The following is a 72089-nucleotide window of genomic DNA, read 5'->3' as shown; positions in this document are numbered from 1 at the left end:
CAAGCTGAGCTAGTGTCTGTTGGGGCTCCAGACAGGCCACCCCCAAAATACACCACAATGGCATACTGACTATTTTTGAATTAAAGTTACTTAAGAAATGGCCAATGCAAGAGGGACACTCTGACCCTCCTTTCCTTCTCACTGAAAGCAAGAAGTCAGTCTCTCATGTGAAAGGTACAGTTCCTGCACCTGGAGATAGAAGGACACCCTTATTGCTGGAGATAGGGGATTCGAGTTGAGAAGTCTGTATAAACAAACCTTGTAACTTCTTTAATTTACTACCCCAAGCCCAAACTCTATTTAGAGTTTTCACTAATTAAGTGCCCAAATCCTAAGTTTCTTTATCCTGTTAATGCCCCACAATTTTTTTTTTTTATTTTGTCTAAAAAGTATAAAAGCTGCCTACTTTGGCTAGGTTCCATTTCTGTGAAACCTCAGTGTGTACAAATTGAAATCTTAATTTCTTTTTCTCCTGTTAATCTGTCTTATGTTAATTTTATGTTAGTTTTATTATTAGTCCAGCCACAAGAACTTCAAGAGGGGTAGAGGTAGAAATTTTTTCCTTCTCATCATGTCCAACTGGAATAGAGTTAAATAAATTCGTGCTGAGGGAAAGCATTTAAAATCATTTCTATATACAGTTGACCTTTGAACAATGTGGGGGTTAGGATTTCTGACCCTCTGTGCAGTTGGAAGTTCACCTACAGTCGTCCGTTGGTATCCGCGGAGGGTTGGTTCCAGGACCTGTGTGGTTACCAAAATCCAAGGATGCTCAAGTCCCATAGTTGGCCCTCAGTATCCACAGTTCTGCATCGTGCATTCAACCAACTGCAGATTGTGTAGTACTATATTTATTGAAAAAAATCCACATTTAAGTGGACCTTTGCCGTTCAAACCTCTGTTGTGCAAGGATCAATTTTTCCACTGCCCAAATTGCTTACATTCTTACACTTAGATGTTTTTAGGTTGTGGCCATCCTACCCTTTTTGGATACTTTATTTGCCTATGTTATATCCTTTTGAAAATAAATTTTAAATGTGTGCGTATTATTTAATCATCTCCCCCTTAGGTAATTTAGATAATATTTGATTCAATTGTTTTTTTAACAGAAAGGACTATTATGTTTACCTAAATTAAAAAATAAATTTGTCACAGGGTATCTCACGTTATGTAAAACTTTTTTCCCCTGCTTTTCTTGTTTTTCTCAATCGTCACTAACATGATTATAGTCACTAGAAATGCTATGTATTATTCAGTGCTACATTTCCACATTTGTATATGTTAATGTATTCCTAGGGTTCAAATCACTGATGGAAGCAGGTATGCATGTCAGTGTTTGAACTCATTCATTCACCTTGGGTTCTTTGAGTCACCTGCAAAATTATGTTGCTAAAGACGTTGCATAAACATAACTGTTGGCGTGAGAACTTCCATACTAAATCATTCACTGCCCAGTAAGTGTAAATGAAGAAACCTAGGGTGGAAATAGAAAAAAGAAAAAAAATTTAACGTTCCCTAGGAATTTGAGGGAAAATTTGGGGGGAACATCTATGAAAATGACCAGTACTTGTTAAATTATGTTGTTATACTTTCCTCAAGAAGAAGAAAAGTCTGCAGTTCAGTAAACACTTGAGTGCCTGCTCTACTCCAGGCACTATGTTGGGCATTTGAAGCACAAAGATAAGTGAGAAAGTCCCTGCCTTGGAAAATGACCAGTGGCAGAGTCAGAAATAGGTCATTGTAGCATAGCATAATAAAAACTGAACATTATACCAGGCTACTAGCCTAGCTCGGTGTTCAGAATTGCTCATATGAGGTGGAAGTTGGCAGGAAAAGTTGGAAAGGTTGCAGGAGCCAGGTAATAGAGGGCACTATATACTTTCCTAAGTAACTTGGACTTAATTTATGTTCCTCAGTATGCTGAGACTTGTAGTGTGGTCAGTTTGGGGTTCTATATAAATCACTGGCTAAAAAGTAGAGAGTAGATTTAAGGGGTGGGGGGGGGCAAAGATTGGAAACAGAAGCTTAAAGCTTAAACTAATACAGTATAATAATAGGGATGGAGAAAGGACAAATTCAGGAAATATTTAGGAGATAAAATTATAGTGCTTTATTGGTTAGAGTGAGAATGAGAAATTTAATATGACTCTAGTTTTGTGTGGGTGTGTGACTGGATGACAATACCATTAATTGTAATCAGAATATAATAAATGGGAAAGGTATATGCAGAGTGGGAGAGGTGGTGATGATTTCAATCTGAAACTCAAGAAGATGCCTGGAGATGGAGATTGGGGAATGATCAGCAGCCAGTGACTTTTGCATTGGAACATTCAAGAGAATAATGATGCTGTATTAGATCACTCAAGAGGGGAAAAAGAGCATTGGACCAAGGAAGGAGTCTTGGAGAATAATCATTTAAGGGGTGATGGAGAAGGGTCACAGAAGTAAAAGGAAACCAGAGCAGTTGGTGTGTTCTTCATCAAGAGCAATGTGGTACTACTGTTACCCCATTCCACACATAAGGAGAGTGAAGCCCAGGATGGTTGAGTAGATGGCCCACATCCACGTAGCTGGTAAGCAGGGGAGCTGGAATCAAACACAGGCTATCTGGCTCCAGAGCTCAGTAACCAACAATTCCATATGCTACAGGGATTCAACGAACCTGGTCTTTAAAATATCCACATCTCCTGACCTTTTCAAGAGCACATTCAGAATAAATGCTGAAGCCAGTTTTCTGGAGTTTGAGGAAAGAATGAGAGGCGAGAAAGTAAGTTGAGACTAGCTCTGGAAGTTTCACTGAGATGGGAAGGACACGGTAAAATAACAATATAAAACTTGGCTGGGTGAAATGTATTCTGAAAGGTTACAAAAAGCCAAGGAAGTTTTCAAGAAAATATAGTGATAGAATAGCCTTAAAAACTCAAAAGTGTCAACTACTGAATTCTTTAGGAATTCAAAGTAAAACTAGGTTTCACTGTAACTTAATGCTATTTTTTATGAGGCATTTACAAGATGGTTTGGATTTATCAGGTTTTCTTAGGGAAAAGTCTGAAAGTGCCATCAGATCCTCGGAGCAGATAGGTTTACTCATCGTTATACGTAGCTTCCAGCACTTACTTAGGCCTTAGCCAACACCATCTCTAATGTCTCCTAAGGCTTACCTGCTTCAGAATCCTTTCTCTCTCAATAGAGACCAGTTGTGTGGTATAGAAGACCAATCACAGGTCAACTACACTAATGTGAAAGTACAGAGAAACTTGTTTCATTCTAACTAATTCTCAATTATCAGAAATTAATGAAGGGACTTCCCTGGTGTTCCAGTGGTAAAGAATCCACCTTACAATGCAGAGGATGCAGGGTCGATCCCTGGTCAGGAAACTAAGATCCCACATGCCACAGAGCAACTAAACCTGCACACCACAACTACAACTGAGCTGGCACACCTCAACTAGAGAGCCTGCACCACAACTACAGAGCCCATGCACCCTGGAGCCTGTGCGCCACAACTAGAGAAGAGAAAACCCACATGCCACAACTAGAGAAGCCCGTGTGCCACAACAAAGAGCCTGCACGCCACAATGAAAGATCCCACATGCCTCAACAAAGATTCCATGTGCCGCAACTAAGACCCAATGCAGCCATAAAAATAAATAAATCTTTTTAAAAAAGTAATTAATGAAAAAAATTGAATGAAACAAGTAGAAAGTAAACCCTAACCTAAAGGGATGAGTGAGGGCTATTTTATCTTATTAACAATGATGATGACCTATAACCGTTTAAAATCTTGTAGGGCTGCTATCAATTAACTTCTTACCCAGTTATTGAAGTGCTCACTATGGAAAAACAAAAGTAATGGAAAGCCTCCCCTAGAGGCACTTGCTCTGTAACAAACTAGGGCAAGGAAATGTGTACCTGTATTAAAATCCAAAAGCGGTGGGTGATTGCAAGAAATACTTGCCTAACAATTCATTTAGAGCACATGGAGGCAGGTGATCTGGATTCAGAACTCTGGTGCACTAGCTCTGTGCCCTTGAGCAAGTTACTTAACCAGCTAAACCATAAATAATCTTCCAATCAGGAAAATCTGGATCGCAATTCCCACCTTCAAAGAATAGCTGTGCAGATTAAGTGTGATGATCTGTGTAAAGTGCCTACCACATTGTATGATACATAATGTGCGCTCAGTATTTAGCAATTATCAATACAGAGGTAATTAGTACTCAGGAACAACTTAAACAGAACCTAAGGGAGAATATCTCTTTTCCCTTCCTGGTTCAAGTTTGGAGCAAATGTTGTAAAGAAGTGCATAGCATTCAGTTCTCTTTTCTACAACTTCAAAACAGCCTAAAATATCGCAACTGCCCGCACATACAGAATCTATGATGGACAGTCTTTTGCTTTTTAGGTTTTTTTTTTTTCTTTTTTTGGTCTAACATGAGAATCTTTTCCGATGTATTTAGTGTCTGTAGAACAGAGCAGCCTTGTAACAGCATCATCAAGGACAACCAAGGGAGTGAGTTGAAGATTAGGAGACTCATCACTCGTGGGCTCATGTTACAGAATTCTTATATCTCTTTTGAATGTTCCCTCTAGGTGAGCATCTTTTTTAGTTTGTTTTCATCAAAGTCAAGCTAAAATAAGAAGGTAGGTTGATGTCTGTGGTTTGGCATAATGTTTTTCCAAAATGATATAATCAAGAATACACAGTCATTGCAAGGGATATGCTGCTTGAATTGACTGCTTTTAGCAAAGGAATACATTTTCTATCCTCATCTTCCACAAGTACTCTTTCTCAAAACTAGCTGAGAAAATAAGCTTTCCCACTTTGCAAAAATAAAAATAAAAAATCCCCAAATGCATCCTACATCTTCCTCTTATGAATTGCCCCAGAGTATAAAACCTGGATACCAATCACAGAGATCATTCAAAATACTGGGTCAAGAAGGCCTCCTTTAAAATCTATTCAAAGCATTCTAGTCATTTAAATCCCTTTTTACTTATTTTCCCTTAAGGGTCAAACTGGCCTGTCTAGGGACACTCTGAGTTCAGAACACCCAAAAGAGTATTGGTTAATTATACAAATTCTTTTAAATATATAAATAGACTATTTTACAAAAACCAATCTATTAAGACACATTGGATTAAAACTCATGGATAAAACGTTAAATGACTTCTTTCAGATTCAGGGGTCCTTATGTCTTAAATAAGATAGTTAGAACCGATTTTACCAAATCATATCATGAGGTGTGCATTCTGATCACAGTCAAAACTCATTTCATTTTACCAAAAACAAACATTTAAATTTATGATAAAACATTTTGTATATAAACTTAAAAATGTGCAGGTGAGCAGAAAGGCTTAAAGACCACTAACTGATAAATGTCTTCATGTGTGCTTTGAGGAATACTTCATTACTAGGGCATCATACTGGACCAGAGAGATCTCTCCCTGTGTGTTATACACCAGACCAGCCCCTTTTTGAAAATATAATCTCTACTATCTTTGGAGTATATATAAACACCACCTTTGAAGTCATTTTAGCTATGGGAAAAATAAGAGTGATGGGTGATGTACTGGAAAGGGGACTATATTAGGAGCTGAAAAAATTTGTTCTTACCTCCATTCTGCTAATAACCAATTCTATGATTTTTCTATTTCTTTAAGTGTTTATTAAATGTGTTGTATGCATTCTTCTGTAGTCGTTCTTAGGAATTTGCTGCAAGGAGGCATTTGTCACCCTTGTTCACCCTTGCCACAATTTGTTCCTCTGTGACACAGACCCTGAGGAGGGTCCATACCATTCTTTTATTATTATTATTATTTAATTTTTGAATAGGTGATACATGGATCAAAATTCAAAATGTAGAAAAGAGTTATTCAAAGAAATCTCACTTTTGCCCCTCAGCCACACAGTTCTACTGTCACAGACATCTAATTTGTTAGGGGGATGTGTGTGTGTGTTCATGTGTCTTCTTTCAGAGATATTTTAAACATACAAAGAGATTAAATATATTATATTCATTCTTTTCCCCATTTGTACACAAATGATGGCATACAATAATACTGTTTTTCACCTTGATTTTTATTTAATAATTTATTTTGGAGACCTTTCCATATCAATTCATAGAGTTTCTTTTTTTTTAAACATCTGAATGGTATTACATTATGTGGATGTAATCATTTATTTAACCAAGGCTTTATTAATGGATACTGGATTATTTCCAGTTGTTTCCTATCCCAAACAATACTGTTTTGAAAAGCCTAGTTCACTTTGTATTTCTCTTACGTCCAAGCATATCTTGAAAGGTCACAAGCAAGTGCCTGGATTCTGGAGATATACTGCTGGGGTTTGAAGCCTGGCTCCACCAGGCTTCAAACCCCAGCAGCTGTGTGTCCTTGAGCCTGTTACTCAACTTCTCTGTGCCTCAGGTTTCTTATCAGTAAGAACTCAGGTTATTGTGAAGGCTCAGTGAATCAGCCTATGCAGACTACTTGGAAAAGCGCCTGACATACAGTAAATGTTGTAAGTGTTAGTTGCTGCTACTACTCCTACGGGTATGCTTATCACTATTATCTTTAGGATAAATTCCCAGACATGGAATTACTAAGTCAAAAAGAAAATACAATTCTAGTTTTGATGAATATTGCCAAAATGGTCTTCAATCAAGTTTCCACAAATTGACATTGCCAGCAGTGATGTGTGAATAGAATGTCTATTTCCCCACATTCATGTGAAGAAAGTATTTGAAATTTTTGAATCTGATGAGTGAAAACTGTTATCACAGAGTAGTTTTAAGTTACATTTCATTTTAGTGAGGAGGGTAACGTGGTTTGAGTCCTTTGGATTTCTTTTGGTGTGAATTATCTGTTCAATTCCTTTGCCCATTTTATTTGAAACAAGGATGTTGAATTTGTTTTATGCATTTGTAGCTCTTTATATATTAACTAGCTCTGTTAGTGATATGACTTCATACATTCTAAAACATTTTTTGTTTATCTTTGGACCTAGATTTTGGTGGGATGAGCCACTCAGACTTTTTATTTATTTTTTTACACAGCTGTTTTATCAATCTTCTCTTTTAAGGCTTCTGGGTACTGTGTCCTATTTAGAAAGGCATTACCAATCCAAGATAATAATTTTAAATAGTTATTCCATAGTTTATAATATGGTATAATTTTCTCCATTTAAATCTTTCATTCATTTGGAAATTATTGTGGTATAAGTTTTGAGCCATAAATCCAAGTTTATGTTAAGGTTGTTACCCAGTTGTCTTAAATTATTCTGAGTAATATTTTTTCTGAAATGATATGAGATGGCCACTTTAGCGCATACTTAATTACCATATTACTTCTGTTGATATTTCTGGACTTGTTATTCTATTTCTATCGATTCATACCCTTGTAATAAACTGTTTTACTTTATGTTTTAATATCTGACAGGGCTAATTAGTATTCCCTCATTGCTCTTTTTCAGATATTTCCTAGCTATTCATGTTTGTTTCTCTTCCTATGAACTTTAAATCAACTTGCTAACGCAAAAAAAATTCCCTGTGTTTTTTGGTGTTCGCAGTAAGTAATTCAAAGTTTCACTTGGAAGAAAACTGAGATCTTCACAATGTTCTCTTCCTCTCCAAGAACTTGGTACCTTTCCATTCATTTCAATCTTCTTTTGTGTTTCTTGGGAGCATTTTAAAGTTTAGCTTGCTTGTTTCTTATTAAGTTTATTCCTTGATATCTTAACTATTTTTGTCACTTGTATATGAAGTCTTTTATTTTATCTTCTGATTACTGTCTGTATTTATGACAGTTATTTCTGTCTATTAATTTAATGCCCAACTATCTTATTGGTTTTTCTTTCTGTTTGTAGTAAGTTTTCAGTTGATTCTCTTGAGTTTCTCAATATGGTCACTTCAAAGTGATTATTTTGCCAACTTTAAAATATTTATACTCCTGTTTTCTTTTTTATCTTCTGTATTACCTAACACCTCTCAAAGGCAATGAATGTTAGATAATAATGATGATAGGCCTTCTTATCTTAGATGAGTCTTTAGTAACAATGCTTACAGTGTTTTCTAAGTATATTGCTGGTTTGTGGTTGAGATAGATAAATTTTAAACACATTTAGAAGTTTTCATCTATTTTTTTAATCTATTTTTATTTTCAAAAGTTTTAAAATCAAAATATGTGTCGAATTTTGTCAAATGTTTATTTAGCATTTATTAAGATGGTCGTATAATTTTCCTGTTTATATTTTATTAACATAATCACATATTCATAGATAAGTGAATACTGAACCATTCTTAAATTCCTGGTATGAACCTTCATATTTTGCACTGTGCTTAAAATATTTCAGGTTTGCCCTGATATTCATAAATGAGATTATTCCAGTTTTCTTATTTGGGGCAATTCTTATTGGGTTTTGGTGTCAATATTATGGGGTTTTTTTGTTGTTTTTTTTTTGCGGTATGTGGGCCTCTCACTGTTGTGGCCTCTCCCATTGCGGAGCACAGGCTCCAGACGCGCAGGCTCAGCGGCCATGGCTCACATGCCTAGCCGCTCCGCAGCATGTGGGATCTTCCTGGACCGGGGCACGAACCCGTGTCCCCTGTATTGGCAGACGGACTCTCAACCACTGCGCCACCAGGGAAGCCCAATATTATGTTTATTTTAAAGTTTTTAGAACTCTTTGTTGTGTTCTAGAACAATGTGTTACACTGAATTAATCTATACTTTAAAAGTTTGATAAAATTTTCCAGTAGAACTATTTGAGTCTGATGATAACCTTGAAAAGCAGCTTTTCAACGACTCCACTTTTTTATTCTTAAGTCAGTTTTTGCAGATTGTATTTTCCTAGAAATTAGCCATTTTAACTAGGTTTTCATTTCTTTCTTTTTTGGGTCTAGATTTGAGCAAAGTAGTGGTTTATTTTTATCCTTTCTTGTCTATTAATGTATTCATATATTTAAGACTTTATCTTTTCCTCTGAGTAGTGCTTATGTGGAACCTATAGGAAGTATGTATAGTGTTTTCATGATCATTTCTTATAAATTCTTCAATTTCAGTTTCCTCTTTGATTTAAGAGTTGTTTGAAAAATTTGGAAGAGGTGGGTTTTGTTTTATTTTAATTTCTGGATTTTAGAGATTTTATTTTTCTGGTTTTGCCATTAAGTTCTAATTTTATAGTATTATGATAAAGTTTTATCTCTATTATTTCCAAATTTTGAAAATTTACTGATGTTTTCCTTGTGACCTAACATATGGTCAATTTTTGTAATAGTTTCATTGAAGAAGATAGAACTGGAGACGTAGTCTGTTTTCAGAAGACAGAGTTAATATGTATATATATCAATTTTTTTTTCAATATACTTATTTTCAATAAAAGTGAGAAAGCATGATTTTTTCTTTTCTTTTCTTTTTTTAAACATCTTTATAGGAGTATAATTGCTTTACAATGGTGTGTTAGTTTCTGCTCTATAACAAAGTGAATGAGTTATACATATACATATGTCCCCATATCTCTTGCCTCTTGCGTCTCCCTCCCTCCACCCTCCCTATTGCACCCTTCTAGGTGGTCACAAAGAACCGAGCTGATCTCCCTGTGCTATGTAGCTGCTTCCCACTAGCTATCTATTTTACGTTTGGTAGTGTATATATGTCCATGCCACTCTCTCACTTTGTCCCAGCTTGCCCTTCCCCCTCCCTGTGTCCTCAAGTCCATTCTCTAGTAGGTCTGCGTCTTTATTCCCATCTTGCCCCTAGGTTCTTCATGATAATTTTTTTCTTTTTTGTTATTTTTAGATTCCATATATATGTGTTAGCATACGGTATTTGCTTTTCTCTTTCTGACTTACTTCACTCTGTATAACAGACTCTAGGTCCATCCACCTCACTACAAACAACTCAATTTTGTTTCCTTTTATGGCTCAGTAATATTCCATTGTATATATGTGCCACATCTTCTTTATCCATTCACCTGTCGATGGACACTTAGGTTGCTTCCATATCCTAGCTTTTGTAAATAGAGCTGCAATGAACATTGTGGTGCATGACTCTTTTCGAATTATGGTTTTCTCAGGGTATGCGCTCAGTAGTGGGATTGCTGGGTCATATAGTAGTTCTATTTGTAGTTTTTTAAGGAACCTCCATACTGTTCTCCATAGTGGCTGTATCAATTTACATTCCCACCAACGGTGCAAGAGGGTTCCCTGTTCTCCACACCCTCTCCAGCATTTACTGTTTGTATATATTTTGATAATGGCCATTCTGACTGGTGTGAGATGATATCTCATTGTATTTTTGATTTACATTTCTCTAATGATTAATGATGTTGAGCATTCTTTCATGTGTTTGCTGGCAATCTGTATATCTTCTTTGGAGAAATGTCTATTTCGGTCTTCTGCCCATTTTTTGATTGGGTTGTTAGTTTTTCTGATATTGACCTGCATGAGCTGTTTGTAAATTTTGGAGATTAATCCTCTGTCTGTTGATTCATTTGCAAATATTTTCTCCCAATCTGAGGGTTGTCTTTTTTTTTTCTTGAGGTACATAGGCCTCTCACTGTTGTGGCCTCTCCCATTGCGGAGCACAGGCTCCGGACGTGCAGACTCAGCGGCCATGGCTCACAGGCCTAGCTGCTCTGCAGCATGTGGGATCTTCCTGGACCGGGGCATGAACCCATGTCCCCTGCATCGGCAGGCAGACTCTCAACCACTGCGCCACCAGGGAAGCCCCTGAATGTTGTCTTTTCGTCTTGTTTATGGTTTCCTTTGCTGTGCAAAAGCTTTTAACTTTCATTAGGTTCCATTTGTTTATTTTTGTTTTTATTTCCATTTCTCTAGGAGCTGGGTCAAAAAGATCTTGCTGTGATTTATGTCATAGAGTCCTCTGCCTATGTTTTCCTTTAAGAGTTCGATAGCGTCTGGCCTTACATTTAGGTCTTTAAAACATTTTGAGTTTATTTTTGTGTATGGTGTTGGGGAGTGTTCTAATTTCATTCTTTTACATGTAGCTGTCCAGTTTTCCCAGCACCACTTATTGAAGAGGCTGGCTTTTCTCCACTGTATATTCTTGCCTCCTTTATCAAAGCTAAGGTGACCATATGTGCGTGGGTTTATCTCTGGGCTTTCTATCCTGTTCCATTGATCTATATTTCTGTTTTTGTGCCAGTACCATACTGTCTTGAGTACTGTAGCTTTGTAGTATAGTCTGAAGTCTGGGAGCCTGATTCCTCCAGCTCCGTTTTTCGTTCTCAAAATTGCTTTGGCTATTCGGGGTCTTTTGTGTTCCCATACAAATTGTGAAATTTTTTGTTCTAGTTCTGTGAAAAATGCCAGTCGTAGTTTGATAGGGATTGCATTGAATCTGTAGATTGCTTTGGGTAGTAGAGTCATTTTCACAATGTTGATTCTTCCAATCCAAGAACATGGTATATCTCTCCATCTATTTGTATCATCTTTAATTTCTTTCATCAGTGTCTTATAGTTTTCTGCATACAGGTCTTTTGTCTCCTTAGGTAGGTTTATTCCTAGATATTTTATTCTTTTTGTTGCAGTGGTAAATGGGAGTGTTTTCTAATTTCACTTTCAGATTTTTCATTATTAGTGTATAGGAATGCAAGAGATTTCTGTTCATTAATTTTGTATCCTGCTACTTTACCAAATTCATTGATTAGCTCTAGGAGTTTTCTGGTAGCATCTTTACGATTCTCTATGTATAGTATCATGTCATCTGCAAAGAGTGACAGCTTTACTTCTTCTTTTCCGATTTGGATTCCTTTTATTTCCTTTTCTTCTCTGATTGCTGTGGCTAAAACTTCCAAAATTATGTTGAATAATAGTGGGGAGAGTGGGCAACCTTGTCTTGTGCCTGATCTTAGTGAAAATGGTTTCGGTTTTTCACCATTGAGGATGATGTTGGCTGTGGGTTTGTCATATATGACCTTTTTTATGTTGAGGAAAGTTCCCTCTATGCCTACTTTCTGGAGGGTTTTATCATAAATGGGTGTTGAATTTTGTCAAAAGCTTTCTCTGCATCTATTGAGATGATCATATTGTTTTTCTCTTTCAATTTGTTAATATGGTGTATCACGTTGATTGATTTGCATATATTGAAGAATACTTGCCTTCCTGGGATAAACCCTACTTGATCATGGTGTATGATCCTTTTAATGTGCTGTTGGATTCTGTTTCCTAGTATTTTGTTGAGGATGTTTGCATCTATATTCATCAGTGATATTGGCCAGTAGTTTTCTTTCTTTGTGTTATCTTTGTCTCGTTTTGGTATCAGGGTGATGGTGGCCTCGTAGAATGAGTTTGGGAGTGTTCCTCCCTCTGCTATATTTTGGAAGAGTTTAAGAAGGATAGGTGTTAGCCCTTCTCTAAATGTTTGATAGAATTCGCCTGTGAAGCCATCTGGTCCTGGGCTTTTGTTTGTTGGAAGATTTTTAATCACATTTTCAATTTCAGTGCTTGTGATTGGTCTGTTCATATTTTCTATTTCTTCCTGGTTTAGTCTCAGCAGGTTGTGCATTTCTAAGAATTTGTCCGTTTCTTCCAGGTTGTCCATTTTACTGGCATACAGTTGCTTGTAGTAATCTCTCATGATCCTTTGTATTTCTGCAGTGTCAGTTGTTACTTCTCCTTTTTCATTTCTAATTCTATTGATTTGAGTCTTCTCCCTTTTTTTGTTGATGAGTCTGGCTAATGGTTTATCAATTTTGTTTATCTTCTCAAAGTACCAGCTTTTAATTTTATTGATCTTTGGTATAGTTTCATTCATTTGTTTTTCATGTATTTCTGACCTGAACTTTATGATTTCTTTCCTTCTGCTAACTTTGGGTTTTTTTGTTCTTCTTTCTCTAATTGCTTTAGGTGTAAGGTTAGGTTGTTTATTTGAGTTGCTTCTTGTTTCTTAAGGTAGGATTGTACTGCTATAAACTTCCCTCTTAGAACTGCTTTGGCTGCATCCCATAGGTTTTGGGTCACTGTGTTTTAATTGTCGTTTGTTTCTAGGTATTTTTTGATTTCCTCTTTGATTTATTCAGTGATCTCTTGGTTGTTAAGTAGTGTATTGTTTAGCCTCCATGTGTTTGTATTTTTTACAGATTTTTTTCCTGTAAGTGATATCTAGTCTCATAGCATTGTGGTTGGAAAAGATACTTGATTCGATTTCATTGTTCTTAAATTTACCAAGGCTTGATTTGTGACCCAAGATATGATCTATCCTGGAGAATATTCCATGAGCACTTGAGAACAATGTGTATTCTGTTGTTTTTGGATGTAATGCCTTATAAATATCAATTAAGTCCATCTTGTTTAATGTATCATTTAAAACTTGTGTTTCCTTATTTATTTTCATTTTGGATGATCTGTCCATTGGTGAAAGTGGGGTGTTAAAGTCCCCTGCTATGATGGTGTTACTGTCGATTTTTCCTTTTATGGCTGTTAGTATTTGCCTTATGTATTGAGGTGCTCCTATGTTGGGTGCATAAATATTTACAATTGTTATATCTTCTTCTTGGATTGATCCCTTGATCATTATGGAGTGTCCTTCTTTGTCTCTTGTAATAGTCTTTGTTTTAAAGTCTATTTTGTCTGATATGGGAATTGCTACTCCAGCTTTCTTTTGATTTCCATTTGCATGGAATATCTTTTTCCATCCCCTCACTTTCAGTCTTTTTGTGTCCCTAGGTCTGAAGTGGGTCTCTTGTAGACAGCATATATAGGAGTCTTATTTTTGTATCCATTCAGCCAGTCTATGTCTTTTGGTTGGAGCATTTAATCCATTTACATTTAAGATAATTATCGATATGTATGTTCCTATTACCATTTTCTTAATTGTTTTGGGTTTGTTATTGTGGGTCTTTTCCTTCTCTTGTGTTTCCTGACTAGAGAGGTTCCTTTAGCATTTGCTGTAAAGCTGGTTTGGTGCTGCTGAATTCTCTTCGCTTTTGCTTGTCTGTAAAGGTTTTAATTTATCTGTCAAATCTAAATGAGAACCTTGCTGGGTAGAGTAATCTTGGTTGTAGGTTTTTCTCCTTCATCACTTTAAACATGTCCTGCCACTCCCTTCTGGCTTGCAGAGTTTCTGCTGAAAGATCAGCTGTTAACCTTATGGGGATTCCCTTGTGTGTTATTTGTTGTTTTTCCCTTGCTGCTTTTAATATTTTTTCTTTGTATTTAATTTTTGATAGTTTGATTAATATGTGTCTTGGCATGTTTCTCCTTGGATTTATCCTGTATGGGACTCTCTGTGCTTCCTGGACTTAACTATTTCCTTTTCCATATTAGGGAAGTTTTCAACTATAATCTCTTCAAATATTTTCTCAGACCCTTTCTTTTTCTCTTCTTCTTCTGGGACCCGTATAATTTGAATGTTGGTGTGTTTAATGTTGCTCCAGAGGTCTCTGAGACTGTTCTCAATTCTTTTCATTCTTTTTTCTTTATTCTGCTCTGCAGTAGTTATTTCCACTGTTTTGTCTTTCAGGTCACTTATCCATTCTTCTGCCTCAGTTATTCTGTTATTGATTCCTTCTAGAGAATTTTTAATTTCATTTATTGTGTTGTTCATCACTGTTTGTTTGCTCTTATTTCTTCTAGGTCCTTGTTAAACGTTTCTTGTATTTTCTCCATTCTATTTCCAAGATTTTGGATCATCTTTACCATCATTATTTTTCTGAATTCTTTTTCAGGTAGATTGCCTATTTCCTCTTCATTTGTTAGGTCTGGTGGGTTTTTACCTTGCTCCTTCATCTGTTGTGTGTTTCTGGCTTCTTATTTTTCCTAACTTACTGTGTTTGGGGTCTCCTTTTCGCAGGATGCAGGTTCATAGTTCCCATTGTTTTTGGTGACTGTCCCCAGTGGTTCACTGGGTTGGGTAGGCTTCCTGGTGGAGGGGACTAGCGCCTGTGTTCTGGTGGATGAGGCTGCATCTTGTCTTTCTGGTGGGCAGGTCCACATCTGCTGGTGTGTTTTGGGGCGTCTGTGGCCTTATTATGATTTTAGGCACCCTCTCTGCTAATGGATAGGGTTGTGTTCCTGTCTTGCTAGTTGTTTGGCATAGGGTGTCCAGCACTGTAGCTTGCCGGTCATTGAGTGGAGCTGGGTCTTGGCATTGCGATGGAGATCTCTGGGAGATTTTCACTGTTTGATATTATGTGGAGCTGGGAGGTCTCTTGTGGACCAGTGTCCTGAACTTGGCTGTCCCACCTCAGTGGCACAGCCCTGACACCTGGCTGGAGCACCAAGAGCCTGTCATCCACACGGCGCAGAATAAAAGGGAGAAAAGAAAGAAAGAAAGAAAGAAAGAAGATAAAATAACATAACATAAAATAAAATAATTAAAATTTAAAATAATTATTAAGAAAAAAGTTTTTAAAGTTAAAAAAAACCCAAAAAAGTGACAGACAGAACCCTAGGACAAATAGTAAAAGCAAAGCTATACAGACAAAATTACACACAGAAGCATACACATACACACTCACAAAAAGAGAAAAAGGGAAAAATATATATATATCATTGCTCACAAAGTCCACCTACTCAATTTGGGATGATTTGTTGTCAATTCACGTATTCCACAGATGCAGGGTACATCAAGTTGATTGTGGAGATTTAATCTGCTGCTTCTGAGGCTGCTGGGAGCAATTTCCATTTCTCTTCTTTGTTCGCACAGCTCCTGGGGTTCAGCTTTGGATTTGGACCCGCCTGTGTGTTTGTTGCCTGAGGGCGTCTGTTCTTCACTCAGACAGGATGGGGTTAAAGGAGCAACTGATTCGGGGGCTCTGGCTCACTCAGGCCGGGGGGAGGGAGGAGTACAGAGTGCGGGGTGAGCCTGCGGGCGGCAGAGGCTGGCGTGACGTTGCAACAGCCTGAGGTGCGCCGTGTGTTCCCCCAGGGAAGCTGTACATGGATCACGGGACCCTGGCAGTGGCGGGCTGCACAGGCTCCCAGGAGGGGTGGTGTGGATAGTGACCTGTGCTCGCACACAGGCTTCTTGGTGGCTGCAGCAGCCTTAGCGTCCCATGCCTGTCTCTGGGGTCCGCGCTGATAGCTGCAGCTCGCACCCGTCTCTGGAGTTCTTTTAAGCAGCGCTCTTAATCCCCTCCTCTTGCGCACCAGGAAACAAAGAGGCAAGAAAAAGTCTCTTGACTCTTCAGCAGCTCCAGACTTTTTCCCAGACTCTCTCCCAGCTAGCTGTGGTGCACTAGACCCTTCAGGCTGTGTTCACGCCGCCAACCCCAGTCTTCTGTCTGCAATCCGAACTCCGAAGCCCGAGCCTCAGCTCCCAGCCCCCGCCTGCCCGGCGGGTGAGCAGACAAGCTTCTTGGGCTGGCGAGTGGTGGTCGGCACCGATCCTCTGTGCGGGAATCTCTCCACTTTGCCCTCTGCACCCCTGTTGCTGCGCTCTCCTCCGCGGCTCCGAAGCTTTCCCCCTCCGCCACCCGCAGTCTCCGCCCATGAAGGGGCTTCCTGGTGTGTGGAAACCTTTCCTCCTTCACAGCTCCCTCCCTCTGGTGCAGGTCCTGTCCCTATCCTTTTGTCTCTGTTTATTCTTTTTTCTTTTGCCCTACCAGGTACGTGGGGGTTTCTTGCCTTTTGGGAGATCTGAGGTCTTCTGCCAGCGTTCAGTAGGTGTTCTGTAGGAATTGTTCCACATGTAGATGTATTTCCGATGTATCTGTGGGGAGGAAGGTGATCTCTGCATCTTACTCTTCCGCCATCTTGAAGCTCCTCCCTGTATATATATCAATTTTTAACATCATGGTTTAGAGTACAGACTCTGAAGGCAGACTAACAGGATCAAAATCCCAGATTCATTACTGGAATCTTAGGCAAATTACTTAACTTCTCTATGCCTCAGTTTCCGCATTGTAAAATGGCTATAATGATAACATGTACCTCTAAGGGTTGTTGTAAGGATTAAATGGATTAATATATGCAAAGCATTTAGAACAGTGTCTAGAATGAAATAACCACTATATATGTATTAGCTGTTTCAATTATTTAGATTTACCTTGTTGATTTTTTAGTTCTTCTGGAGCAGCACTGTCCACGTGAGATATAACACAAGTCACATACACAATTTACAATTTTATGGTAGCTATGTTAAGAAAGTGAAAAAAATGGTAAATAAAATATATTATTAAAAATAATTTTAACTCATTATATCAAAATGTTATCATTGCAACATATAATCAATGTACAAAATTTCTTAATGACATATTTTAGCTGGTTTGTTGTGCACTGTCTTTGAAATCTGACACGTTTTATACATATAGCACACCACAATTTGGACTTACCACATTTCAAGTGCTCAATAACCACATGTGGTCAGTGGCTACTGTACTAGATGGCATAGGTCTAGCAACTTATTTTTTGTGTACTTGGTGCTTGGTATATCATGTGCTGAGTAAGGTGAAAATAAATGTCTTATGCCATTAATATATTTCTGTGTATTTCTCCTTGAATTGCCTTTAGTTCCTTTTCTATAAATGTTGATGCTCTGTAATTTGGAGCAAAAATACTCAATTATTAAATTTTCATTGTGAATTGTATCCTTTAGCATTAAAAATCAACCTGTCTTTGTCTCTTTTTGTGCCTTTTGCCTTAAATTTAATTTTGTATGATATTATATTTATGACTAGTGTTTTCTCTTTGCATTTGCCCATTATATCTTTGCCTATTTTTTTTTAACCATCTGAATCACTCATGAGAAGTCTCATGTACACATAATAGAATTGAATTTTTCTTTGTTATCAGTCTGAGAATCTTCTTAAAAAATCGTTGAGTTTAGCCCATTTATATTTATATGACAGATACGTTTGAACTTAGTTCTGTCTTATTTTAGGTTCTGTTTTCTACTTTTGTAACAAGTCATAGAGAATCTCTTTGTTTTGGTTTTTGTATTTATTCTGATATTTAGAAAGATTTAGAGATTTGTTCCAGTGTTTACCTTTATAACTATGTAGAATTGCATTCACCTTATATTTCTTTAGAAAGAATTACTAAGAAAAGTCATCCAGAACCTGGAAATAAGGCAAAAGATTGCTGCACTGTCCTTTGGATGTCATTCTAGAGCAGTGTCTAAAGAGTGGCTTAGGAGTTAGCTGACTTCCTAGAGCAGCAATTCTCAAATGCAGTACTCAGCTAATAGCATCAGCACTTAGCACTGCCTGGGAACTCATTGGAAATGCAAGTTCTCAGGCCCTCCCCACCCTGACAGAAACTCTGTGGATGGGGTCCTGCAATCTGTGCTTGAGCAATACCTCCACATGATTCTGATGCATGAGCAGTGGTTCTCAGACAAGAGCAATTTTGTCCCAAAGAGGACATTTAGAAATATCTGGAGACATTTTTGATTGTCACAACTTCAGAGGGGAGACGGAGTACTACTGGCATCTAGTGGCATACCCTACAATGCACAGGACAGCCCCCACCCCTTTCCAACAATAAATTATACACACCAAAATGTCAGTAGTGCAGAGGTTGAAAAACTCTTCTAGGAGAATGTAACTTTGTTTGATATACTATTTATTATGGATTAGGGCCCAGATGCTAACTTGAAAAAATTTGTTAAGATGCAAATTATTTTTATCTGATAGAGGTGCAAATTATTTCTGTGCAGTAGAGAAGATAATCCAAACGTTATGGTTTAATCACCAAGTAGGGTATTTTGTGTAATAAAACACCCTAAAACTTAGTAGCTTAAAACAATAAGCATTCACTGACATATATACACTACCAAATGTAAAATGGATGGCTAGTGGGAAGCTGTTGCATAGCACAGGGAGATCAGTTCGGTGCTTTGTGACCACCTAGAGGAGTGGGATAGGGAGGGTGGGAGGGAGGCTTAAGAGGGTGGGGATATGGGGATATATGTATACATATAGCTGATTCACTTTGTTGTACAGCAGAAACTAACACACCATTGTAAAGCAATTATACTCCAATAAAGATATAAAAAAAATAAGTGTTTATTATTATCACGGTTTCTGGGATCAGGAATTCATTAAGTGGCTTTAGTTCTTAGCTTTGTAACAGCGTTGTTTGTTTGTTTTTCTGGTGAGAGGTCTCACATTTAACTATCCTTTTTTTCCCTCTAGTATGTTCTGGGTTTTTTGTTTTGTCTTAACCATTTTAATTTTGAGTTCTTATCCAAAATTTGTAGGAAGTTCCTGTAGGAAAGAAGCCAGGATAATATCCAGGCCAGGTGAAATTTGTCTTATGATCCTAGGTTTTACATGTAACTTTGCTTACCAAAGGCTAATTGGCAGGGATTGGCAACTGTGGGATTTTTTTTTTTTTTTTCCATCAGAAGGACTCTCTAGCAGTCTGCTATCTTAGAGACAGATCACTTCTTGCCAATATTCCATCTGTGTGTTCCTTCCCTACTGCTTCTCAGAACCAGACCAGATCCAGGACGCTACCACCACCTGCTGGTATCCACTCCTTTGGTTTTAAACAATGGATTGAGGATTTGCACTTCAGACTGTGCCCCTCTGTGCTGAGAGGGGTATTTGTCACTGCCTGCTGTTTCTTTGTTTCTTTATATTGCAGCTGCTAAATCCCTCTTCACTACAGCAACTTCTCTCTATGTTCTCCTGCAAGCCTCTCTGATCAATCTCTGATGCTTTTATCTTTCCTCTGTTGGGCCTAGTATTTCAGATCTCTTCTAGTTTCTCTGCAAATGGAGCTTGGCTTTTTTGTTTGTTTGTTTTTATTTTCATGGTTGCTGTTTTGATGAATTCCAGTAAGAGAAGCAGTAATTTTTTTTTTTTTCCCACAACTTTTAAAAACTACAAACCTTCAGAAAAGCCTTAAAAATAATACAGTGAGGGCTTCCCTGGTGGCGCAGTGGTTGAGAGTCTGCCTGCCGATGCAGGGGACACGGGTTCGTGCCCCGGTCCGGGAAAATCCCACATGCAGCGGAGTGGCTGGGCCTGTGAGCCATGGCCGCTGAGCCTGTGCGTCCGGAGCCTGTGCTCCGCAATGGGAGAGGCCACAACAGTGAGAGGCCCACGTACCGCAAAAAAAAAAAAACAATGAATATCCATATCTGTTTGTCATACTAGCATTTCCTGATTGACAAACGTATGCTTTAGTCTTCCTCTCCTAAGAAGGCAAAGTTAGGTAAACTTAGACTGCCCAGCAATTAATGTTCTAATATTTTATCCTATTTGAAATGACCCAGATAGTCAATGAATTCTCTTCATTTAACTTAGTTTAGTTTCAAGTTATGAAAATCTGGAGAGACTATTTTAGTTAGACATTCCCAAAACATAATTATTCCTATAGAGTTTATCTAAAACTCTTACCTCATTTACCTCTATTTACTTAAAAGCTTTGTCATATTGTTATCTTTCTTGCTGACAAACTTTGTAACAGGAATTATAAGGTCTTATTTTATTTCTAGTAGACCTAGGTACCATAAATGTATTATACCTAAATTGATGACTCTAAAGACATGTCTGTATTAATCAAACAAGCAAGCTTAAGCTAACTTTAATACCAGATATTAATTCAATACTGAATATTTCCTAGATCACATGAACCCAAAATTCATTCTGGCCAGTCTTTTATGTTTGAGTATTTATATAAGTGCTTAATTTCCTTTAAGCTAATTAAATAGAGCTCTTTTACAAATTAATTTTGGCAGTGCCATGCATCTATAACACACATACAAACACAGGAACCTCATAGTTCCCATTCCAAAATTTCAGCCATGAATCAGGTATAACAATGTAAAACCCATCAGTTACAAAAGAGATTGGATTCAAATTGGGTTTCTGGCAGATGGGAGAAATCAGGATCACCTGTCTAGATGGCTAAACCCTTTTTACTAGTATTTATGGAAAAGACACTTCTATTTGTAGCTTTTGGTGATTTTAGGAGTCAAGTGGAAACTTTCTCTTCTCCCTGGGAATGTCCCACTCTTGGACAAGAACAGACAGGGTTTTTTTGGGTTTTTTTCCTGATTCTTTCCTCCATTTGACAACCCTCAGAATGGGTGAAAATATTTGCAAATGAAGCAACTGACAAAGGATTAATCTCCAAAATTTACAAGCAGCTCAATAACAAAAAAGCAAACAGCCCATTCCAAAAATGGGCAGAAGACCTAAATGGACATTTCTCCAAAGAAGATATACAGATTGCCAACAAATACATGAAAGAATGCTCAACATCATTAATCATTAGAGAAATGCAAATCAAAACTACAATGAGATATCATCTCACACCATTCAGAATGGCCATCACCAAAAAATCTAGAAACAATAAATGCTGGAGAGGGTGTGGAGGAAAGGGAACCCTCTTGCACTGTTGGTGGGAATGTAAATTGATACAGCCACTATGGAGAACAGTATGGAGGTTCCTTAAAAAACTACAAATAGAACTACTATATGACCCAGCAATCCCACTACTGGGCATATACCCTGAGAAAACCATAATTCAAAAAGAGTCATGCACCACAATGTTCATTGCAGCTCTATTTACAATAGCCAGGACATGGAACCAACCTAAGTGTCCATCGACAGGTGAATGGATAAAGAAGATGTGGCACATATACACAATGGAATATTACTGAGCCATAAAAGGAAATGAAATTGAGTTGTTTGTAGTGAGGTGGATGGACCTAGAGTCTGTTATACAGAGTGAAGTAAGTCAGAAAGAGAAAAACAAATACCGTATGCTAACACATATATATGGGATCTAAGAAAAAAAAAAAGGTCATGAAGTACCTAGGGGTAAGACAGGAATAAAGACACAGATCTACTAGAGAATGGACTTGTGGATATGGGGAGGGGGAAGGGTAAGCTGTGACAAAGTGAGAGAGTGGCATGGACATATATACACTACCAAACGTAAAATAGATAGCTAGTGGGAAGCAGCCGCATAGCACAGGGAGATCAGCTTGGTGGTTTGTGACCACCTAGAGGGGTGGGATAGGGAGGGTGGGAGGGAGGGAGATGCAAGAGGGAAGAGATATGGGAACATATGTATATGTATAACTGATTCACTTTGTTATAAAGCAGAAACTAACACACCATTGTAAAGCAATTATACTTCAATAAAGATGTTAAAAAAAAAAGTTTTAAATATCACAGAATTGATTTGGCTGTAAATAGAGAAACAGTACCAAACAAAATAAAATGAAAAATCCGAAGGACAAACAGAAAATCCTAAATAAACCCTCAAGTTTGGTCTTGGGGTTTTACATACACCAACGACACAGGAGACCATAAATTGTGTAATTAACACAGCAAGAGTAGCAGTACATGGTGCACAGGGCCGCAGGATAACCCTGCCTAAACTCCTGACAGGTACAATGGCTACACATTTTTACAAAAAAATATCATCTTCCTCTCACCCATGGGTTCATAGCTACAATCAGATCACTTATCCAAAATGTGCCACACAGGATTTTCTTTAGGGATAGTTGAAACGTTCCCCATTTTTAAAGACAGAAATTCAAGACAAGCAAAACACAAACTATACACACAAATGCTATCATCCAAAGAAACAAATGAACCAGTTCACAAATTGGGTAAAAGTCCAACAACCCTTCTCTCTCATCAACAGGGTACCCCGCTCAAATACAAAATAAATTGGCTTATTCCAGAGAAAAAGTCCCAGGGAGGAAAGAAAGTGCCAACTGTACTCACCAGAGTGACCTACCTGCTGTCTGGAGCCCATCGGCTCCCAAGTGTTGATTCCTTGCTCCAACTGCCAAGTGTTGGGGCAACCAGTGCCACTTTGGGGAAATCTGAAAGGAGGATCTTCAGGGCAAGTGACCCCTGCAGCTGCTAGGGCCTTAACTGAAAATTCCCCAACCAGGGCTGGCTAGCCACAAGCAGCAAGGCTCCTGGCTGACTGCACCAAAATTTGTTACCAAGTCCAAGCTCATACTGATCACTGCACGACAGGCCAATAAATCAAGAGACTTGCTGGGGCAAGGAATAGCGACTTTATTCAGAAAGCCAGCAGACCGAGAAGATGGTAGACCCGTGTCCCAAAGAACCATCTTGCCTGAGTTAGAATTCAGGCTTCTTTTATACTAAAAGGGGCGGGAGTAAAGTCAAACATTTCCTGGTTCTGGTCAGCCTCCGGAAGGGGTGTGTTAACTTCTTCCTGCCTGCAGTCATTCACAGGTGGGCCTGGTCAGGATGTTTCCTGTGAGCTAAACAAAGGTATTTTAGCTTAAGGCTCATTACCTGGGAGGCAGGTTTCCCAGAGATGGGCCGTGATGTATAATTTAAGCTGATAGGGAACATCCCTTTAGTGATTAACTTGTAATAGCCCTAACTACTTCACCAGCTATCTCCTAAAAATAAAGACATTCTCCTACATAACCATAAAATCATTATCATACTGGAGTGAATTAACATTCATTCCATGTCATTTAATATGTAGTTCACATTTAAATTTCCACAGCTGCCCTCCAAAAATGTCTGCTTTATTTATTCTTTGGTTCAGAATCCAATCAAGGTTTACAACACTGCATTCTGTTGTTGTGTTTTGTTTGATCCATAACTGCTCCTTTCATCCTTTTTCCTTTTTTTTTAAGACATTTTATTTTTGAAGCATTCAGGTCAACTGCCTTATAGAATGCCCCATGTGATGCTTTCCTTATGCTATTATGTATAAACTGCAAGTCACTTAAATAGATGTGAATTCCAACGTGCTTGCCATTAACATTTTAAAAAGAGAATAAATATTGTTGTTTGAGGTCTGAGTACTCTCTAAACTTCAGCAAGCAAGTTTTGGATGAAGCATGGAGGAAGATATTTCCTGAATGAGCCTTAAATTCCAAGTAGTTTCCTATCATTACCACCTTCAATCGCTATAAAATACATTCTAGTTGTCAAATAAATGGAGTCCTTTTTATATGAAAAGTTAATTTTTATTTTCCTCGTCTCCCTGTAGTAAAATAAATTCTTCCAAGAGTCAGCCTCTTAAGCACATTTATACTTTGACCTATTTTTCTCTAAGCTTATTTACATTTTACCCATTTGGTTTCTTAATCTTGTCTACCTATTTTCAAACAGAGTGAGAATAGCTAATGTTAGAAAACAGAGCAGAACTGACCCTATACACACACAGTGCCAGGCGTAAGAAAAACCCCTGTGAATATTTTTTTTTAATCCTTTGACACAAAATTTAGTTAAATGTTGGATTTAGAGCCTCCAAAGAACACAACCATGTAAACATGTAGTCTGAAGACAATTGTAGAGAAGAACCTTGTTTAACTGTAAAATAATATTAATTTATAAGGTCTTTACACAGTACTTCTACATGTACTATTAGACTTGATCCTTACAACAACTCTATGAAGAAGGTTGTAAAATCTCTCCTTCTCAAATGTGAAAATTGAGGCTCAAATAGATGTATATGACTTGCCCAGGATCTCATGACTACAACTAGCATAGATGGGATTTAAATCTGGCTGTGGATTGCATGCCAAAGATATGCTGTGGGAATCTCATTTGACTGAATTTACCTCCTCAGTCAAAAATCAAGGTGTTTATCTTAGGAATGCTTAAGCTTCTTGCCATCAATAACAGTTTGGTACTTCCTTCTGTAGGAGTCCTGCCTTCATTGTTAAACAGCAAACCTCTCTGTCTTTTGGAGAGGCTGTTTTACCATGGAAATCTGGGGACATTATTGCTTCAGGAAACACCACTCAACATAAAATGTTCAAATACCGGTTAGGATCACTCTCTGATTTAGGCAGATCTCAAAAAGCATCAATACAATTAGCACATCCTTCAATGAAGACCCAGTTGCAGTATCTAACATTTCCTCTCTTGGTATCTAATATTATTAATTTTTTTTTTTTTTTTTGCTGTGCCATTCAGCTTGTGGGATCTCAGTTCCCTGACCATGGATTGAACCCGGGCCACAGCAGTGAAAGCCCAGAATCCTAACCACTAGAGCACCGGGGAACTCCCAATATTCACTGTTAAGATTTTGGTTTTGTTTTTGCTTTGACAGTGATCATCAAACCTACAAAAGGAAGGTCTGGAGGAACCAACCATCATAGTTCTTTTTGCTCCACCATGGGTTTGCCTAATTTACTTATTTTATTGATTATGGGAAATTGACATATTGGAAACATCAGAGCCACCATTGGTTATGAGTAAATGATATAATCAAAATTATAAAGCAGCTTTATTATGGACTCGAATTCCTCTTCAGCAAAGTAATAATAGTAGTATGTGTGTGTATGTGTGTGTGTTTGCATGCCTGTGTATACATATAAACACATATATACACACATATACAAAAATAGTTTACGTACATATATACACATAATATGTTAGTTTTATTATTTTTTTGGTTTGTTTTTACTCGAGGTTCATTTAGTATCGTTGTAACAGGAAGGCTGATCCTATAAAACTCTTCTCATATGTGAAAAATCAAAAATAACCCAAACTAAGTGGCAAGTGAAATAACTGCTTTGAGAAGAAAAAGAATAGTCTTAACATTCATTAACAAAAAAAACACACACACAAGAAGGGTTTCTTGTACTTAAATTGCCGTTTTCTCTTTTTAATTTTGTTAACATGTATTTCATTGCGTTTATGAATAGGAATAGAGGGTATATATACATGGAACCAACACTGGGGATGGCTATTTGCTTCCTGAGGTGCTCGCAAATGGTGAGTTCTTACATTTTTGAGCTTAATCACAACTCCCTCACCTAATAACTTCATTTAACTTGCAATATCTCTGCAAATTGATCTCTGAATCTGTTTGGCATGATTAAGTCAGTTCTACCTAATTTGAAACTCTATTTTAAGGGGTCATCTTGCCTTAAATGCCCATGGGCTCTCAGCTCCCAAGGGCAGAGACGAAGAGTTGTTCCTCTTTGTGCATCTAACACAGGACCTGCCCAGAGCAGGTACTCAAGTGTTTGTTGAACAGAACTGTCTTCATTTACCTAATGGAAAATGAGAAGAAAGGCATTTTTTTATTGAAGCGACTGCCCCAAAAGAAACAAATTCAGTCTTATGTGGATTATATATACTTAAACTACCAAATGCAGACCAATGCGCCTCTGTGGGTCCAGTTTCTGACTGGGCACTTGGTAGCAGGTCATTCTCCTCAGCCATAGGCTCAAACCCATCTCTATTTTTGAACGTCTTCAACCAAGTTCTTTCTTCTCTCATCATGTAAGAAACAGACCCACGTCTAGTAATGTTGGGTCAAAGGAAGATATTCAAAATATTGATACTTTAAAAGTTTAAATGAAATGTTAATCAAAGGTGGTTTGTGATGATTTGCTTTCTATGACTCTTCTTAATCATGATGGCAATTTCTGAGGAAGAGCATGAGAGCTCTCTTTCACAACCAGAAAGTTTTCTTTTATAACAAACAAAATTCTCAAAACTATTTTGAGGTTTTAAAAATTGCTGGTTGAATTTTAAAAATTGTATTTCAGTAAGGGGTTTGAGGGATGGTTTGTTTTTCTCCTGAATTTTATTCCCAAAAACTTGAATTGATTTTTTTAATTGTTATTCATACTTCTTAATAGCAGTCTTATGAAAGATGGCTAAACCTAGTGAGATGGGACATGTATTTAGTTAATTTCCCCCCATGGCAATGATAAATATTAGGATAGTTTTCATGACTGTGTCGTAGCTACCTAGTGATACAGAATTGGCAAGACTTATATGATTATAGAAGTGTGACTTGTTACACATTATAATAGCAACTGTATGGTAAGAACAATGTAAACAGCTTCTCCTTGCAGCAGATCATCATTAGAAGAACCACTGCCTTCCAAGTCTGGAAGAGCTTCCTTGTCCCTCAAAAAAGTAAGTCCTGGTCCCGTCCAAAAAGCCCACAAAAAGACCCCTAAATCGACTCCTCGTTAAACACCCCCCTCAAAAGTTTATAAAACTACTGAAATAACATTCTCACAGAAAAAGCAAAGTCTGAGTTTAGAGAATGAATATCAAGTACATGCACAAAAGCTTTCATTTCACCCGTATATAAATGGCTCTAAAGAAAGATAGGAGAGAAAACTACCAACTACATAACACAGTCTTTGTGGCACCTCACTAGGAGCAGGGAAGGAGGAAATAAATAGTTCATAGGGTAAGTCCTCTGTCCCATAGTTCAATCAGGGAGATCCCACAGTGTCACAAGGCAGTAAATGTCCAGATATCTTTTCAGATAACTTCCTGAGTTTTGGAGTGTTCTTCAGAGCGTCTCATCTTGCTCCTTCCAAATGCCAACACAGTTGCCTTCAGTGTCCTCAGCCTGAAGTCAGCCTTCCTGCAATACGAATCAGAACCTGTTGTATGGCTGCATCTCATTTAAAAAAATAAGACTACTCCTAGAAAGCAGTTTATCAGATAATTTCAAGGGAACATCTCAAATGATCAGTGCCTTGTATACTCAAGATTCATAGAGGGAAATAAAAGACCATGTAGTCCACGCAGCACATGATGTAAATGTTCTGAAATTAGATTGTAGTGGTGGTTGTGCAACTCAGTGAATATACTAAAAACCATTGAATTATACACTTTAAATGGGAAAATTTTATAGTACATAAATTATATCTCAATAAAGCTGTTTTAAAAGTTGGTGTTAGGGCTTCCCTGGTGGCGCAGTGGTTGAGAGTCCACCTGCCAATGCAGGGGACACGGGTTCGTGACCCCGTCCAGGAAGATCCCACATGCCGCGGAGTGGCTGGGCCCATGAGCCATGGCCGCTGAGCCTGCGCGTCCAGAGCCTGTGCTCCGTAACGGGAGAGGCCACAACAGTGAGAGGCCCGTGTACCACAAAAAAAAAAAAAAAGTTGGTGTTAAAAGAAAGGAAACAATGGCTCAGAAGGAACTTACGATAAACTTCATACTACTGAAGACCATGTGCGGCATCCTTACTAATTGTCTTCGATGAGGAAGGAACTAGAGGAATTTTGGTTAAAGGTCATTGGCGATTTTCTCATCATAGGAAACTATGGAGATTGTGCGCTTAGATCTCCTGAGGACAGGTGGAATGTGGAGGACCAGTCATGAGAAAAAAGAGCACTGGCTTGATCCAGTAGGGTCTCTACCTAACCTAATATTCTGTTTATGAAAATGATTCAGTAGAGAGGCAATGGCTTCCCTCCATGACATTACTTTTAGGTTAGGAATGTGACACCAATTTCCCCAAATCCTTTTTCTTAATACACTATGGACTGTTGACTAATAAATTTATCTAAGTCCATCTTGAATCAATTTATATTTTCAGCTTGTTCTAACAAATTCCATATGTTTCCCAATTTGCTTTGGATGATTTGAACATACTTTTTGCGTGGAGGCAAAGCCCGACACATAGAACGCTGAGGTCCCCATGTCTCTGATATTCACCACCCTCTCCTCCATGATGCTGTCAAAAGCCTTTTTTTAATTATTTTTTAAGTAGGGGCAAGAGTTTCCAGCTCTCCTTCTCTATCTACATGTCTTTTGCTTTCACTGCCTCCTCTGAGTTTGGACCCTGATTCTAGCTTGGAAAACTAAGCTGATGGGTATAGCGTACTGTTATATTGGATACAAGCAACAGTCAAGGGTCCCTGGACATCATGTCAGTATACAGACACAGAAACCTTCACTGAGTTTTAGAACCCATTCGGTTCAGTTTTATACATCATAAAACTGATGTCCAAGGAGAAGAGACCATTTGTCCAGAGTCACATAACTAGCCAAAGACAAGACTAAAAGTGATATGTCTTGATTCCCAACTATTCTGCTTTCAAAACTACCAGGCTGCCTTGTGGACTCACTATAACACTCATCTCAGCTGCTTTCAGCCTCCCTCTTCTGATTTTATTTGTGGTTTGACCAGCACTGACCTCACCGTCCTGTCTGGTCTCAACCATGTCAGCTTCATCCTGGTCTGGTTCGAACGCAGTGCCTCGGTCAACAACATCCACACCAGCCTGCACCCTGGGCTTCTCATTTTCCCACTTGGCAAAGCCTTTGTCCTTTGCTGCTTTGTCGTGGAACTTGGACTTCATTTTGGGGAAGGTGTGGGACCCTGAGTCCCCCCAGCCAGCCTCTGACCACACAGGCTCGGTCTGGGTGGCCTGGCTGGTGGTGGCCCGCTGCAGCCGCACGGAGATCTTGCGAGAGGAGCCTGTGACCAGTGTGATGGCTCTGCTGTCCAGGTCTCGGTGTCCAGCTGCGACGCCAGGGAACTCGAAAACCTCATCCTGCACTGGAAGGGGAAAGATTACTGTGATTATTGTGATTAATCATACATCTGACTGCTTCACAGCAAACCGTCAAAGTGGGTGCAAACAACAGGAGTCTTACGGGTAAGGTCCTAGAGGAACAGACCAGAGGTGAAATGAAATTGACCTCAGGTGAACTGCATGTTATTGAGACCCAAAAGCCAAAAGGAGCATGTAGGGTTCAAGGGTCTTTAGCCACTGCTGCTTACCCTGAAGACCTTTATGTTTATAATGGCTCTGACTAGCTTTAGATCCAGAACCCAACCAAAGTGCAGGCATGGAAGGTGAGCAGAGAGAAATTGCAGTAGGAAAGAAAGTTGAGGACATTACCTGGAGGCAACGAAGGACTTCCAGGCAGTGACCCATGACCGCTGCCTAAGGAGGGCGCCCGGGCAAATCTCCGGCAGGCCAGAACCAGGAGGTCTTTGCACTGTTTATGACAGTTGGCTCCACAGTCTGACACAACCAAAAGTATCACAGGTGATTAGTGTGAACCACATGTCAGGTGCTGATCAGGCTTCCAGGTTGGCGTTTGGGCTCTCACGCCTCCCCTCCCCCACCCTTGTTTCTGTGTTTAATCTCAGGTCCACAGGGTGTGTCTAGGTCTAGTAAAAGGGCCAGTGGGACTCTCTTCCCTTCCTGGGGTTCCTAAAGTTCTCTCTTGTATTTGTTCAGCTGCTTCTTCTACACAGTTCACTGAAGTGCTGGGGAGCAACAAGCAGGGGCAGCCTGAATGGGGAGTTGCCTTTGCCCAAAACTAAATGCAAATTACATGGAACTGGGGTTCTTCTCCAGACCAAGATGGATTCCCCACAAAGAGGCTCCCTGAGCCAGAATGAGGGTGAGAAGCCTCAGCATCTAGTCTCTCCCAGGACCTACAGTTGCCTCTAAATATTTACAGCAAGCTGTCCCTCCATTCAGTATTTGTCTGCATTTTCTATTCTTCTTCATTTCCCAAAACCTTTTCCAGAGCAAGCGATTATGTCTTTTGCTTCCTTTCTTGGCATAGAAGCAGAAGACAAGGTGAGCATATGCTCAATAAACATGTCTCAGATTTGACTATGGCTTGGAAATGGCATGCAGCAGATTCTGTGGCCTTCCCATTAGATGCTTTAGTTAAGAAAGTAGATATTAATTGCTACTTGGGGTACAAAATTTTGGCCACTTTGGAAGATAGCAACACAATTACTTCATACGATGAGGGTCCTACATTTCTCTGAAATCACTGAACAGATATGATCATTTTATAGGGTATATTTCTCTCACCATCAAAGAGGAATTTTCTCATTATTTCCAATACCCGTTTTCCCCTAAATGGTCTTGTTTCAAATGGTTTTTTAATAACATCAGGGAAAGATCAAATTGCAATGACATGTCTGGTCTATTTTAATTAGACTTTTCACTCTATATGTCTTTAAGAGAAATACCATCTGAACAGAGATCCTAGGGTTTAATTGATTTTCATCTTCACAAAATTGTGTGTGTGTGTTTGTCTGTGTCTGTGTGTGTCTAGGGGATAAGGGGCAGAAACCAGTATCTCTGCTGCTTGAAAGTAAAAATTCAAGTTAGACTAAGTCAACTGATTCAGAGAACAAAAGGGAAGGGTTTTTTTGTTTGTTTTTTGAGCACTAAAAGGTGGCTCCCATAGAGGTTCAAGGAAGTTCCCTGTCCATGTAAAATGAGGGCCAAATACTGAAAGACAGCTAGAGAAAAAAGGCATCACAAGGGAACATTATTAATCTGAAGGCATTCTGTGATTAAGATATTTCATTTTGTGGCTTTATTATATTTTTCAAGAGCATTATCAGATTCTTAAAAGAACCAGTATAAACAGTCTGCATAAAATATCCAGCAGTTTTCTGAACACCAATAATGTGTAATAATCATATATCTACAAGTAGCCAAACATTCCTATTGCATTTATCAAATATATATTTATTCAATTGCTATAAATTTCAATTAAATGGGGGAAGTATATGAACAAATTCATTGAAAGGGGCAAATGTATCTCCTCTTTTCTCATCATCATCTGTGATTTAGTAGAGAAAGGAATAGCTATGTGAGAGTAGAAAGAAACGCATATGTATTACAGAAATGAGCATGGGGTTTTTTTTCCCTTGAAGGACAAAGTTCTTATATACAGTATTTCCATTAGGCTTGCCCTCCTCAGAATTCCCACCTTAAATGTGTGCTGATGATGGGCAAGACATCTTAGAGATAGGGGTTAGATGTGTGTGGGATAATAAGTGTGGTTTCCTTGCTCTTTGTAACAAGCGGTAAAATTCCAGCCTGGGATCTCCAAAACTTCAGGGAGTCCTTTACTGGACCGTTAACTCTTCAGTTGCCAGTAGCCCCAAAGCCCCAATTTCTCTGTGATGCCAAGAGCTTTAAAGTTTCCCTCAGAGGGCTTCCCTGGTGGCGCAGTGGTTGAGAGTCCGCCTGCCGATGCAGGGGACACGGGTTCGTGCCCCGGTCCGGGAGGATCCCACATGCTGTGGAGCGGCTGGGCCCATGAGCTGTGGCCACTGGGCCTGCGCGTCCAGGGCCTGTGCTCCACGGTGGGAGGGGCCACAGCAGTGAGAGACCCGCATACGGCAAAAAAAAAAAAGTTTCCCTCAGACAAATATGATTCCTGCCCCAAAAGTCACATTTAAAAATTTTAACAATGGGAGATTGGGATCGACATATATACACTACTATGTATAAAATAGATAACTAATGAGAACCTACTGTATAGCACAGGGAACTCTACTCAATGCTCTGTGGTGACCTAAATGGGAAGGGAATCTAAAAAAGAGGGGATATATGTATATGTATAACTGATTCACATTTCTGTACAGCAGAAACTAACACAACATTGTAAAGCAACTATACTCCAATACAAATTAATTTAAAAAATAAAATAAAATAAAAATTTTAACAAAGTAACATTTACCTTTGCATTTGTATCCTTGCTTGATTATGCCCCAGAGCTGTAACAAAAGACAAAGTAATGTCAGGGAATCTGGAGAGAAATCTGGAAAGAAAACAAGGCCACAGAGAAGGAAGCCCTGGGAAACGTGATGCCTGGTAGAGCACAAACAGGATGTAGCTGCTCCTGACACCCTTCCTGTCAGATAGAAGGACCCTCTCCCAGCCCACCGCAGCTGGGGCAATAACAGGAGTTTTGCTTCCCTTTTCTTTCTGGGAGCCAAACGGGAGCTGGGATGGGAAACTGACGTTGGTGCATTTATTGGACTTTGGCATAATGCGCTCTCAGCAAAACTCACAGGGAGACTCTGTCACTCTGCCTTTGATAGCCCCTGGCTCCCTCTGCTTTTTTTTAAAATCACACTAGCTGCTCTTGGCGCCCCCTACGGTAAATTAAGCGACCCAAGCAATGCATCCCACTAAAGCATTTGGATTTTGCTTGATTCTCTTCTGAGAAGCATTTCTACCTTGAAAGAATACAGAAGAGGAAAAGATTTTGCATTTGTTTGTGTATTTTTTCTCTGCATTTGCTGCGTGTTTGGCCTGTGCTGGGGCTGTGGGAGATGCAGAAAAGGCTCAGATTCTGCCAAGCAAGTAAGGAGTAGGATGTAGGAAGTGACGAGAGTCTCAGGAGAGATGTGAGGGCCTACAGTTTAACAAGGGAGTGTTTGCCCAGGCGGTTCAGGGGCATCATCCTGGTGGTGGTGTCTTCACAAACCTCTGCCACACTGTAATCTCTGTGAAGAAGGGAACTTCCCACATTCTTTCCCAGGCCTCCTGCAGCACTTGCATATGGGAACCAGGGGCATCAGGAACATACAGTGCTGATGAATTAAACGGGCTTAGCTCAAGTTGGAGAAGCTCCATTTCTACACTTTGAGTGGTTAGGCTAAGTGGCTGATATCTACCTAATAAAATAATTTTGAAAGAAAGAGGGCTGGTGGGCTACTGGCATTGATGGGAGTGTTGTTCACAATGTGTTATAGCAGAACAATGCCCTGAGTGTGGGCATCATGGCCCTAGGAGAGTAGCTACTGATGTGAAGGGATTCAAGGCTTTGGGAAAGTTGCTCCTTACTCTCTTTCTGACAAGGAAATTCCATCAGTGGAGAGTGATTCCTTTGAGCCTTAAAAGTTATTTGGTCCTCCAGAAAACATTATTAAAATGCAAATGTCTCTTGGGACAGGGCAACACTTTGCCTTGGAGACAGGAAGGATTATTAAGACAACTAACTGGAAGCGAGGCCTCAGGTGCCTAGGATGACTGGAAAAGGGATGGGGAGGTGTCAGTACGGAAAAGGAAAGTGGGTGGGTAGGCCAATCACATCTGTCAGAGCTATAAGGATCTTAACGATAATCCAGTTTGCTTCCCTTTTATAAAAGGTGAGTGTGATGATGCAGGAAGTTAAATAATTTGCAAGGTCCCACATCTGGGAAACTTTGTAGCGATGAGAAATCGTTTCCTCACAGAGCCCTTGGTAATAGTAATAACAAAAATAACAATGATAGCTAACATTTAATGAACTCTTGCTATGTGAAAGGCACAGTTTTAAGCTATGTGTAGCAAGTCATTTTTTTAATTAATTAATTTATTTATATATTTTTGGCTGTGTTTGGTCCTCATTGCTGCACGCAGTCTTTCTCTAGTTGTGGCGGCGGGGACTACTCTTCGTTGCGGTGCACGGGCTTCTCATTGTGGTGGCTTCCCTTGTTGCAGAGCATGGGCTCTAGAGTGCAGGCTTCAGTAATTGTGGCACATGGGCTCAGTAGTTGTGGCTCGCGTGCTCCAGAGTGCAGGGTCAGTAGTTGTGGCGCATGGGCTTAGTTGCTCCATGGCATGTGGAATCTTCCCGGACCAGGGATCGAACCCATGTCCCCTGCATTGGCAGGCGGATTCTTAACCACTGCACCACCAGGGAAGTCCCATGTAGCAATTCATTTAATGCTCACAATATCCTTATGAGATAGGTAATAATAATTTTCTCATTTTTACAGATGAGGAGACTAAGCTACAGAGAGGTGAAGTCATTTGGCAAGATCTCATAGCTAGTAAGTAGGAAAAGAAGAATGTGAAGAGTATGTCACTTCAAGGAAAGAGAGGAAGCCATTGCTCCTGGGAGTTTTGTGTGTGATCAGAACAAAAGCCGCTGATCTAGGACAAGACAGGATAAGGTTTAAGAAGCATCCAAATCTCTGGCTATGGCACGTTATTAGCACAACTGCAGAAACTGCTGAAGAAGATAAAGTCAAGCATGAGTCCCATGAGGCGGGCAAGTCAGGGCGTTGCTTGCTAATGCTTACTTAAGAAGCAGGGGGTCTTCCCTGCTGGCGCAGTGGTTGAGAGTCCGCCTGCCGATGCAGGGGACACGGGTTCGTGCCCCGGTCTGGGAGGATCCCACAGGCCGCGGGGCGGCTGGGCCCGTGAGCCATGGCCGCTGAGCCTGCACGTCCAGAGCCTGTGCTCCACAGCGGGAGAGGCCACAACAGTGAGAGGCCCGTGTACCGCAAAAAAAAAAAAAAAAAAAAAGCGGGAGACAACACGAGGCACGAAGAGGCTCTGGGTCAGCGTGCCAGCCAAGGACAGGAGAGGGTACTTCCCACAGTCTCTGATTTAGAGACCTGAGGCTACTGTAAGACTTGGAGTGACTGTGGTGGGAGGAGCACTCGACTGGGAGTAAGAAGAACTAAACATGAGTCATGGTTCTGCTGCTAGTGATCCATGTGACCTTAGGGAAGTCACTTAACTTCTCCAGAGCTCAAAATAAGGGAATTAGCAAAATTCTTTCAGCTCTGGAATTCTAATTCTAAAATCAATGTATTTCAAGCAGTGTCTATTTGTCTTCCTTACCCTTAAAATGGAATTTATTTCAAAAGCAGGTGGTCCAAGCACTAAAAAATAGTTCCTTCTATTCCCCCACAGTTCCTTTCAATGACCCAGCTAGAGCATGGTATTTATAAATCCCTTTGAAAACCAAAGAACTTTTTAAAAAAGGTGTGTGAGTAAAGATCAATTCAAATTATAGCAAGGAAATTAAGTATATTTTGAAAAATAAAAAGGGATATTAAAACTCTGAATGAGTTAATTTCGATAAAACTCCAAAAGCATAAAGGAACACTAAAAAAAGAGAAAGATTCACTCTGAGCTCTGTGGTATGCAACATGTCTGATATCATTTAATACCACAACAACATGGCAGGTAAGTCTTAACCCCCTCTTACAGATAGGAAAACAGCGACTCAAAGATGATCAATAATTTGGTCAAGGACATAGATTAATAAGGGGCAGAATTGAGATTCAAAGTCAGAGTTCTGGACTCCAAGTCCAGAGCTTTCGACCTGATCACAGCTGCATCAAAAACCTAGCGCCAGCAAATCCGCTCTGATGAGTTGGGGAGGGAAGTGTGTGGAAGCTCCCAAGAAAGCCTACCTTGCTGCTTCTATAGAACCAGAGACTCCATGGAAGGGAGAGACATCCAGAAGGACTGGAGAGCAGAGACAAGACCTTGAGATTTGATAAGGACCTACCAACTCTCACACCACACCATGAGTCAGATGTCTCAGCCTGACTTTTGGCTGTGCCAGGCCAGGGCCAAACAGATTCCCTGGGCCTCACTCTGCAGGAGAGAGTTACACATGGCTCCGTACCACTTGAGAATTTTTCAGGTCTAGATACAGGCAAACATTCCCATCAGAAGAGAGATACATGAAGAAGGAAATGTATTTGTTTGATGATAAAATGGTCAGGTGATGCAATCCCAGTGGTGTAGCTGGTAGGAGAACCTCTCCTTCCCTGGGGTGGGCTAAGAGAGCTGGTTAGGCTGCCTTGCCCCTTGATCACAGCAGCTTCTATGATCATGGGGGGGCCATCTTTGAGGTAACCACTGCCTCTAATTTACCTTTTCTCAGCGGGGTGTGTGCTTGAATTCAAACGCCTGCCCTTTGGCTCCCCAAAGCCAGTTATTCAAGACTGAAAGCGAAAAATGTAATTTAATGGGAGCGTATATGATATCAGCTACGAATTCCATACGGGTCCACAGGGGGACATGACTGCTGAATGAAGCTAACAAAACTGAGCTGGCATCTGGACAAATGCCACTCACCTGGCTGCTGGGCTACCCTTGTGTAGAGTACTACATTTTCCATCTTACATTACTTGGATATCAACTAGAAGATGTTCAGAGCTTGAGGGTCTTTGTTTAACACCAGGGCCAAACATGACCTTAGTTGCTAAAGGATCATCAGATGTGGGGAAGTGAGGTGTACAACCTTCATTTGTTGCGGTGGTGTAGGTAGAGCCAGAATACTAGAGTTTGAGTCCTGGCTCTAGTCATTACTGGCTGTGAAAACCTGGGAAACTTGAGTTATCCTCTCTGGACCTCTCTACATTCATATGCAAATGGGGAGAGTAAAAGGCCCACCTTATGGGCTAGTTATGAGGATTAATTACACTAATGCCTCAGGAAATATTTTATTACTGTCAAATGCCAAGTAAATGTTATTTATTATTATAACCATCTTCTCTTCGAAAAGATTTTTTTTCCTTTCTGAGTTATGAATTATGGAGCCATATCATGATAGATTTCTAGTGACTGACACCATATGAGACAAGAACTGAGAGGAACCGGCTATAATAAATATACCACTTAACTGCACTCAGTGATGGGTGCCATGGCTCATTGGGGAGAACTTTTCCCTGGCAGGTATTAACAGACAAACTGCTCTCCTGAGTTAATACGCCTCACCAACCTTCCCTGTCTTCTCCAGCCCTGCATTCCTAGAAAGAACATAGCTAAATCTGCAGATCTTGCTTTCGTTTTTAATTGCATGTTTAATTTCAGGGAGCCATCATGTTTTACTTTGGATCTAAGGCAGACAATGGACTCTGTTCATGTATCATTTTCCCACATTCTCAGAATACTGCACAAATCACTACATAGAAGAGAAAGCAATGGAAAACAGACTTACAAATCCTGCACAGTGTTCACAGAAGGTTGGCTTGAGATAGGTCATCTCCTGAAAATTATGGACAAATCCCGGTCCCATTTTACAGTGTAGTTGGGACTTAGCTCTCAGGAAGTAAGCCATCATTTCATCCTTACTAATTAGACCATCCCTGTGAAGAGAATCAAAGAAGAGAGGGATCTTTGAATGCCATGTTGCTAAGTAATTGCCACAGTTAAATCAGTCACCTCCCAAACCTTTCTGGACAAAAGCGGGGGGTGGGGGGTGGGGAATGTTCACTTTCCTGTCACATCTGAAAAGAGAGAAACTCAAAGGACAGCTTTCAGTGTCAAAGGCTTTCTTAGCAAGCAGAAGATATGTGTGTGTGTGCATGTGTGTGTGTGTGTGTGGCTTGTGCACTGCAGCACAGAAAGTCTTCTTCATTACCAAGTAGTAGCTTCCAGAAAGACATCTCCTTTCTAGCCTTTGCCTCACAATAGAGTTTGCAAGAATCAGGTTGCTGGAGAAAGGCAGAAAACTGTGAAAACTGGACCTACCATTCTCATATTCATTCTGCCTGATGTCATCCAGGCCACTACCATTGGTAGTCTTTTCATTCATGTCTTACTGGCTCACAGACCATTCACTAGAGTGATTCTCCCAGATCTTCTCCACATAGAAACTCTGGTTGCATCTACCACCACACACCCTGACTTCTTGTTTACCAAAAAAGATCAAATCCATTGGCGTAAGGGAGCTGCATATTGCCTTCTCTCCATACCCTTCCATGCCAGTTCAGAATTCCTTTATATCTCGTCGGTCCTCTCTTGGGGTCATTCTCCCCTCCCCCACTCTCCAGCCTCTCCAGGACCATGTTTCTCCTGCTGCATCTTGTCACCCACTCTTTCCTCTGTTTACAAATACACTCAGGACTTCCCCTCCTTACAAATGTCTTTCTTCAATCCTGCCTCCATTTCCAACATTTGTCTTTTCCCTTTTTCTTCTCTTACTTCTGCAGTTTTCAAGAAGAGTACTCATTAGACATTTTTTCCATTTCTTTCAATTACTCTTTCCTCCATATAATCAGGTTTCTAACCCACCATTCTACTGAAACTGTCACAGTGACATCCTCAGCAGCCTTTTCTCATTCCTTGAACTTGACCTCCTGGCAGCATGTGACATGGGACAGGTTTCCTCCTTTTTGACACTCCCTCATCCACAGTCCCCTGTGATTCCATGTAGCCCTGGTTTCCCTCCTGCCTCTTATGTGCCTCCTTTGCCAGCTCTTCTGCAGGATCCACGTCTTCCTTTCAGTTGCTGCACGTGGGGAGAGGAGTCCCTGAAGCTGCATTCCTCAGGTCCCCGTGCTCATGTTCCTCTAAACTTTCCCATCAGACTGTGCTCACACTCCTGGAACTCCAGCTAACATGACTGGGCTGAAGACCTAACGATCTACACCTCTTGCCCTAACCGTTCTACTGAATCTTGGCGCCATATCTTTGACAACTTGTTAGAATCTTCTCCTGGATGGTCCATTCTTCTCTCAAAATCAACATATCTAAGCCTGTCTGACGAAAGAAATCATGTAAGCTATGAATACTTTAAACCTTCATTTTTAGGGGAAAAAAGTTTTTTTAGGAAAAAAAATATATCTGCTGGGACACTCTCTGTTCCAAACAAGAACCGGCAGAGAAACAAAATGAAGACTGGGAAGTGATTTTAAGTTCATGTTCTACGAACATGTCACTGACAGAAACAAACTGAGGGAAGAAGTGGGTAGTTAGTGGGAAGTAAGTTTTATAAAATAAAACTTAAGTTTTATTTTATAAAGGAAGTGTATGTTTCTAGTAACTTAATTTTATTTTAAAAGTATTCTCTGTTATACAATGAAGATGGATTAAGGTTTTAAGACGTTTATGATAAAGTACCAAGGCTTTAATTTTCGTTTAATTCTCACACCAACAAAAATATTAGAGAATTTTAATGTGATATAACTTGGACATTTAACCAATATAAAATCCAGCATTTCATTACAGATGATTTTTAAACTAGGAACTGATCTCACATAACTAAAAATGAAGTGATAAAATTATTAATGCCAGGGTTTCTTGGCAAATGTTTTTTTTAATCATTATATTTTTTTAATGATCCAGGTTTTAGCCTCTGAAGTTATTTAATCTCCCATGAATCATTTGAAGCTAAAGAGAAATATATTTTTTCCTTTGTTTCTCAAGACAACCTCTGAACTAGCAAATGAAAAAACAAAGCATAAACACTTCTTGGCTATCTGCAGCCATCACTGGCTCTCCTGAAGATCGTAAGTAATGTAAAAAAAGATCTTACTTACTTGATGACTTTTAAGATTGCCCCTGGGTGCACTGATGCTGAGGACTCCACCATGCTAGATCTAACTATATTTAGTCTCTATTCTTTTTTGATGGAGGTTTTGGGGTTGATGAACTAGCTAAGTTGCAGCAGTAATAATCGGAAATGGAGAGCTGGGCTAATTTGTAAGTGAGCACTTGTACTTAACACCGATGATGTGGTCTGCCCTGTGATTCCATCCAGCCAGTCATGTTTGTGGACACCAAGAAAAAAATCAGTGAAAAGACACCTTAGACACCTTTCATCAATACACTAGGATCAACTCTGTCAAGACATAAATTAAAGGTTTCCCTGCTCTCCTTTCGTAGTAATTTTCTGCTTCGGGACAGTTACATTACAATAAAACAAAATTAAACTTACTGATCTTTGTCCAGCACACAAAAGGAATCCAAGAAAGGAAAATTGGCAGCTATACTTTCAAAGTCCTCTTGGGAGATGTACCCATCCTGGTCATGGTCATAATTTCTAAACACAGACTGCAAAGGAAAGGCAAATATTTATTGAATGACTATTTACGAATCAGCCTCTGAATTGTTACTGGGAAAGCAATGATAACTAGCATATTATTCTTTCTATCAAGGAGCTTGGAATCTAGTAGGAGATAACAAAATTGAGATGCCTTTATGGTATAATGAGATAAGTGCAACGCTGAGGATAAAGACAGAGTGTTGGGGGAGGGGGAAGGGAGATTTTAAAATGTTTCCTGGAGAAAGCAAGGTCTCAACTGAGACCTCAGGGTTGAGTAGGAGTAAGGCTTGGTGAATTCACAAATGCCAGTACCATGAAAATAGAAAATGAAACTTTAAAATGTTAAATTATCTCAAAAATCAAAGTATACATTTAATGTAATTGCAGTCAAAATCCTGGTGGGAATTCGTTTGAAATGAACAAATTGATTCTAAAGTTCCTATAGAAGTGAACATGTTGAGAATAACCTAAAATTGTTTGTTTAAGATGAGGAGTAATGATCTCAGGCAAGGGAAACAAAAGCAAAATCAAACAACTGGGACTATATCAAACTAAAAAGCTTTTGCACAGGGAAGGAAACTATCAACAAAATGAAAAGGCCACCTACTGAATAGCAGAAGATACTTGCAAATGATATCTCTGATAAGGGGATAATATTCAAAATATACAAAGAACTCATACAACTCAATATCAAAAAACAAACAACCCAATTAAAAAATAGGTAGAGGACCTGAATAAACATTTTTCCAAAGAAGACTTACAGATGGCCAACAGACACATGAAAAGATGTTCAACATCACTTATCACTCATCTCAGGGAAATGCAAATCAAGACCACACAGAGATACCACCTCACACCTGTCAGAATGGCTATGATCAAAAAGACAACAAATAACAAGTGTCGGTGAGGGTGAGGAGAAAAGGGAACCCTCATGTACTGTTGTTGGGATTACAAATTGGTGCTGCTACTATGGAAAACAGTATAGAAGTTCCTCAAAAAATTAAAAACAGAGCTATCATACAATCCAGTAATTCCACTTCTGGGTATTTTTTCCAAAGAAATCAAAAACACTAATTTGAAAGATATATACATCCCTGTGTTCATTCCAGCGTTATTTACAATAGCCAAGATATGGAAGCAACATAAGTGTTCATCAATAGATGAACAGATAAAAATGTGGTATATAAATAAAATGGAATATGACTCAGCCATAAAAAAGAATGAAATCTTGCCATTTTTTGACAACATAGATAGACCTTAGGGTATTACCCTAAGTGAAATAAGTCAGGTGGAGAAAGACAAATATCATAGGATTTCACTTGTATGTGGGATCTAAAAAACAAATGAACAAACAAAAAAAAACCAGAAACAGATTCATAGATACAGAGAACAAACATGTGGTTGCCAGAGGTGAGAGGAGTGGGAGGATGAATGAATAGGTGAGGGAAATTAAGAGGTGCAAACTTCCAGTTATAAAATAAACGAGTCACAGGATGGAAAGTACAGCATGGGTAATATAGTCAGTAATATTTTAATATCATTGTATGGTGACAGATGGTAACTAGACTTATTGTGGTGATCATTTTGTAATGTGTAGAAATATTGAATCACTATGTTGTGCACCTAGAACACCTAGAAGGTCAGTTATATTTTAACTAAAACAACGACGGGTAATGAGGGGCAATGTGCCCTATCAGAAATCAAAGATACATTAGTCAAAACAACATGGTATTGCAACTTACTGCAGAGAGTACAGTCCAGAAACAGATCCATATGTATGTAAGAATTCAGAATATCCAAAAGTATCTATTCAAATCCACAGGGAAATTATGGGTTACCTAATAATTGCTGTTGAGTTAAATGGCTGATAATCTTATAAAATAAATTGCCCCCAAACTAAATTCCAGATGCCTTAAATATTTTAATGTAAAAATTAAGTTATAAAAACCCAAAGGTAAATAGATAAAAATATTTTTCATGTTTTATTATCTTTGAGTAGGAAAGACCTTTCTTAGGACAACATCCAAGTCAGAGGTCATAAACAAAAGTATTTCATTACAATAAAATGCAAAATATCTGAATCAAAAAAGCTCAATTAACAAATTTAAATATAAATGACAGAGAAAATCATTTGCAACACTTACGAGAGGACACAAAAGGAAAACAGAGGATCACCAAAGTAAAAATACAAATGGACAATACATTCATGGAAAGACATTCAATTCTGCTAGTAATTATGGAAATACTAATGAAATTTTTTTTATCTCTCAAATTGGAAAACATTAAAACAATTGATAATTTCCTAGGGTTATGAGAAAATAGGCACTCTCTTATCAAGCTGGTAAAGCAAATAGCCACAATCTTTCTGGAGGACAATCAGTGCTTACTCTGACACAGCAATTCCACTTCTAGGAATTGTTCTAAGGAAATAACTGAACAAGCTTTCTCAAAGATATACATGTATATATGTGTGTGTGTATGGGGGGGGAGAATAAAATCATACAAGATGATCTACAATTTACCAGTGATTAACCCTAGACAGAAGAGACATCAAGTCCTGAAAGTAAAACTTTCTATTTCTGAAATGTTTTAATATTCAGCTTTTTAATTTTTTTGCTGCACCACGTGGCTTGCAGGATCTTAATTCCCCAACCAGGGATTGAACCTGGGGCCATGTCAGTGAAAGTGCTGAGTCCTAACCAGTGGACTGCCCTGGCTTTCTTTATAATCAGAGAAAAATAAGAAAGATTTTTCCAGGCTTCCCTGGTGGCGCAGTGGTTGAGAGTCCGCCTGCCGATGCAGGGGACACGGGTTCGTGCCCTGGTCTGGGAGGATCCCACATGCCACAGAGCGGCTGGGCCCGTGAGGCATGGCCGCTGAGCCTGCGCGTCCAGAGCCTGTGCTCTGCAACGGGAGAGGCCACAACAGTTAGAGGCCTGTGTACCGCAAAAAAAAAAGAAAAAAGACTTTTCCATTGCCCTCTGCTAAATTGGATTTTCAAAAAGTTTGTAAGTTCTCCCTGCAAACACATGCATGCAAACATTTGACTTAGAGTCCAGTTATAATGAAGCAATCTCTCTTTCCCCTGTGATTTCTTTTTTTTTTTTAACATCTTTATTGGAGTATAATTGCTTTACAACGGTGTGTTAGTTTCTACTTTATAACAAAGTGAATCAGCTATATATACATATATATCCCCAAATCTCCTCCCTCTTGCATCTCCCTCCCACCCTCCCAGGTGGACACAAAGCACCGAGCTGATCTCCCTGTGCTATGCAGCTGCTTCCCACTAGCTATCTATTTTACACTTGGTAGAATATATAAGTCCATGCCACTCTCTCACTTCGTCCCAGATTACCCTTCCCCCTCCCCGTGTCCTCAAGTCCATCCTCTATGTCTGCGTCTTTATTCCTGTCCTGCCCCTAGGTTCTTCAGAACTGTATTTTTTTTTTTTTAGATTCCATATATATGTGTTAGCATATGGTATTTGTCTTTATCTTTCTGACTTCACTCCTTATGACAGACTCTAGGTCCATCCACCGAACTACAAATAACTCAATTTCGTTTCTTTTTATGGCTGAGTAATATTCCATTGTATATATGTGCCACATCTTCTTTATCCATTCATCTGTTGATGGACACTTAGGTTGCTTCCATGTCCTGGCTTTTGTAAATAGAGCTGCAATGAACATTGTGGTACATGACTCTTTTTGAATTATGGTTTTCTCAGGATATATGCCCAGTAGTGGGATTGCTGGGTCGTATGGTAGTTCTATTTGTAGTTTTTTAAGGAACCTCCATACTGTTCTCCATAGTGGCTGTATCAATTTACACTCCCACCAACAGCGCAAGAGGGTTCCCTTTTCTCCACACCCTCTCCAGCATTTATTGTTTGTAGATATTTTGATGATGGCCATTCTGACTGGAGTGAGGTGATACCTCATTGTAGTTTTGATTTGCATTTCTCTAATGATTAGTGATGTTGAACATTCTTTCATGTGTTTGTTGGCAATTCCCCTGTGGTTTCTGTTATATATTATCTGTATTGCCTTAGGGCACAACTGCTCCAGGAGTATTTTGGGAAGTAGGCAAAGTATAAATGAACAAATTACTTAATTAAAAATATGATTGTTTAGCACCCATTGCAAGTTTATCCATAAATAACTGAATTTTTTTGCAAGTCTCACTATCAATGCTTATCCATAATCAAAATTGCTTAAAAATGAACTATTATGGAGTGCTTACGATTTATAGTTTAATACCCGTATTTATACTGAGAGTACAAGATTTTTTTGGAATAAAATTCATTATGGAAATTCAAATGAAACCCAGCCATTTATTCAATTAAATTAATAGTACTCAATCTAACCAAACTGGGCCAACCTTCCCCCATGAAACTGGAATTGGAGAAAAGAGGTAAGGTACAAAGGGGTGGGGGAGAAAGAGGCTCCTCGTGTGGAGCAAGGAAAGTCTGTCTGCAGAGAATGGAGTGAGCATTCAGAGAAAAGTAGAGGAGAGAGTAGGAGAAAAAATACTTCATTCATTTCCTGATTCTAGACCTTCCTGAGCTGCAACTCCATGCACCCAGATCCTTTGCCCACCTTCCCTGGCTCCAAGTTGGGTCTGTCACTACCACATCATCACATGGTCTCCACTGGACCTTATGGCTGTCTCATCCCCTTCCCTCACCCTTTCTAATCTCCCCTTCCTGACTCCCATGCCCCATGCAACTTTTCTTTCAGCACTTCATAGTTCCATGGATAATCCAAGATATAGAACATTCTTTTTCTGTAAACGTCCTTTCCCAGCAAAGAGCACATAATATCCCAAAGACTTGTTCCTATTGCATCTGAGGATGTACTAGTCCATGAAGGGAGATGTTTAATCAACAATCACAATTTCTAGTGTCTGAGATATTTCCATCTTTCCCACATTGGTGCATCTACTCTTTTTTTGTTGTTTTTAATATGGAAAATTCTGATGCAATCTTGCCCTTCATTAAGTGATGTTTCTGACCTAAATGCTGTTGCGCTGCGGTGTCACAGACCCCCAAATATATACAGCTGTTTCCTACCCTCAGGTAACCAATTTATCCAGCATTTTATGGTGACCCATGTGGGTTTTTTTTTTTATAAACTTATTTATTTATTTACTTATTCTTGGCTCCATTGGTTCTTTGTTGCTGCCTGAGGGCTTTTTCTAGTTGCGGTGAGCAGGGGCTACTCTTTGTTGCGGTGCACGGGCTTCTCATTGGGTGGCTTCTCTTATTGTGGAGCATGGACTCTAGGTGCGTGGGCCTCAGTAGTTACGGCATGTGGGCTTCAGTAGTTGTGGCACGCAGCCTCAGTAGTTGTGGCTTGTGGGTTCTAGAGCGTAGGCTCAGTAGTTGTGGCGCACGGGCTTAGTTGCTCAGCGACATGTGGGACCTTCCTGGACCAGGGCTCAAACCCGTATCCCCTGAATTGACAGGCAGATTCTTAACCACTGCACCACCAGGGAAGCCCCCCATGTGGGTTTTAATGAGTAGATTCTAATCCTCAAACAGTCCCTTGGGTTGCAGGAACAATGACAGAAGTGTCAAATGCCTGGGGAAGTGAGGGGTTCTAAGTAGCTGAGAGTATTTGGGCAAGTGAGAACTGACAGACAGGAAGGGGAAAGGGGGACTTCCTGGGAGGTTCTTCCCCAGAAGCCAGTGCCAGCTAGAGCTAAGTGTCTGCTGAATTGCTCTTACTTGCTAGAGGGCTGTTTTCATGGACTCCATCTGATTCCTGGGCAACCAGAGAATATTCTGGAAAGAGAAAGGGGCCTCCTTTTAACTGCTCACATTTAACTGTCCCTCAACCACTTACCTCAACTAATTTCCTTATGTGCTTGTTGATGACTGTAGGATCTGGCTTTGGCATCACGCCTGAGGCCCACTCCAGGGGCACCACGGGCTTGGTGGGCGTCGTAGGGGAGGTAGGCTGCTGACAGAAAACACACACATTTTTCAACTTTATCTGGGGCCTCGAGCAATTTGGACCAGGGACACTGAGAAAGCCATATAAGTTTTTCATATTAATATCAGTAAAAACTTCTGTTTACGTAGTACTTAAATATTTTGAAAACATCAGTGAAAATTTTGTTAATGCAATACTTTGTCTGTAGAATCTAATCTGTAACTAAATACATATTTTGTTTAACAGCAGCCTAGATTGTATTATTTTAGGTGGAAAAAAATATTGCTCTCCCAGCTCACCCAAAAATCCTATCCAAGTTCTCCAGATACTACTAAAACACCCTTAAACATCTCTGTAACAATCCATACAATTTTTTGCTTGTATAATACAAAGCACATAAAACACCAGTTATCTAATTCCTTAATAGTCAGTGCTAGTGATAAATTAGGTGTGTGCAGTAAGTGGCCAGCAGTGCACAGCCAAGTTTATGTCATCTTACCAGCATCTCTCAATATGCTTAATCAGTTCTTGACGGTTTGGCTAATCATTAGCTCTCTCGAGCCCCGCTTTGGTGAACTTGTTTCCTCCACAGGTTCTTCCACATTCGTGCAAGACATTTTCACTTAATAATGTGGAGAAGATGGTAGCAATAATGTATAACTCGTTAACACAACACAAGTGTGAAACACAATCCTATTGGGAGCCAAGAGTGCTGTGCACTTCGTATCCTCTCCCTAGGGATCTCATATGATGAAATATTTTTGCTGGTGCATGCATACAAACCTGTATTAGCAGGTTGTTTTTAAATTTGATACCGAGTTGGGGATAACCATTTTTGCAAGAGGAGTTGAGGCGTAACTGTAAAGATTTAAGCTTCTACCAATGTTGTGAGATGGGTGCTGCTGTGAGCTACAAACAGGACAAAAAATTATCTGCCATCTGAATATGGTCACTCTCACACACAGTTTCTCTCTCTCTCTCTCTCACACACACATGCACACACAAAAGTCTTTCATCTTGTTGATATAATAAAGGATTAGACCCTTGGTTCCCAAACTATACAGCAAGGCACACCCCTCCTCTGGAGCGCTGCGACGAACTCAGAGGGTTACCAAAAGATATTTCAAACTTCTGAGGGAAATACAGCAATACTCAATATCTGTCAATAGCACACGAACTACCAGCTTGAAATAGTTCACAATTCACCCATCAGCTCATGCCACATTTCTATCAATGATATCATGTCCTTGAGAAGCAAAAAATCAATGTGGAACAAGCAATAAAGGTGACAGTATCCAATCTGATTCCAAGATTTAAGAAATTGTACCATGCCCAACAGGCACACATATCCATTAGTAATTGTGGTTATTTAAGAATGAAATAAAAATGTTATTGTTTTCAATCTGTGTGTATTATTTTTTCAGGCAGGTAATAAGCCATTAGAACATCAATGTTTATACATATTTAGTTGCTTGGACCTAACTATTCTGTAAGTGAAACTGTTAGGTATTTCTTCTGACCTAGAGGGAGCATGAAAAAACTGAGACATGAATTAAAACACAAAAAATTATGAGGCACTAAGGGTGCCATGAACAGAATACGGTTGAGAAGCTCTGGGACTAACTAGGTGAGGTTGGCCAGTGCTAACTGTAAGCACATTAAAGCTACAGGCTCTCAGGCATATAATCCTGACGGGAAATTGTTCTTAGTTACCAGTATGCGTCGAACACTAAATACAAAATAAGGTGACATTCCACTTAGAGAAGAGACAGAAAGGGATTGGGAAATGTGTTTTCATAGATTCATGGGATTTTAGCACTTGGAAGGGGCTTTGAAAGCTTCTGCTTTTACAAGAGATGAAAAGACTTTTTTATGTTGGATGGAAATGTCTCCTAAAATTGGTAAACCTTGATCCTGAAAATAAACCAAAGTAAATCTAAAAGGCACAAATCAGGCATGTGTGCTAAAATGGTCATTCTTACCCTGTTTCTGAACAAGGGGTGGTGGGAAAATAATGGGCAGCATCACGCTGTAGAAAAAGCACAGGCGGTGAAGGCAGACTCCTGAGACCAGTCCAAATTCTCCTACTGACTGGCTCTGTGGTCTGTGTAAGACACCTATGCTCACCAGACTCTGTTTCCTTAACAGAGTTAATGAGATAACATATATATTATGACCTGCCAGGCATCCAACAACCAACAGGTGGCAATTAAGGTGCCTAGTTATAGGTAAAGGAAGGCGTCAGGAGGTGGCAATGCTGTGTGTGCATGTACAGGACAGCTTCATCACACCAAAGCTATGGAATGAGGGAGGAGCTTACGAATTCCTTTTTTTCAGTAACATTACTTTTCTTTCTAGCTCTCTCTTCATCACGCGAACTTTGAAGAGTCTGGTCCTAACCCCTCCCTTTGCCTGTGCTGTATCTTCCCATATGGCTGCCTTCTGCAGTGTCCCCAGGAGATGGGCTTCTTGGAGTTGGCAGGGAGGGGAACATGGTGATGGACCACCATAGACATTATTTTAAGAACAGATGCTACCAGGTCAACTGACTCAGACTCAAGTTCATAGTCTCCCACCTGGCCTTTACTGTGAACAGCATTCACAGTCATTCTGCCTCTTTCAGTTCGATGGTTCAGAATGGTAGTAGGTATTAATAGATGGACAGACTTAGGCCCTAGGGTTGCTGGCAACGTGCCACAGAACTCAACTGGTACGGAGGTAATGAATGAGACCTTCATAAGAAAACAGACCTCAGGATATAAGAAGCAGACAGAAATTTTTTTTCAACATGCAAACCTCATCCTCATTGTAAATTTCATATTCACCCAGATATTTGTTTTTTTACTAGTGCAAAGCATATCTGAGCTACAGTCCACTTGATAAGAGTAATGAGCAGTGTACATTCAGTAATTCAGTTTCTTCAACTCATTATATAATGTTTCTTTACTAAGACTCAGCTATCAATTAAGTGAGACTCTATCCAATGTGATACTGAAATTCTGAGCTGGATGAATCATTAGTAGAGAAATTTGTGAATTATGATTAGGGTATTTAAAATTTATTAAATCTAATTTTATGTAGAATCAGTTTTTTTAAAAAAAGCCTAGAATGGTCATTCAAATTATTGTTTCTTCTTTTTTGGGGGCGGGGCAGGTTCTCAGAGGGAAAATGGAAGATCAACAATAAAACAGAGTAACTGGAAATGATGTTCTTCTTTGTTAGCTTCTAATGTGAAGAAATAATTATCTGTCAGGGCTAAGCTGTTCCATTGGTAAAATGGGAAGAATATAGATTTTTTAATTCTTCAATCTTTAGATCACAAAGCACTACTGTAATGGTCAATTATTGTAAATATAAAATAATGGTGTTTGTCACTGAACCTGAGAGAGAAAACAATACTCACCGATTTAGAATTTCTAGGCTCCAGCACCAGTGATAGTTTGTAAATATCATCTTCTGTGTGATAGAGGTCCAGAGAAAGCTACAACAAATTAGAAGGGATAAATAAGGATGTTGAATCATTTATTTACTTATTTACATTACTGAAATTTTTCCAAACTGAATGCTTAAGCTCAATGTCTAATAACTTGAGTAAATGTAGAACGTTAAAAAGATAGCATGCAGAGGTGGAAAATGAAATTTTTTTTAAAGACGTTTTAATATTTTATTTTTTGGCCATGCAGGATGTGGGATCTTAGTTCCTCAACCAAGGAGCAAACCCACGCCCCCTGCATTGGAAGCGCGGAGTCTTAACTACCGGGCCGCCAGGGAAGTCCCAGAAAACGAAATTTTAAAAAGAAAAAAGTTAAGCCTAGTGTGGTCATCAGCATCAACAAGAACCATTGACTCAATTTTTCTTGATAATTATTGAGTAGCTCCTAAGCACCAAGCACTGAGCTGGAGGTAAGGGATCCTTGATGTTACAGGCTAGGACTGGGGACAGGTGTATAAAATAAGACTTGGAAATGGAATAAATGGTGTCTTGGAGGTTTGACTAAAGAACTGCAGAAATGAAAGAGCAATTAATTATTTCAGGGCATTGTGCTAAATTCTGGTGATATAAAATGGTATAAAATCATTCCTGCCCTCAAGGGCCAGACACCTTATTTGACTAAATAGGACCTGAACACAAAAAGATATATTCACATCAACAAAAGGCAACACATGCTAAATGTGAAGGAAGTTGCCCCACTCTAAGTGCTATAGGAATTTTTCAGGGAGGCAGCGTGTAAAGCATGAGGGAGAGGTTTTGGAGACCGGTGGGTTTGCGTTCAAATTCTGAGCCTGCCACTGGTTAGCTCTGTGGCCTTGAGCCAGTTATTTCCTTTCTGACACTCAGTTTCCACTCCTGTAAAATGATCGCAAAAGTCCCTATCTAATTGGATTTTTATCAGGATCAAATGAAATAATGCATGTAAAGTACTTCACACAGGACCTAGTACACAGTGAAATCTCAGGAAATGTAATCTGGTGTTGTTGATGTTATTGTTATTATTATAGCTGTTACAACTACTTTTATTATTATGTGTGGGGGCCACTGAGGACAGAAATGATCAGGATGGATTCACAGAGGAACTTGTGAACTGGGACCTAACTGGGAGGACTTGGAGAAATAGAGACAGAGAGAAAGATTAGGGTAGGCAAGGATAAGAATGTAAATGAAGATTAAACTGCGTGGATAAAATCTGCAAAACCTTAAAATGCATGGTCCCACTTACCTAAAACAGAAGTCATAAGATTTAAAATAAGCCTGGATAATTCCCACACGTGCCCTTCAATGTTAAGAACCTGATGAATCATACCATTTTATCAGCAGGGAAGAGAACCAGGTGCCCTGCCCTTTCTCTGATCATTTTAAGCATGAAAATTTTCCTTTGACATATTTTGTCTAAAGATAAAGGCTTAATGTGAGAGGCTTTATTCCATTTCCAAGTCTTATTTTATACACCTGTCCCTGGTCCTAGCCTGTAACATCAAGGATCCCTTATCTCCAGCTCAGTGCCCAGTGCTTAGGAGCAAGAGAAAACTCAGAGGCACAGGATGTCTTTCAAGGATTTATCTTGCTGTTCTATCTCATTTTTTTAAAAAAGAAACTGGCATTATAAACTGTCATTTTTGCATCATTCATTCAACAAATATTCATTGGTCACCTAATACATGGTGGGGACCATTGTAGTCACTATTCTAGCTACTAAATACAGCAGTTAAATTAAGGATTTCATATATCTGGTCATGTATTGCATTATCTAGACTTTGTCATCTAAAGGTTTTTTTAAGCATAATAAAATTGACTTTACTATAAAATTGCCCCAGTATCATTTCAGATCATGAAAATCATGCTCACAAAGAATGCACACTGTATCCACCTTCCTCTGAACAGCAGTCACTTCTACGTCCAGGGGCCCTGCCTTTTTTCAGGAGGGGAACTGTCCCCATGTCACAAACAAATGCTTTGAGGAACCAGCCCACCATATAAAAGAGTGAAGGGAGATGCATGAAAGGGATATTGTGATAGAGACGTTGGTATAACAATGTATTTGGTAAAAGAGTTTTGCAGATATGATTAACTTGGGGATCTCTCCTCATAGCTCAACAATAAGAAAAATTTGTGCTGATAAGTGGAATTTGACACTGGATCTCTGGGTTAGGGAAGCAATAGGGGAAGGTGTGATCACTGATGAATGGGAGATAGCCACTACTCATCTAAGGCAAATTGTTGTCAGTTTGATGACAATTGCCACATCTAATTTGTCAAGAGAAGTCAGAAATCTAGAGTTTTATATAAAATATCCTCATTTTTAAGCACTGGCAACTAATAACAGATTTTTTTTTTATGATTCCATGTGGGCCAAATAAAACACATCTGCCATGGGCAGTTGCCCACTGTTTTGTAAATTCCACAACAGAAGACTCTACTGGTCTCTAAGCTTCATGAAAGGAGACAGTACATTTGTAATCTCACCTCTATAATCCCAGTCCTAGTTTGCTACCTTGCACTGTGAATGTGACATAGACAGAAAACTGACTGACTTCTTCCTTTTGACTTCCTTGTTGTCAGGAGTTAATCTGGGCTTTGATGAGTATGTTCCTGTCCTCCTGACTCTTCCTCTGATGACGGCACTGGCATCTGCTGGAAAGGAGATGCCAGCAGTGCAAGAACATCCAACCAGAAACCCAAATAAGCCACACACTAAATAGGGGAGATGCTCTTTCAAAAGACACAGAACATCCCTGAGTATTTTCATACGTCACATGGACAGATATCTGACTCTATGATGGAAATATTTTTGTTTTCTCCCAATGTTTGCTCTCCATTTATTAGTGGTCGTATGAACCTAGGCAAGTCATTAATCTTCTTGAGTCTGTCTCTTGAGCTGTAAAATGGGAGTCATCAATAATAGCTCCCTCCCAGGATTGTTGTGAGGATTAAATGAGCTAATGGTGTCCAATGGGATTTGTTTAGAGGGCCACACAGATGGGAACTGCAGGGTTTGGCTCCCAATCAGTGCAGCAGCCAAATGCCACTGTGCTCATCCACGAGTGCAGAGCCACCTTCTGGGTTAACGCTAGCCATCTCTCTGCTTTCCAAGCTGCGATCCTACTTGCTTTCTCGGATCTCCTCTGGGCTTTATGGCCCTGCACAAAGTGATCTGTTCTACTTCCTACACACCTTTTAAATAATATAGGCAGCTTGTCAATGGGGTTTCAAAAATATTTATTTGTGTCTAACATATCTTAAGCTTGTTTGTTTCTAAAAAATGTTCTGAGTCACTGTTTCAGGTTGTTGCTTTTACATCCAAGCCTATCAGCAAAGATGGCTGTGGATTTAGTCTGCACCTCAGGACCGACATTGTCTTGACTGGAGAATTGTAAAATATCACACACTTGGTCATCAAACTATCTCCAGTCACCATTTTTGCAATTCTTCCTCTTCCTCCTCCTCTTCTTCTTTCTTCTTTCTTCTTCTTCTTCTTCGATTGTAAAAATACAGGGGCTTTCCAGTAATTTGCATATACTCAGAATGGTAAATGTAACTGATAGATCTAAAAATACTATGAAAAAAATCAGACTATTTCGTATACCATGAAACAAGAAGTGTCAGTTTAAAAGCTCCTGGTTACATGAATTGGAATCACAGTGGAAAATGTCTTCTCCAGATCCTCCCTAAAAAGGGGAACAATACAAATCCCAACAGTTTGGCGGTGTGGTCCTCTTTCCTTCATGTGTCCAGTACTGTTCAGGGGGCTCAGATTACAATGATAAAAATGGCAAACATAGTCCCTGCTTGCATAGATTTCATTTTGTAATTAACTTTCTTTATACACCCATGAAGAGGGAGAGAGATTATTTAATTTTCACAGATGCAAAATAAAGTAAATGTCAGCAATATTCCCACATTACAGAGTAAATGTTCATCAGAGAGAGAGAGAGAGAGACACACACACAAACTGGGATTCAGAAGTTGGCTATTTGCAAGCCTTTTGTCCGTTATGAATCGCAGCTTCTTCATTTCTAAAATAGGAAGGGGCAGGGGTGATGTTACACCCTCTGACCTGCCCAGGCTACATCACAGGGTGTGTGTGTGAGAATCTACTGAGGAAATGTATGTGAAAAGTGCTGTGAAAACTGTAATCAACTATTACAGAAAGTTCAAGCATTGCTATACAGCCTACTGCACAGAGCAGGCATTTAGCAATTGTTCATTAACTTAAGAGTTCTCATTTTCTTTCTTCCAGGGCTCTCAATCATAAATCACCTTCCTCACCTGGGACATGTTTAGAAGCAGTCACTTCAGGCAGAAACTTGACCTAGAGTCTTGGAGCAAAAAGAATCACCCCTTCAATGCTGTGCTTAATAAGAATGACCTCACATGCATTCGGGCAGCTGCAGTCAACGTATGGTTCTAATCTCAACATGTATGTGGTTCATGAAATGCTCACTGGGCTCCAGTGAACACCTCCTGGGAGTCTCCTCCATCCTCATTCTGAGGAGATTAATCTGCCTAGGGCCAGGAAGAATGAATGCACCGAACTTTCTCCTTGGTTGTGGGGAGAGAGGAAGGCTTTTGGCTTTAAATAGAAACTGGCTTGACAATTGTGCTCATCTGCTGAACTGTGCTATCCTGATGAGCCACTGGGCCAGAACCACAGAATTAGGTTGACACTTGGTTCCTTAGTCCCAAGGCTCCACCATTCCTTACATCTAGCACCACAGAAGTTTAGAGCTGGATGAGATCTTACAAATGAGCACAAAACCCTTTAGGAAAAATCCAAAGTCAAGACTAGTTAGCAAGGAGACAAAGCTAAGTAACTGCAGAGGCAGGACAAAAAGTTGTCTCCCATCTGAGACTCTTGCCACTATATTACACTATACTATACAATGCTGCTGTGACTAAATATGGTGCTTGGTGGCTTCTAAATTTTCCTTCAATTCCTGAGAGAGAGAGAGAGAGAGAGAGAGAGAGAGACAGAGAGACTGAGAGATTGAGTCTTTTTCTTTTTTCTTTCGTTTCCAGCAAAAATGAATTATTTCTTAGCTTTTACTTCTAGAGTTCAGATTTTCCATCTGCAGCCCCAAAATTTCATTCCAAATCCTTTAGTATTTCTCAAATATCTGTCCTGATGTTGCCTGCTGCATTTACAATTCAAATTTCTTTTCCCTACTCCATCATTATTTTTTATCCAGATGAGGAATTGCCCAGCATAGGCAGCTGCTCATGAAGTTCTCCCCCAGCTCGTGGAGGCAGCCTGAGCACAGACACTTGGAGCCTAGGCTACCCCCTGAGACTGGTCTTCAGACATCACCTGTGGCTGTGGGGTTACAGTCTGATTGGGGCTGCAACTCTGGTCACTTATTCATGGAAACAGATTTACATGGCAAATGGTTAATAAAGGCAGCTGCCTGGATTATTGTGAGGTTCCCCCACCCTAATAGAGAATGTCTGGGTGTTTACTATTTGTTACAGAAACTCAGCCCCAAGAGATTTGTGCTTCTGTGTGTTGGCTACTTCTGCTTTATACTAAGAATGCAGCTACCATTATTGCCTACACCTAGGGGTTCTCTTCCTTGGTAAACAATTCTGTGTTCTAGGAACAGTTTGTGAGAAGGTCTAGGAACTGCACTCTTATCCCAATGCAGCAGTCCTAGAGGATTTAGCTCTTTGGAGTTCCAGAGGGGTTCTTGTTTTCATTCCCCATGGCTACTGGAGGAAAGTAGTCAATTCGGTGTTGCAGCCAAGTTTCAGATGCTACAGTGTCATAAACCCAAACAAGGAAGTTGCTCCTCCACTTGTTTAAGCAAGGGTGAGAGAATTTGCTTATGCCTCTTTCCCCCTGACAAAGAAGCAGCCAATGGGAAATGTTCTCTACTACACACCTGTGTGTCTAAAAGTGCTAGGACCTAGAGACCAGCTAATGGTGCGTGCCGCCAAGGCCAAAACGTATGAGCAGTAGGTGAATTTCTTCCAACCCACTCCTAAATACAGCACCCAGTTCATCTGCTGAGTTCCTAAATATGCCAGGTATTGGGTGGGCCAAAAAGTTCTTTCAGGTTTTTCCGTTAAGATGTTATGCAATACTATGAGAGGTGCTGGGGACGGGCGATGTATAAGGCAGGTAAATAGAAAAAAAATCTAATGTCAAGTGATACTTCCTATAGATAAGAAAGTACAAGGGCAACACATGTGACAGATGCCTTACTGCTTTGGAAGGAAACAGAGAATGCTCCAGAAAGATAGAGGCTTTTGAATTTAAGCTAGTCATGGTGGGGTTGGGGGGTGGGTAAGGAAGGAATTTTCCAAGAAAATGCAAAGCCAGAAAGTAGAAGGCAGCAATTTGTGGTGGAAAGTATAAGTCCCACATTCCTCAAAGGCAGGTGTGATGCGGGATCAGGTGATGATAAACGAGGAGAAACTGATAGTCAGAAAACAAGTCGTGAAGGGCTCCAGTGGCAGACTGGGACCTGTATCTGGTGGTTTGGGGAGGTTGGTGGGGGTAACGGGGAGGGAGATCTCAGAGGAGGTCCCCGCATTACTCCAGGCTTCAACTACAGCAGTGCAGTGAGGATCAAGAGAAGCCGATGAGTTGAGGGCATATAGAAGGAGGTGATGAATTAGATGAGTGTGATGAGGCACTGAGGACAGGGCTGGAGGGCCTCTCTAAGAACTGCAGAAGCCAGAGCCGTGGAGGCTGAGACTGGGACCCTCAAAGCAAAGGGAACTTTCTTTGCTCGGAGATTGGTGTCTCAAGTCACTTGGGTTACAGGTGTGTTTCCCTCCCTTCATCCTTTGAGATTTCTTCCCATCTACTGACCCTGAATTCAACACCTCCCCCACCCCCATTGTGAATTGCTGGCATGGATCGTCCTGCATACCCTGGGAAGTGAGGTACAGGAGAGTTATTAGCACAAACTCTAGTCCGTTGGACTCACCGTGAGCAAGTTGATCAAATCCAGGTTGGGTTCCAAGTGGTGAGAGGCATTCTGTAGGGAGACCAGTTCACTCAAGGTAACGGAGAGCTGGTGCATTTTCACAATGTTCACTTTGTTCTCCTCCATCCAGTCTGGGAAAATGACATGGACTGCTATCAAGTCTTTCAAGTGGACGCCAAGGATTGGGATTTTGAAGCCATCACAGTCGGCAAAGGTCTTGCGGTAATTACAGTAATTACCGTTGGAGGAGACCAGCTCCGTCATTTCATTCCAGTTCTGGGAACAGATGGAAAAGTAGTATTTTCAAACAGCCTTCCCTTCTGCCCACCCTCAGGCCCAACAGTGTGTGGCTAGGAAATTCCTCGCCTACTGAAAGAAGTATCAATTGCACCAACGTTGATGCAGGGAAATATTAACCAGGGAAAAGACAGTTAGAAAAATGTACTAGGCTTGGCTATGAGTTGGACAGTCTGTTCCATTCTGCGTCAAAAGAGAAATAGCCCACAACTCTGCCTACCTACTAGGGGTGTTGAGATGTTAAATAGCATCATGTATATGTAAGTATTTTGTAATTCATGGAAATATTACAATCCACAAATACAAGCATGTATTGTATTGAAGTATGTAGTATATTAAAATTTCCTAGTTGTTCCAAGAAAGTTGCATTCAAGATATAACTTGAAGGGGCCAGTATGGGGTAGGAACAGTCATACTGATGTGTGAGATAGCTGTGGTTTTGGACTCTGCCACTAACTAGGAGGGTGACCTTAAGCAAGTCACTTCACTTTTGGGGACCTCAGTTTTCTTTTCTGTAAGAAAGGGGAGTTCAAATAAATAATTTTTGAAGACACACTGGTGGTTGCAAGCTTCTATGAGCCTCCACTGAATTCTTATTCTTTACAACATTTAAAATATGTTTTGCTCTTTACTGGAAATTCATTACTAATCTAAAGGAAAATGAAACACATAATGAGCCCCATTATACTTGGAAAGGGTGCAGTGTTTGAGGTCACTCAGCAGTGCTTCTGTGGTTTATATTCTCCTGTTTATATGCACAAGCTATTGTTGGTTGCCTAACGGCAGCCATACCTTCCTAATAGACCCATGTGTCTACTTTTGATCAGTCTACTCTTTCCCATGTGTCTCGGATGATGCTGTTTCCGTGCCCAGATCCAAGGATGGGTTCTGATCTACCATCTTCATAATTCCATCCTTCTGGTTTGTGATTGGTTCAGGAACACAGAGTTAAGCCAATCAGTACGTTGTATTCCTCTGGATACTGTTATTGGCCCAGGGGTGGGCATGTGATTTGAGATGGTCCAATCTGTCTAAAAAAGGTCTTTTATTCCATGGGTGCAGAGCTGAAGAGAGGTTTTCCCTATCTCCAACTTTCATAAACAAGAAAGCATAATTTTCCCGTTGCTGCAGACAGCCCAATCAGGAGGGAAACCAGTCCGATGAAAAACAAAAACTAAAACAAAAACCTCATACTCAGAGGAATACAGAGCAACTGAGCCAGAGCTCTGATCAGACCATGCCTGGACTTGGCCTTGCCTCTGGACTTTCAGGTATGTGAGACGATCCATTTCCTTATTGTTTAAGCAATTCCAAGATTTTTTTTTTTTAACTTACAGCTGAAAGTGTCCTTACTGATATAACAAAGTACACGCTTACAAGGAAATCTTTTCATAAGGATGAAATGTTCTTTTTTGCTCAATAAGGAAAAATATTATTGTGGTCTGGAAATAAATATGGCAGAAAAAGTTCAGTTTGGGAAACAATCATTGCTTAAATTTTTTTTTTTTTATCCCTGAAAACTGAGCTATAAATCTGAGGGCTTTCTATACAAAAGATTTCTTTCTGCCTCCCCTTCCTTTGTGTCTTCCACCATGTTGAACACAGTACTATGAAGAGAGCAGGTGTTCAATGACTTCATTTGAGGACGGGACGGTAGGAATGATTTCTGTCATATTTGCCTTGTAACCCCCATGTATTTCACAATGCCTATCACATAGTAAGCACCAAACACATATTTTTTGAATATTTACAACTGCAATATGTTAACAGTGTTCAAAGCATTCCTATTAGGACACTTGTTGCCACCTCTAATCTGTTTTTCCAGGTGGTATGGCTGTAACCTCCTATTGTCTAAGAAGAAAACCTTCCCCTTCTGAGTGACATTTGTTAGGATCATCCTACCCCCAAACAATTTACGAACAAACTTTCTACTTGGGTTATGATCTGATCCACTGTACCTTTGTAACTTCTGAAGAAAGATGAGAATGGGTCTCTTTGAGCCGGGAAATGGAACTATGACTAAGGCCTCCTACCACCGCCATCAGGGTGTTAAAATTTTTGAGCTGAAGGAGCTTCTGCAATAGAAAAGGTTAACTTCAATACTTAGTAACAATTTTTGAATTATTCTGACCTTTTTGAGGTACAGATGAAGTCCTACAATTTAACAACAAGGATGTAGGGAAAATAGTATCAATTCAAAATGAAGTACAAATGAAATCCACTAGAAAAATATATCAATCATTACACAGAAAAATAGCTACATTAAATGCTTCCAAATACGGCCAATTAAAAGCAATCTTCTTGCATGAGAGAAGTATATTTGCTCATTAGACATTTATGGGTATTTTAATTGGCTTTTATATTGTGAACCCCAAATTTTTTCAATGACTTTTCTCAGTAGAGAGAATGAATATCTAGAATCCTTTGAGAATCCCAGTCTAATTAACAGACATACATACCTTGGCAACATTGATAAACTTTGTGATGACTTCTGCCCTTTGCTGAGGGGTTGGTTTGCTTAGAACCATCAACTGGACCCACTTAGAGATTCCATTAAATAAAGCAATAGATCTCTCCAAGGTTGGGTTATTCTCCAGGCAGCCATGGATGACATAGCTTTGGTAATCAGTGAACTAGTAAAGGAAGATTCAGAGACTCTGAATTATAATGGAGTCTTTGAAAAAATTATAAATTAGAATGTTGCATGGAAGGGGTGAGATAATGTTTCACAACAGCATAACGATTTCTTTCATTTCACATTTATAATGGCATCTTACAAGTTTGAATATATCTGTATCTTTAACATGTTATTTTGCTGCATTTCACTCTTCCACATCCAGATGCACACTTATTACACACCACAGTGTTGATGGGAGGAGGAAGGGACAAGACTCAAAGTCATATTCCAGTGAGTCCAAAATTTGCTGGATCATAAGATCCACCTGGGGCATTTGCTAAAATACTGGTTTGGGGGAACATGTCAGACCTAAAGGATCACTGTTCCAGAGGAATAACCTAAGAATCTCCATTTTTCACCCACTACTGGTGATTCCAATGGTCAGGCAAGTTCGAGATACGATGGCATACATTAAAGAAGAGGAAATGAATATAAATATTATAATTTCAAGTCAGAATAAGTTTGCAATGTGTTTTCAAGAAGAAAAGAGAAAAAACAGAAATTGAGTAAGGCTGCTCTTTGGCAAAACTGACACATTTTCAGGAAGTCAGCATGGATGTCATCAGATACATATGAGCCTCCTACCATACAAACAGAGCAGCGGACTCCCTCTCATGGCCTGCCTGTGGGGAATCAAAAGGTCCTCTCCAAGTAGGGTTACTTAGTGAAAAGAATCAGTCTTTCAGAAATCCATACTTCTAACCTCATGTTCTTCTTTGCAAGCAATAACGTAATTCATTCTTTGGCATCTTGGAAAAGAAGGAGTGACTTCCCCAGAGCTTGGTTAGACAAAGACAAAGGCTGTTTGTGAACCATTGTGGAAATATCATAACAAATGGATAGTGAGTAGGTGGCTAGGAAGAGATCACAGTCAGGGGGAAGAAAAGGGATGCAGAGGAGGAACTCTATCAAGACAGAGTAGGAAAGAAAACTTTAATCCAGGATATCCATCCCTGCGAAAGAAACAACCTGAGGTTGAGATTCTCCTGAAAGCTTACAATTCCTATTTTCAACCTATATCCATAATCAGGTATTTATACATATCCCAACCTAAATAAATATTTCTTCTCCCAAAATGAAGGGCCCAGCTAAACATGTTCACTTGGGAGAAGTCAACAGAGCTAAATAAACCTTGAATGGTTAAATCTCCACTGAATATTTAGAAAATCATGCTTTAATCCTATGAAAGGAGACATTGAAAATAGCAACAGAAATATAGCTCCTGAGCCATAAAATAAAGACAGGATAATATTTATCTTTGGTTAAAAGGGATTGTTCCTGTGAGTTAAGGGCACTTTTCCAGTGGAGCACAGTGACAGAGGCTGCCAACACTTCAGAGTATGAAAATGCAGCTCTTGGTAAAGTTGGCATGGTGGTTGTTATCCTTGGAAGAATAAGTGTCCAGTTTCTTACTGAGATCCTTCTAAAAGATTTATGCTCCAGAAAAGTGAGGTGCTCAGCCAATTCAATGGGCTCCAGATGGTCAAAGAGCAGACAGGCTTTTCCCTTCTTGGATACTTTTTTCCTCTGTGTGACTCTTCTCATCCAGTCATAGGAAGGACTATAAAAGAAGAGTGAGTCTGGTCAATGTGCTGAAAGCTCATTTCACTCAATGGAAGTTATTAACCTACTGACTGTGTAACTCTTGGCCTGCTTCCAGGGGCTTGTGCAAAATACACGCCCAGCCCTTCATATTTGAAGAGAAAACCACTGACCCATTGCCAATAGAATATAAACTTCGAGTTGTTTTTCCATACAGGGTAGGTTTGCACTGATTCATCCAGAATCCCTTACTTGGTCTCTCCTGTGACCAGTAAGGTTTGGATCATGAGGGAGAGGTTAGGGCTAGGTATATAAATTTTGGAGTTTATCAATATATAGGTGGTGATGGAAACCATCAAAAGCTGGTTCTCACACTTCAGCAACATATGGATTTTTTGAAAAGCTTGTTATAAAGACAGAGACCTAGACCTCACTACCAGAGATTCTGATTTACTAGGAATGAATAATCTGAATAATCTGTATTTTTTAGTATAAACATTTATCGAACTCTTAGATGTCCCAGGCACCACTATAATCACAAGTATTAACTCATTAGATCTTCACAACAACTCTACCAGGTATTACTACTATTACTCCCATTTTATAGATGAGAAAATATAGGCACAGAGAGATTAAAATTTTACCCAAGATCACACAGCTAGTAAGTAGAGGAGTCAGGCTGAATAATCCTTATTTTTAACAACATCCCTAATAACTCCTGGATCACTCACCGTTGATCACTCTTGAAGAAGTATTCTAGGAAAAGAGACTAGAGTATGAATGCCTAGGGCACAAGAGCACATATTTGCAATATGGCTAACCATACTCACAGGCCTAAAATAGTTTTGTCTACAAAGTTAGCTAGTCAATATAAAATGCTAGCCTAATTAGCACCAAGTTCCTAATCCCTGAGCTAACGAGTTCATGGCACAACTATGGTCAACATTTGTACAGCCTCAGGCTGACCTCAGAGCATCTCAAACTTGAATGATCATATGAATCAGCTGGGGATCTTATTACAATGCAGTTTCCAGTTCAGCAGGTTTAGGGTGGGGCCTGAGATTCTGCACTTCTGTTGAGCTCCCAGGTGATGCCAATGTTGCTGACCCACAGACCACACTATGAGTGGCAAGGGTATAGGAGACTAGATTCAGTAACCGAGTACTGAGCATCTGTTATGTGCCAAATGCGTTCACATATTATCTCAGGTATTCATTGGATGCTCATAATACCCCATGAGAAAGTACAATCCCCATTCTACAAATACAGAAATTGAAGCTTGGAGAGAGAAACTCTGTCCGATGGGACTGTGCTCATTGCATCAAAGCTTTCCTCAAAGAAGCACACCTTGATTCTGAAATGGTATGGATGGAGGTCAAGTGGGGTCATCACTACCCCCTCCCTCAAACAGTGGACTCATCTTGTTTGAAAGAAGCTTGTGCCACTCTTACATGCTGGATATGTCGATGAGGCTGACGTGTTTCTCATATCCTAGTTGACTAGCTACTTCCCGGAATTCCTCAGTCATACGGATCAAACCGAGGTCCAAATTAAACTCTGCGGGAAACTTCAGAATCCAGTACCTGAAAGGCATCAAGTATTTTTGACAACTGGAAGATTTCAAGCTAGACCTCTATGGAAACCATGGTATCATTTTACAGATTACATTTAACAATGCATCAAGACCACATGCCAAATTAGCAATCTCCCATCCCTCATCCATCACATTGAGTCTCCCTCTTCCCTCCTTTAATCAAGGACTCAAATCCACTACTCCCACCCTGAGCCTTTCTTTCTCTCTCTTCAGAACCACTGCTGAGAAGAAACCCTTATCCCAATTCATGGCAAGTAGGTGGGAATGTGTATGGTGAGGGAGTAGAAAAAAAATGAATGTACTCTTTCTAAGAGCTGCTTTCATTCCCTAATCACATTGACCACTGCTTGATCTACAGTCCAAAAGAAAGATGAATTCTACTCCCAGGAACAGTTTTAATAAAATCAATAAAAGGGGGACTTGAGTCGATTCTATTGTCAGACTAGGTCGGTTGTATGGTGAAAAGGAAACTGTCAACAATCGCAGAACTAGAAACCACAAGACAATTAAATTCGTAAATATTTACCTCATGAAGTAACAGATCTTTAATCGAAATTCATCACAGCTTTCTCCACTGGCATTTCGATACGTACACTAGTTAAAGAAAAATCCTTGCACGTTGTTTCCTTTGCACAGACCTGCAGCTGTTTGATCAATTTACATGAATTCCTAATAAGAGGGCTGTACTAGGAATATTAGGGTTATGTGTACCTTCAAATGGAGAGAAAAGCGTGTTCTGATGACATCAGTGCTAAATAATTGACACAATGTATTATTGCTCTGGGATGTATTGTTTTGGTCTGGAAGAGAAGCCATTTATAAAATTAGTTTTACCTTTCTGAGCACTTACCAAGTGATGACTGTCAGCTGTAATTACAAATATACTACCAACTATAGATGATTTAAAATCAATAGTACATAAAAGCACCATTTTAGCCAAAAAGATTTTATATATAGGATTAATGCTTTATATAAGTACTCTAATTTCTTTAGTATTTGAAAATGTCATTTTTGGGTATATTAATACACATGTTGTGTTGTGATTTAGTTTCAAGTCTATTTAGTCATACTCTTTTTAACTAACATATATTGAGCTCCTACTATATGCCAGGCACCATGGATATGCAGTGAGCAAGGAATCCAAAGGGAGGAATATCTAAAGAAATGTTAATTCATAGGCAGTTTCAACTTTCATACAATCTGTACTTTCAGATATTAAACTTTACTGTGCCTAAATATCCCTTTCTATTTGTGTTTCATACAGCAGCAGACCTACTAATGATGAGGGTGCTGCTTGTGGGCACATTTCTGGACACTGTTTGGATCCTGAGGCGGGATGGACCAGACTGAGTCAGTTCCCTCCATCCTTCTCTATGTACTGCCTTTCAGTAGTGGGACCTGTGGAATCCTTGGACCACTGGGTACTAGTATCTTGCTCACTTCCAGGGACCTCTGTTCAGGGTGAATGTCCCCTTATCTTCTCTAACATCCCCTTCTGCCCCGAGGTTGGGGGCATGTTGGAAGAAAGAAGTAGAAAATGGAGGAAGCTTGAAGTAAGCAGATGGAAGCCACGCTGGCCCTAATAGTACTCAATGGACCCTCTCCCTCTGAGGCTCCCCTTGTCCTGAAAAGCTTCTCACTCATCTGCAGGACCCCTGGGCTTGCAGCCGGCAAAGACTGTAGGAACCAACATTAGTGGTTATATAATAAACATTAGATCTCGGGGAATAAAACCTCCGTATAAATGTGTGACTATTTTGTAGCCATTTTCAGTCATTTGGCCTTTAACTACCTTTTAGGACTGTACCGTGTACAAAAGTGGTGGACTGCTAAAAGCCCTTATTATAGAATGGGATTTCTAACTATGGATTCTTTTTTTGCTTTTATATCAGAAGAAAATTTAAAATTAATATCAATTAACAAATTGTAATAAACCTGCTAGAATATTCCTTGTGTCTTGCCAGCAAGGGAAGTGTGAAAATTTAGGTGGTGTTTATGCCTGAGCCAGATCATATTATTTTGGCTGGCATTTCCATATGTCTAAACTGTATCCTCTAGGTCCACCATTCTGCATTCCTAAAAGGAATAAGTTAGCTCTTGAATCAGTGTTAAATATTCTTTCATTATACTAACAGCAGAAATATTTAAGACAAGTTAGAAACATTCAGTCTACAGCTCCTGTTTCATTTTATATCTAGTGATTATTTCCAAGCAGAGCCAACACATCCAGATGGATAGTTAACTATTTGGTCAATCATCCAGATGTTTTGTCTAGACATGTATATATATTCACAAAACAGCTGGATAACCGACTGAAGACTGTTTATTCATCTTCATTTACTGGCTGTGGTTAGACACTCTATCTAAATACAGAACTTGATTTATGATTGTAAAAATTACACAGTAGTTGAAAAGATATATGCAGAGAAGTTTTTCTGCCAACTCAGTGGAAGATAAATACCATCGGTGCATAAGTAGAACTATTCTTGGCAAATAACTATTATTCAGCTCTCCATTGTCATCTGTTAAAAAATAAAATAAAATGAGAGGTGAGGAGACGACAGTACATACTACTTTTCTCTTTTTCTAATATCAGTAGAGAAACATCAGTGTCAAAATTTTCTTGTAGACCCCATTATCATTTTCCTCCTACTTCTGCTGGTATTTCCTTGCAAATTAAGTGGGTAGGTCTCACCCTTCCTCTGATGTAAGGTTGCCAAATTTCACAAATAAAAATACATGACACAGTTAAATTTGAATTAAGTAAACCACAAATAATTTTTTAGTATATGTATGTCCCATGCACTATTTAGGACATACTTATACTAAAAATGTGGGTCATCTGCAATTCAAATTTAACTGAGCATCCTGTATTTTATCTGGCAACCCTTTTCTGTCTGGTTTAACTCTTCCTATAACAATCAGTTCAACAAACAACTCCTCTGTGACTCTGTCTGTGCAAGGAATAATCCAAAATGCTGAGGTAGATGAACAACATAACAAGCATATAACTGTAAAGTCTACAACCTAGTAGGAGATACAAGACATATACACAAAGACAGAATGCAGGAGCTTGGGCAACTCACTCTTGTCTAAGCCAAAAGACCAAGAAATTATCACAGCAGCATATACCACATACCATAAGAAAGTCATAAAGGGCTGTGGGAGAGTGGAGGAAGCAATCAGCATTCCTGACAGGGGAGATTAGGAATGATATTATGAACACCTAGGGTGACATCTGAAATGAGCTCTGAAGTAGAATTTCAGTGAAGTAATATGATAGAGGCATGGAGGTAGAACGATGTAGGGAATGTTCCAGAAACATTAAGTGAACAGTATGGCTGGGGTATCAGCTGTGGGCAGTAAAGGGAAGGAAATGCAGAGGGCAGTGATACTGGGGAGACAGATTGGGGTCAATCAAAAAGGCCTTAAATACCAAGGTATGGAGATTGAGTTCTGTTCCACGGCAACACCTACATCTGAACAGGGGGAAGTAAGAGTAGCAAGATGTACAGAAGGGAGAAAAGGCTCATACCAAACATCTCAATGCAAGTGCTCAGCAGTTCATCTAATGTTGCCGCTTTCCCAAGTCCACTTGACCCCATGGTTATTTAGCCGTTGTCAAAAAACTAGGGGCATTTTCAACATCATGTAGACCATCTCCATAATCATGCAAACAGGTGATGTTTGTGCCTAGTGGTGGTCTCTGTCCTAGAGTCTCAAGACTCTAAAGAAACAAGAAGAAAAAAATATCAGACTAGAGTTCTGCTATCCGTTAAAGCATGACTTTCCTACCTGAAAAGATAATGACTTTCACTGACTATATTTCTGCAAGAAAAGCATCAAAATGACAGAGATTGTGTGAACCACCATGATGGTGAAATGCCTGCTAATCTGTTCCTTAGCATGTATGATGCTCTGAAACCATGGAAACGTTCCCTATTAAATACCATCCCATTTAGCAGCTGAAAAATTTTTTTGATACAACATGTTACACTTCATATTCTTAAGTGATAAAGACGTTCAAGAGTACATTGTTATAAGCGTTACTTGGTTTAATATTATTACAAGTATATAGAGGGAGATAACTTTAAAGAGCAAATATATTGATGAGCGTTATCCTCAGGGATCATGTAAACGTTCAACAACTGGTAAAAAAAATCTTATTTGCATAACTTCTCTAACAGTAACAGTATTATTAATAGTAGTAAAATATTAACAATAATCTATTGAACATCCACATTATGTACCAGGCACTACACCAAATGCTTTGCATATATTATACAACTTGATCTTCATAACAATATTGTAAGGTAGATTATTATTTCCAGTTTACAGACAAGGTCATGACATTCACACAGATTTAGCAACTGGTCCAAAACCATACAATTATTATGGCCTTGAATCAGGACTCCATTATAAAATAAAGTTTTTGGTTTCCCTTTTTCCCTTTTATTGCTCTCCCAAGTGGGGATATCATAAGGCTGTCATAATTTTGCCCCCTAATCTTGTGTGAAAAATGGCACTCCACACCACCTCAGAAAAAGGATATAAACCAGATTATCTGTTACAGAGGTAGTAGAAAAATGTTGGCATGACAGCTGTCCCATTTTATAGCACTGTCATGGGGAAAGTGGGATTAGAAACAACCTCTAAGAGATGCTTATACCGAAAGTATCCCTGTTGGGAACATACCATCATTTTATTTTACAGAGCAAGTCCTTGATGCCAGCTCCATATAAGGCTTAGAGGAATTGAGAGGTCATCATGATGTAAGACAGTTACCCACTGTGGATAGTTTAGGAGGTAAACGTGGCCATTGGGAATTCACTCATGAACTGTTTAAAGTCGATTTTACTCTCAAAGTTTATTTGTTCAACTGGTAGTCATGGAGCACCTGACAATTGCTAGGCACTAGGCAAGGCATTGAGGCTGCCAAGATGAACATATCATTGTCTTATCCCTGCCTTCAATGGGCTCATAGTCAACTTCAGAAGGCAAACACGTGAATGAATCGAAAAAAAAAACTAAGGTCCATATGTGTGGCTGTATTAGTTTAGTGGTACCACTGAAGAGTGACATCTGAATGAGTCTGTTCACCAGCTGTATAAATCAGGTGGAAACATACTCTTGTGCAAAAGGTACTACTCTTAGAGCATCAAAAGAAGGATTATTTCATGTGTCATAAAAATAACGGAAACACTGGGTCAATGCTGTCCCACTTCTGGAATGGGAATATTAAAGCTGTCTAGAACCAACTCTTACATCTCTTAACCAAGTCACCTTATTGGTAAGGCCTTTCCCGACCACCATAATTTAAAACAACACTCTCCCTCCAAGCCCACCTCCCAATTGGCATGCCCTACCTCTCTTACTGGATTTATTTTTCCTCATAACACGTATCCCCATTTGACATACTCCATATTTTACTTGTTTATTTACTTTTTAATCTTTCTAGCACTATGAACGTAAGCTCCATGAATGCAGGAATTTTTGTGTTAGTTCTCTGGTGTACTGCCCAGCTGCTAAGATTTTTGCCTCTCATATAGAAGATACCCAAAAAAGAATTTGCTAAACTCATGAATGAGTGGATGGATGGATAAAGAAAGAATAAAATAAAAATGGTAAAAAGTTTGTCTTTGAATATGTATATATTTGTACGAGTGGATACTATAAAATTTTAAGGGATTGTTTTTTAGTTTGTTTTACTTATTTAAACTAGCTTTTAGTAAACATCACTGGGACAGAAGTTTTCTAGACTTTCTGCTAGCCTTCTAGATGTGATAGGATCTGCCTATACTCTATTCATAATAAGAACTTGGTACCTCTTCCAGGACATTTTGGGGCAGCATTTCTCTGATTTCCTTAACGTAAATTCTGTCAATCCCAAGAAAAGTCAACAATGGACAATTGACAGGTTTGATTACCTTCCTGTATAAACAGGAAGGTTTTTTATCTTGTTAATTCTTGTTACTGAATAGTAAATGTATTACTTAGAACCAAACAACCTAGATTAACTAAACTAATTCTTAGGTCAAACCCAAAATTATTCAGCTAATTTGTTTGGGGAAGATATTGACTTTCCACAAGAGGTTAGAAATAACCTCGCACCAAACACCTGTCACCATGTTTGGAGTTATATTTGTGATCTGTAAAGAAGCCAGTACCTGAGAGCCAAGTGGGCCTCTCCAGTTGCAATCTGTTTCTTCAATCAGTAGATGTGTCTGTGTCTCTGCTTAGCGTTCTGTCATCTGCATATGTACCTGAGATCTCATTTCATATGTGTGGATATTATTGTATCTACAACTGCTTTTTCAAAAGTAAAGCTTCTTTATTGCAAAGGCAATATACATTCATCATTTAAAATACGACAGTAATGAAAAAGGAAAGAAAAAGAGTTTACCCATAATCTCATCATCCAAAGGACTCTTGTTAATACTACGATATGTTTCTCTTAGTTTTTCTGGCATAATTATTTTGGTGAGTTTCTTACATAATCTAAAATGGTTTAAAGAAACACTTACTTACTGGTCTCACACAGGTAGATATCCAGGTCTGAAATAATTTTAAGGGCAGTTATCATCACTGGAAAATGCATTGGGGACTCAGTCTGCTGAACTGGTTTACCCAACTCGAATAATAAGTACTTTGGAGAACCTGATAAAAGAACAGAAAGAAATCCCCAGAGATAAATAATAGAAACACTGAATAATCCACATTGTTTTAAAGCATTTCCAAAACCCTTCAATTATAAGTGGTTTTTGTCTAAATGTCACCCACAACATTAGTTAAAAAGAGAATACATTTGAAGTAGTTATTTGGTGCCATGATACTTTTAAGATCAAATTGTTTTTAAAACATTCAGCCTATTAAAAATGATGTGTGGGGGCTTCCCTGGTGGCGCAGTGGTTGAGAGTCCGCCTGCCGATGCAGGGGACGCAGGTTCGTGCCCCGGTCCGGGAAGATCCCACATGCCGCGGAGCGGCTGCGCCCGTGAGCCATGGCCGCTGAGCCTGCGTGTCCGGAGCCTGTGCTCCGCAACGGAAGAGGCCACAGCAGTGAGAGGCCCGCGTACAGCAAAAAAAAAAAAAAAAAAAAAAAAATGATGTGTGACCAAACCAAAATTTATACACATAGTGTAAAATACTATTTTAGTCCAAATATACTTCTATGGGTGGATTTCCAAACACTGACTTTGGAATGTTAATAAATCTCTAAAACAATTTGTTGTGGTGATCACCAAGCTCTGACTATAAATCACTCCTGACTGTCTCAACAAGAATGTCAATGTTATTTTAGTCCAGGTTGTTTAGTCTCTTGATGGCTTAGGAGTTGCTTTTGTGTTGATGGGTATGCTCTGGCTGCACTGAAAATTATTGCTCCTCAGCATAAACATTTTCTCACAAATCTGAAAAGGACGCAATAAGCCAAAATTTCCCCAGGGCTTGAATTATTTCTAAGAGAGAAGGTCTCACTTCAGAAGGGCAATAGAGTTCTGTTTGGTGTGATTTCCAAAGGCCATGATGTCTTCATGCAGCAAAAAAGACCATTAACGTGACTGGTGAAGACTCAAAAACATTGTGAGGTTGCCTAGGACAATAAGAACTATGCTTTCAATGTTAGAAATAGTGAAAAGGAGCCAATTCCATGCAACTATACACGGACAGATCTTAATTAGCATCCCAGGCTCTTGACTCAGAACATTTAGAAGTTTTTAAAAATTGGATTTCAACATTAGATAGACAAATGGGGAGAATTTTACTACTTTGAGTAAAACGCCATTAACGCTACTTACTTTACTAGATTGTTTAAGAAGTTAGTGAGGTAACATAAATGTACCCACTGTCAATCCTGCAAAACACTGGGTGCTCAGGAAGGTGTCTCCCTTTGTCCACACTTCCTCTTCTCTTCCAGTATTTAAAGGCTTTTAAGTTGAGGACTTAAGGTGAAGTAGAAGATCAACATTTAGAAGTGACAGAAAGAGAGATGTTAGTTTAGAGAAGGGAGAAGGAAATAGGAGAAAAAATACTGTGACACTAGGGCATCTAGTAGTGGGGCAGGTGGCCTCATCAGCAATGGAATCCCATTCCCGAAAGTGCTCAAGCCAAAGTAAGGTAATGACTGTCAGAGATGTTGTAGACTAAATTCCCAGACAGTGTCTAGGAAACACACCAAAATAACAGCAAAGTTTGCTCCTGGCTCTAGGATTGCAAAATGTATAAGGTGAAATATTATATCTATTCAAGAAATAGTTTTGAAATTATATTGGCCATATTAGAACTTCCAAAGATAGTCTTGTCTATAGCACTATCTCTGTTGTAAGAAAAAACAAACAAAAACTCTTGAATACTTTTCCCTCCTAATGGCAGATATTGTCTTTAGAGATAAATAACCATGTGTATGTTCTTACACTCATATGACCTTCATATGGAGACATGGGGTTTCTCCAAATGCCTAAATCCTTTGATAAAATGAATGGTAATTATTACAAATCTTTACACTTTAAGGATTAACAACAAGGGTGTCATAGCATTTGTTATTCTGGCAACACTCAAGCTTAGTCTTCCTTTCTTACCACAGACATGAGATTTTAAAAGTGCTGTCGTTATATTCTCTGAGACTCCACAGGAGAATCAAGATTATTGAGTTCAGTAAGAGAAATGACAAAACTATGAAAGACAGAATTTATTTGACAAATACTTACTGAGGATCTATTAGACACCAGATACCAAGCAAGCTACTAGAGTGACTGGTAGAGGAAGTTGCAGATAAGCAAAGAGAAGGATAATTTGGTGAGCAGGACAAACACGATTCTTGCTCTTACACTCCAGCAAAGAATAAAACAAGTAATTACCATAAAGTATCCTATGAAGTTGCAGGGCACTAATACAGTCTAGGAGCCAGAGGAGTTTTAGCTAGGCCAAGTGTGGGTGGGAAAATGGTAATGAAGAAAAGTTAAAAGACATTTAGAATGACTGAAGTATTGAATGAGACAAGAGATGAGACCAAAATGTCGGTAGGAATAGCTCATAAATAGTATTGTAAGCTATATTAAGGAGTATGGACTTTATCTGAAGGGCAATGAGAAACCATTGTTTTAAAGGTGAGTAGGAGAATGGCATGATCATATCTGGATTTTTTAAAGATCCTTCCATCTGCAGTATGGAGGAGAGATTAGTTAAGACCTACACTGATGATGGGGAAATCAGCTGGTGGTCAATTATAACCATCCATGAAAGAGAAACCAATGTGTGGAAATGGAGATGGAGAGAAGTGGTTGGTCACAGAATATATTTTGAAGATAGGTCCAATGAAATTTGTTGATCTATTGGCTATGGGGAAATCAGCAGAAAGGAGGAATCAGGGATAATTTGCAGATTTCCAGCTAGACATTTGGTTGGGTTATGGAGCCATTTCCCTGAGATTGAGAAATTGAGGGATGGGGGTAGGGGTAGTTAAGTTCATGGAGGGGGCAGCAAAGGATGAATTCACTTTTGGATGTGTTTAGTTAGAGATGTCTGAGACCTCTTAAGGGGAATGTTGAGTTAGCTTCTGGATATCTGTTACATGATCATGTTTAAGTGCTAAGCATCAGTGGAAAGGGAAATTTAAGGGGCAGGAGAAAGAGAA

At 39.4% G+C, this 72089-nt stretch overlaps 1 protein-coding gene across 1 annotated transcript; it reads right to left on the bottom strand.

Annotated features, from left to right (window-relative positions):
• Nucleotides 1–25523: 25523 nt before the first annotated feature.
• RASGRP3 (RAS guanyl releasing protein 3) lies at nt 25524–66108 on the bottom strand. The gene is made up of 16 exons (XM_082671947.1): nt 65995–66108; nt 64884–64981; nt 62986–63053; nt 62317–62448; nt 60737–60884; nt 59106–59279; nt 58605–58721; nt 56350–56625; nt 49325–49402; nt 45832–45945; nt 39875–39990; nt 37154–37301; nt 32156–32192; nt 29551–29676; nt 28840–29204; nt 25524–27275 (listed from the first exon to the last, which is right to left on the bottom strand). Exons 1-16 carry the CDS (start codon nt 66062–66064, stop codon nt 27267–27269), a joined length of 2076 nt encoding a protein of 691 aa, XP_082528073.1. The 5' UTR covers nt 66065–66108; the 3' UTR covers nt 25524–27266.
• Nucleotides 66109–72089: the final 5981 nt, after the last annotated feature.

Source organism: Grampus griseus, assembly GCF_964374135.1.
Source record: "Grampus griseus genome assembly, chromosome: 15".
Taxonomy (NCBI): Eukaryota; Metazoa; Chordata; class Mammalia; order Artiodactyla; family Delphinidae; genus Grampus; species Grampus griseus.
Note: the sequence above shows the minus strand (reverse complement) of the source record. Positions and strands in the feature narration are given on the sequence as shown.

Bases quoted from the DNA above. Each gene is read 5' to 3' on its own strand.
- RASGRP3 (XM_082671947.1), bottom strand. From the start codon at position 66,064: ATGGGGTCAAGTGGACTTGGGAAAGCGGCAACATTAGATGAACTGCTG. The intron at 59,280-60,736 runs GTAAGAAACTGG...TTCCTTTACTAG, and splicing joins AATCTTTTAGAAGGATCTCA to TTCACTGATTACCAAAGCTA. The intron at 29,205-29,550 runs GTAATGTCCTCA...TTCCCCTTCCAG, and splicing joins AAGTCCTTCGTTGCCTCCAG to TGCAGGATGAGGTTTTCGAG.